The sequence below is a fragment of the Ananas comosus genome, linkage group 11, assembly GCF_001540865.1.
Source record: "Ananas comosus cultivar F153 linkage group 11, ASM154086v1, whole genome shotgun sequence".
Lineage (NCBI taxonomy): Eukaryota > Viridiplantae > Streptophyta > Magnoliopsida > Poales > Bromeliaceae > Ananas > Ananas comosus.
The window spans coordinates 3,220,378-3,292,466 of record NC_033631.1 but is presented as its reverse complement, the minus strand read 5'-3'; the positions used below and the strand labels follow the sequence as shown (position 1 = coordinate 3,292,466).

Genomic DNA, 72,089 nt, shown 5'->3' with positions numbered 1-72,089 from the left:
TTTATAGCCAATTGATTATTTTAAAATGTTAACGACAATAGGGGTAAAATTAAAATTTTATTTGCCATTTATTTAAAGTTGACGGTCAGTTAAAGTAAAAGTTACTTTTTGAAAGTTTCTGTCGTTTATAAGGTTATTTATGATATTTTAATTTTTATAAGGTTATATATGATATTTAACTTATTTTGGAAGGGTGGTGAAGAATTTTTTTCTAGAAAAAATTAGGTTTTATGATTTGATTACGATAATTTAAAAAGTTGAGCTAGAAATTATAATGAACTAAAGTTTGAAAACTAAAATATCACGCGCTCCGTAAGTTGATGACCAACGGTGTAATTTACTCAATTGTTTGATTTCCAAAATGAGTAGAGGCATCTAATGCTAACGCTATAGGAGAAATGAGTGGGAGCAAGAATATACGAAGAAATACTTTTCTTTCTTTCGGTGCGACTGTCGTAGACATTGTATCTTAGTTATAATTAAATCATCCGTGTGCTAATAAAATAGTTTCCTATTGTAGTTCCTCGTCACGTGTACTTTGCACGCAATTCCAAATAAAACCATCTCTCCTTTTCGGCGAGGCTAAAAATAAAAACGTTACATCTTAACTGATGCGATCTGATCTGCATAAACATCATATATTCATATCTGGCATATTGACACTCACTTATCTATGATCTATTTAGATAAAGTTACAAGTTAAAATTGATTAAATCCTATATCTGAAAACCTTAATTAATTAATGATATAATTTGAGTTAATTAATCAGTCGAAATTAGGACGATTTCCACAAGTATAAGCAAGTAAAAAATTTTGAGTCCGGATTTGGTATGAATTGGACATATATATGTACAAAATTCATGTTTATCTAAAAATACTCTCTTTTGCTTCTTTACATGAAAATATGCTGAAAAAAGGCATTTCATTTTCTCCACATGTGGAAGGAGTAAATTGTAAATTTCAACCTTTTTTTGGGGTTCCGCGGGGAAGTTATTTGCTATTCTTTCCATACAACATGCATAAAAATATACGAGGTAAAAACTAAATAAATTAAAAACCATTCTTAATGATCTCGTTATCAACGTCCTCGTGGAATATTTATTTATTTAATTAAAGGATAATTAATTAATTAATTAATTAATTAATTAATTAAGTAATTATAAGAAACTCCCCCCCTCACAAGAAAAAGCACATGAAAAAAATTAGAATAAAAAAGGCGAGAGAGAGAGAGAGAGAGAGAGAGAGAGAGAGGTGAGAGATATCGTAAGAGGTGATGGCGACGCCGTTGGCGGGAGACGGAGTCCTCGCCCTCATGCCCCAGGAGGCGGGGAACGCCATGGATCCCTCCTCCTCCTCCTCCTCCTCCTCTTCTTCGTCCTCGTCCTCGTCCTCTCCCTCGGCTTCGTCGGCGTCGGCGTCGGCGTCGGCGTTGGCTTCTCCGGGAAGCGGAAGCGGGGAGAACTCGGCGGAGCGGTCGCCGATCCTCATCTTCCTGTACTTCCAGAAGGCGATCCGCTCGGAGCTCGACCGCCTCCACCGCGCCGCCGTCGAGTTCGCCACCGCCGGCGCCGGAGGCGACCTGCGGCCGCTCGCCGATCGCTGCCGCTTCCTCTTCGACATCTACAAGCACCACTGCAATGCCGAGGACGCGGTAGGGTTCGCCACCCTTTTTGAGCTAGTTTTGAGGTTTGGGGTCTATCTAGGGTTTTGATCTTGGGGGCCTCGCGGGATCTGATTCGTGATTTGGATTCGAAAGAGGTGGTTAGATTTGATGATTACCTTCGATTTGGGGCCGAAAAAAAGAAAAAAAAAGATTTGGAGACTTGTTCTGTGTTTTAAAATTAGCTGACCTGATGGTTGAATTTGAGATTAAGTTGTTTGGTTTGAACAAGATATTTGTAAAGAAGCTCGAATTGGATCATATTTTGGGGAACAAATTTATGAGGATAGTGTGTCGCTGGTTGGTAGGATGTGGATAAGCCTGTTTTATCTATTTCTCGCTCTTTTTTTTTTTTTTTTTTTTTTTTTTTTTTTTTTTTTTTTTTTCCGACGCAGGGCTTTTGTTGTTTACTTCTTTATGTCGATGAGTTTAAATTTTACGTCGAATCACTTGAATGGTTCAAAGTTGGGTAGTGGATTGAGAGGGTGAATAAGGTTCAACTTGCCTCCCTGCACTGTATTGCAGCAGAATCTGTGATTGAAAACTATTGTTGTCGTAAATGATGTGGTATGTCAAAATTCTTGTTTTTAAACTTGTTTATTAAATTCTTGTTTTTAAACTTGTTTATTATTGATATTCTGTCGAAATTCGGTAGGTTAAAATTTAGAGATTATCTGATTTGACGACATGCTTCATCCTGTTTGTTTTTGCCTCCTGTTTCTCGAAGATGCGTTGTTATGCTGAACTGGCTACCAGACATCCATATTTGTTTATGCCTCGTTTGCCACGACTTTATTGCTTTCTTTCTTTCTTTTTTTGTTTGAAACCCAAATTCCATGCGGGAATGCGCTGGTGAATGTAGTTCTCCGTCCTTGTTGTTGTCGTGTAGCTTGTGATGCACTCTGGTTGGATGTGGAATGGTATCTTGTTAAGGAAGAAAGTGAAAAAGAATCGGTACTTTGTGTCTTTTAGAATTGAAGTCTTTCCCCCCTTACTTTATTGCGGATAACACTGATAAAGTATATTCCTCCAATTAACCCTGCAGTACCAATTGAGTTGTAATTTTTTTTTTCTTTTCAAGTTTGGCAGTCAAAAATGAGAGAGGTGTCTTTCATATATATATTTTGAAAGCTGAATTGTAATGTTTTCTACGTCAGAAGTTTGCAACAGAGCTTCGACTAACTGTAATGTTATCAAACATAGACTTAGTAATATGAGTGTTTCTTCTTCGAAATGAAAGAATGATCTAAAAGAGCGCTGAATAATATAATAACACATTTGTTCTTTTGGCATTAATTTGGATATATGTGTAATAAAATAATTGCTTTAACAATTGCAGGTTATCTTTCCTGCTCTCGACATACGCGTTAAGAATGTTGCTAGGACGTATTCGCTTGAGCATAAAGGAGAAAGTGATCTTTTTAATCAGTTGTTTGATCTATTACATCTTGATGTGCAAAATAATGATGGTTTTCGACGAGAACTTGCATCATGCACGCGAGCCATTCAAACATCTCTTAGCCAACACATGTCGAAGGAAGAGGAGCAGGTAAATTTTAGTTTTTGAATTGTTTGCAGTGTTGGTTTTTATGTTTGTTAAATGTAATTGATCTGTCCTTGTGAACTATAGAATCCATGGTTTTTCAATCAATTCATTCATGTTATAGACAAATTTACCAGTCTGAGTGGACCTATACTTCTGGCATTACTAGGCAAATAATATGCTCATATTCTACAATGTTCTATCATCTGATGATTTTCGTAGATACATGGGTTTTGGCAGTTGATTTATATGAGAGCATTGCCACTTTGAAGAAATGATCAGTTCCCTTTTTCTATTTCAGTAGCAACGATCAGTTCCCTTTTTCTATTTCAGTTAAAACCTCAGGCATGAAGAGTTATTGTGAGTGAATAGGCTGGAATATAGTTGATAAATGTTCAATTGGAAACGACACATAATTAAGATTAAGATTAGATGGAAGAAAGTTTTTGTTCCGTAGTAGTGGAAAGAATCAATTTTTAGACAGGAAGATGAGGTAAAGTGGGAAATTGGTGTTAAATCGCCAAATCAATTTTATAATTTAAGTCCATTGGTTTTCTTCCTATGTTCGTGGGCTAAATTCATTCAAAGTTGTAGAAGTAAGTCTTTTTAAAAAGAATTTAGAATCATATAAATAGCTATATAGATGGAAACCTAAATTATTTTGACTAATAACAAATCTTCCCCAACCCATTGTAAATTAAAAAGATTGAACTGCTAAAATTTGTAGAAAATGATGCAATCATCATGCTGATGATTACTAGATTGACTAGCATTTAAATATGGCTGGTTGACTGTGCAGCATCCTCGTGGCATCTTGCTTTCTAGTTAAATGAACTTAGACTTGCTGTGCGCTTGGACATCTCTTTGCGAGAATAGTCACTGTGTAGATACATTTCCTAACCTATGCTTAGTTTTTGCCTTTTACTTAGCTAACTCTGAAATTTGTTAGCAAGAAATTGTCATGCCCGGGGCCACAGCGGAAGCCCCCGGGTATGCTAACAAACCCACCATCCCCGCACATATGAAGCGTCCACAAACCATCTGACTCAAACACAAATAACAGGAGTTTGTATAGACATAAAACATGTTTCAGAGTCTATGAACATCTACAAAAGTATAGTCATCACTGTATACAACATCCATCCAACTGATGATAAAGAAATATACAATACTCCCACTGGTCTCTCCAACTTGATACATAAGGACAGCCTGCTGTACTAATTACGCACTAGTGGTCCTCCTCTAGGCAATGTACAGTTGGGTAGAGGACACTATTTAGCTCGCAAACCTCTTACCTCAATTAGACACTGGCACTGAGAGCTCTGAAAAGACAAACAACAAAAGAGGTCGTGAGAACTAGTGAACAGTAGCCTCCACTGGATACAGTCGACGACAACGACGACCTATACTACTAAGTTTACTAGAAGCAAAAATAGTAAACTGAACTGTAAGAATAACAGGATATGACTGAGCTGAAAGTAAATTACTACTATCATGCCTCTATACTACTGCTGAATGCTGTAAATCAGATAATGTATGCATTAAGTAAAAATAACCGAATAAAGCAATGCTGCATAACCCAATCACTTCGACCGACTCATAAGTCCGGTCAAGCTTGCGCTCGCCCGATGCCCGATCCCCACTCTCACCAGTGGTTCGTCAACATACGAGCTGTCTAGCGCAACTATATCAGCCGCCAGCCTCCGGAGGGGCACTCGAGGGGTGTGACTCCACCGAGTATCATATCACAATATCTCTGTCAAGCTCAATGTAGCTTATGCAGGCTGTAGTCAAATGCAGTGATAAAAAAGATCATAATCATACTGTCCAGGTGCCCCTGGCACAATCATAGTCTTACCGAATATTACTATCCACTGTCCCGTGGCATTTTTTCCAATTTGCTCATCTCATGTATAATCAGGCAATAAAATCTCTAGTAGTGAAAACACAATATATCTGTATACAGCTCCACATACTGATAGGGTATTTATCTCTACCAAATCTCACATAAGGAAAATATAGGCAATCATGTATAGTTCAAGAGTATAATCAACTCAATAGGTAGGTGTCTAAATCACTACTGTCATCTCAACTATATCAACGGACCATCTCAACAGACTAAATCATGCAAAATAGACATAGGAGTTAGTTGCCATTTTCGGCGACATGGAACCCACCTGGATCAACTCCGAAGAAGGTGGAAAAGGAACACGCTCAACATCTCCTCCTCAACACCAATAATTCAATAAGGAAGCTCAAACTCAACTCTTAACCAACAAAATTCACTGCTACATCAAGAATCAACTAAAATTGCACTTCATACTATAAGCTCAAATTTTATTGACCTCAAATTCCACCAAAGGCCTCAGTAAGGATCATCCACACTCCTCACCCCACTGCCTCAGTTAGCTAAGAATGCCTCTAAGGTCCTCAGAAGACCATCAATAAGGTGAGCAATCACCTTCTGGGCTCTCCCAACCAGGGTCCTAATCTATGCCAAGGAGAAGGAGAGAGAAACAGAGAAGGAAAAGGCTCAGATCAACAAGAATGAAAAGAGAAGAAGCTGAGCTCCGCTGGACTATAAATAGGCTGGAAACAATGGCAAGGAAGCCCTTCAATTTTTCAGAAATCAACGTCAGGCCAAAATACAGGTTTCAGGCGCTCGGAACCACATTCGGGCGTTTGACACAAAGCCGTAGATTCTCAGACGTCCTCACTTTACATTCGACGGCTCGAACCCATTGAAGCATCGCTCACACATTTTCGAGCGCCCGGACCAAGCATCCGAAACTCTACAGTGACTCACCTGCTTTCCGCTTTATCTCTGTCATTCAGTTGCACTTATCCAATTATTTGGGGTGCTACAGTAACTTCTAGGCATTCAATACGTGGTGTGAGCGGTGACTCACTCTTCTGGGCTCAGCTACAGCAGTAATAGGCATCTGAAATCACCATTAGGATCCTCCTGCTTCTCAGCTCTCCACTTTCGGGTGCCCTAAACCGCTCCCTTGCGTTCGAAAAAGCTCTGGGACTTAGTTTCAGCTGAGGTCAGTCTTTAGAGTCCATTTTCCTGTTTATTTTGTGCAAAAATGGCTCCAACTTAGTCCAACACTCTACAGAAGTGCCAACCATCACTGCATATGGTAACCTTGCCAATCTACGAAGGTCCGATATGCCACAGAAACTCAGCTCTATTTTGTTAGAAATTTCATCAGCTGTCGGATCATTTTTAGGAGCAATTAGCATATTTTTGTTTTTCTGAGCGAAATTCAAACTATACAGCATGTTGCCAAGTCATGATGTAATGAAACATTATTGTAGTAGGATATTGGTCTTTACAACAGCACGTTGGAACTTGTATCTCAACTTGTTTAAGGCTTTTTGGAAGGTGTACGCCGTGCTTTCTTTCACATCATTTCATTCTACTTTTTTCCTCTCAGGTGGCTCCCACTTATCATTTTATTCTCAACTTGATGTTTTCTTAATGTTTTGTTCAATTGATATTTGATGCCATGTTACTTTGCTATGGTATTTATAAGTTATCCTATCTTAAATCCACCTATGAAGCATTCCATGCAAATATTGATCACTGCTAAAAGTTCAAATGTTTCAGGTCTTCCCCTTGCTGATTGAGAAGTTCTCGTTTGAAGAGCAAGCTGATTTGGTTTGGCAGTTCTTGTGTAATATTCCTGTGAACATGATGGTAGAATTCCTTCCGTGGCTTTCAGCTTGTGTTTCACCTGATGAACATCAAGATATGCTCAAATCTTTGTGCAAGATAATCCCAGAAGAAAAGCTTCTTCAGCAGGTATTGATAATTATTACTGTTCCTTTTCTTTATCTGACTGGGCCATAATGCATTTAACTTCTAGTTGAATATTGTAGGTTATATTCACTTGGATGGAAGGTAAAGGAACAATCAATAAGGTGAAAGATCAAACCGAGAACTCTTCTAGTGGTGGGACTGTTTTGTCCATGGATTACCCCGATAAGCATATGTGTCCGCATGCGTATTCCAGGATTGGAAAGAGGAAACTCAAAGATTCAGAAAGCAGCTCTTCAGACAATATTAGGGTGCACCCAATAGATGAAATATTGCATTGGCATAATGCAATCAGATTAGAACTGAATGAGATAGCAGAAGAGGCAAGAAAGATACAAAGTTCTGGAGATTTTTCTGATTTATCTGTCTTCAATATGAGACTTCAGTTTATTGCTGATGTATGCATTTTCCATAGGTACAATTCTTGTTTGCCTTTTCGACACAAGTTCTTTTCTTTGCCTTACTTTTTAACTCCACTGACCGTAAGACATTTTTTTGTCTTGCTATTTGTACTTCCATTGCAGAAATGCTTCTTTTGAAATTTTTTTCCTATCTTTGTTTTCCTTTAGTTTTATGGTCTTCCAAGGAAGGGGAAAAAAAATGAAATTCATGTACTTTGACACATTTAATGTGGTGCCTATCGGTTTTAAGTTGCATGAAGACAGTTTGAGTTGGTTTGGACAGATGCAATGGTGACTATTTTAGTGGGCAAGTGAAGAGGGGTGATTTTCTTGAATAAGGTGATTTTTCTTGAATAAAAGGAGCCTTGTGGACAGAAGATGAAAATTAACAACAATGCATCGAGAAAGGACACAAATTTAGTTGGTTTGAGGAACTTCTTAGGCTAATGATTGATGCCAAGTTGACTCAAAATAGTGGAAACTAACAGTTTTAGGCCTCATTTGGCATCATTGCTGCTTTTTGCTTTTTTTAACACTAATTCTATATAATGATATATTGGTGGATGGACTTTCCTCTTGTTGTCAGAGTTGGATAGCTTGTAATATATCCTGGCCAAATGATGGATGACCACCTTAAAAAAAAAAAATCTTGGAAGCAAAAAGGGAGTTGCTTCCAAGTTTTTGTCTCTTGTTGCCGAACAAACACCTTGGATGTAAGGATTGCAATCAATCAGACATCCGCCTACACTATTTTATGTAGAAATTCTATTTTAAAAACAAAAAAAAGACAAATGATGCCAAACAAGGCCTTAATTGATGCTGTGCCCTGCTTTTTCTCTATTTACGTCTTGGTTTATTATCTTGTATGACCCTAGGTGCTTCACAGCAAATGAACATGGAAAATGGTCTCTCATTGTGATTATGAATATCCAGTATCTTGATTTCCAATGAGCATCTTCAGGAGCTTTGCTACTTATTTTTTATGGAATTGTTCTGAGTGGAATATAAGAGATGTTTACATTATTTTAATGTGTTCATCTGTGACACATACCCTTATATTTATTTTATGTGTCTTTGTGCGTAAGTAGATTTAGTTAGAACTAACAAGTGAATCATTATTAAGCAGAATACGAACTACACAGAGGAATAGTGTATTTGTATTTCTCATTGATGGAGCACATTGATCATGTCTAGCTCCACTGCTCCATTCAGAAAGTATGCAAGTAAAATAGTTATAATGAATTAGGCTTGGGTGCATGGCTTTTGAAGAGATTATCATAGATTAGTTGAATCACTCCATAATATATCTACTGTTCTTTTAACTCGTAAGTGTGTTTTTGTGTGCAGTATTGCAGAGGATCAAGTAATATTTCCAGCAGTCGATGGGGAGGTTTCTTTTGTTCAGGAGCATGCTGAAGAAGAAACTCAATTTAACAAATTTAGGTGTTTGATAGAAAGAATCCAGAGAGCAGGAGCTGAATCAACTAGTGCAGAATTTTATGCAGAGTTGTGTTCCCATGCTGATCAAATAATGGAGACGATTCAGAAGCACTTCCACAGTGAGGAAGCCGAGGTAGGTCCAGTATTGTTAATATTATTCTAGTTATTATTTCACAAAAACCGATGAAAGGGATCTCAATATACACATTTTTTCTTCTAGGTTCTTCCTCTAGCTAGGATGCATTTCTCTCCTGACAAGCAGCGGGAACTTCTGTACAAAAGTATATGTGTAATGCCCTTAAAATTGTTAGAGCGGGTATTACCATGGCTTGTATCAAAGCTGAGCGATGAAGAGGCAAGGTCTTTTCTTCAAAACATGCATCTTGCAGGTTTGAATTTATTTTATCACCTCTTTGTTTGTCTTGTAATACATGTTGTATAATACAATGCTCTGTTATCTCATGCAGCTTCATCATCTGAAACTGCACTTGTCACTCTCTTATCTGGTTGGGCATGCAAAGGTCGTTCCCAGGACACTTCTGACAATGGCAAGTTCATATGCTTGACATCCACGGCTAATGGCTGTTCGTTAGACGATATGAATGAAGTGGAGGAATGTCAGGCATTCTGTGCATGTGCATGTCCTCTTATCTCCAAGACTGATGTTCCACTTGTAAGATCTGGCACTGATGTTAGGCCAGTAAAACGAGGAAACTTCTCCGAACCTAGTGTGTATCCACTTGGTGTTGCCAATTCAGAAACTGCTGAATTTCAAAGACGCCAGTGCGGCAAGAAGCCATGCTGTGTACCTGGTTTAGGAGTAGATAGCAGCAATCTAGGGATTCGCTCATTGGCTTCTGCTCCTTCACTGTATTCCAGTCTATTTTGCTGGGACTCGGACAATGTGTCATCAGATCCAGTTAACTCTGTAAAGCCTATTGATGCTATATTCAAATTTCATAAAGCAATTCGCAAGGATCTGGAGTACATGGATGTAGAATCTGGAAAGCTTATAGATTGTGATGAAAATTCCCTTCGGCAGTTCATCGGTAGATTTCGTTTATTGTGGGGCTTGTATAGAGCTCATAGTAATGCTGAAGATGATATTGTTTTCCCAGCTTTAGAATCAAGAGAAACTCTTCACAATGTGAGTCATTCGTATACTCTAGACCATAAGCAGGAGGAAAAACTATTTAAAGATATTTCTGAGGTTCTTTCAGAGCTTTCGCAAATACATGATGGTCTAAGTCAAGTTCACGATGCTAAGAGTGATGCAGACAGAGTAAGCTCGGATTGTCTGGCTATTTGTGTTGATTGGGCTAGAAAGCAAAATGAACTGGCCACAAAGCTTCATGGGATGTGCAAATCTTTGAGAGTTACTCTGGATAATCATGTTCTCAGGGAAGAACTTGAGCTGTGGCCATTGTTTGATAAGCATTTTTCTGTGGAGGAGCAGGATAAGATTATAGGTCGTATAATTGGAACGACAGGAGCAGAGGTTCTCCAGTCGATGTTGCCCTGGGTAACTTCAGCTCTTACTCAAGAAGAGCAGAATAAGATGATCGACACATGGAGGCAAGCAACCAAAAATACAATGTTCAATGAGTGGCTAAATGAGTGGTGGAGCGGTAGTCCTAAATCACCACAGGCAACTACTAAGAGCCCTGCCTTTTCCAAAGGTTGCTAAATTAATCTTTGTTCTATTTCTAAATAATGTGACACTCAGTTTTCTTTAGTTGTCATTGGGTGGCTTATAGGAGATATGCACTTAATGCTGTCCTCATTTCTTTCTTCTTTGACCCTTAATTCTAAATTATTTGTTTATTGTCCTTTTGGCTTCTTAGAACCTGAGTGCCGAGAAAGTCTTGATCAGACCGACCAGATGTTCAAACCTGGTTGGAAAGATATATTTAGGATGAATCAAAATGAGCTTGAGTCAGAGATTCGAAAGGTCTCACGAGATCCCACACTTGATCCTAGAAGGAAGGCATATCTGATTCAAAATCTAATGACAAGGTTTGCTCTACTGATTAGTGATTACATATTCTTTGAGTTCATATTTTTAAATTTTCTTTGATGCCTGGATGTATTTAATTGCAGCCGATGGATAGCTGCTCAACAAAAATTACCTCATACAAGGACAGGAGAGAGCAATGGCGGTGAAGGTATACCAGGCTGCTCTCCATCTTTTCGAGATCCAGAGAAGCAAATATTTGGCTGTGATCATTACAAACGAAACTGCAAACTTCTTGCTGCATGTTGTTGCAAGCTGTTCACATGCCGGTTCTGTCATGATAAAGTTAGCGACCATACTATGGACAGGTAGAGCACCCCTTAAATAAAATGATAAAAGTTCTGTTACCATACCTTTTTTAGTTGTATCAGTAAAATGAGAAAATTTCTGCCATCAAACTTTCTTGGTTGTAGAAGATTAAATTATTTTATTATTTTTTCAAGTATTGAGGCATTATTTTCTAACTGTTTCACATTATTTACAAGATTGAGGATACAGACGTCTCATTCTGAAATGCATGTTTCACACATATACTGCTTTAATAGTGCTTGCTTCAGTTTTCATTCCTTAAGATATAAACCTGCATACTTGGGCTTAAATGCAGAGGTCTAATCACATATTGCCCTCACAACTTGGTTTTGTTGGAAGCTTTGCGGTATGAACATAGAATCATTAGACAGCCTGCTTGCTTATGTAATTGGATATTTTATCAATTTGGTATTAAGTGCCTTCATTGATTGGAAGAAAGAGAACATCGATTGACAATCGTTATCTTATCAGTATTTCCTGCGACCGATTAGCTAATTGCATGTTTAGACTTTGAAGATGGTTTAGTTTGAAAACTAAATCTTTGGATAAGCATGCTTTTTCCTGATTGAAAGGATGTGTTGATTTGTAAGGACATTGTGTTGACTCCAGATGGGATATGTCGTGATTACTTGCAGACAGTTGACTCCAGATTTGACTTAAAGTTGAGAAAGTGTTGTATAGCAACACTAATTTTGTCGGTTTATTGGATTTGCAGGAAAGCAACTGCAGAGATGATGTGTATGCGTTGTTTGAAGGTCCAGCCTGTTGGCCCAACATGCCAAACACCCTCCTGCGACGGATTATCAATGGCAAAGTACTATTGCAGTATCTGCAAATTTTTCGATGATGAAAGGTAATTTTTTAAGCAAGATAAACCAATGCTATTTGTTTCGAGGATCTGACAGCTGATACCCCTTTAGCATGCAAGAAGGCTGCGCGCGCGCGCACACAAACACACAGAGAGGGGGGGGGGCCTACATGCTAACTGCTAAGTAATAGTATTCTAGTCTAGTTCTATAGAGTCTGACTTGTATACTATTAATAGCATGGAGGGCTTTGTGCTACCAAATTGGTTTTTAGATACTTCTAATAGCGTAGATCATGTTTAATGGAACCGATCGTCAATTCGGATGTCTCATCATCGAAAACAATTTGATAGCACGGAGGGCTCCGTACTATTAATAGTATTCTAGCCTAGTTCTACACACACACACACATAGTGCTACTATGCTCTTACGAATATAGAGGACTTCATACTCATTAGTCATTTTCGATGATGGAACTTCCGAATCGACGATCGATACTGTTAAATATGATCTAGACAAAAGTACCCATCGGCACGGGCCGTATCCACTGTGCCGTATCGGGCCAGCAAGATATCGGCACGATACAGCCTGTGTGTCAATGACACAACTCAAAACCCTCTATTCTTAAAATTAGTAAGTAACTTTCTCAATAAAGTTCAAAAGATTTGATAAAAATACATAATAAATAATTAGCATATTTTGTTGCTGAAAAAAATAAATATTTCATGCCATTACGTGTCAGCACACATTTTTTATGACCGACACGTGTCAGCACGGTCCGGCACACGCCATGCTGTACCGTGTTGGCAAGTTTCAGGCACGATCCCGTGCCATGAAACTTAAATTCTTGGATCTAGAGCATTTAAAGTAGCCAAAAACAGGGACGAAGCCAGGATTTAATTCTGGGGCGGCCAAAAATATATTATGCAAAATATATTAATAAAACAAACTATATATAATAAAAATTTGAAGTACACAAATACAAAAAAAAACTTTAAAAATTTTACGTACCATAAAAAAATTAGAATAGTGCTCGGCACTCCTTCAAGTCACGAAATCCATCAATGATTGAATCAATAGTAAACTTCTCGGCAATTTCTCTTTCAATATACACGATCAAAGAATTAGTGAGAAAGTCATCATCCATCTTATTCCGGAGATCAATTTTGATAATACTCATCGCGGAAAATACCCGTTCAGTTGTTGCAGTTGAAACTGGAAGAAGTAATACAAGTTTAACTAATCTGTAGAGAAGTGGATATATTTCTGACTTTCTTGTTGCCACCAACCATTGACATAATTCAGAAATAGTTGTCAATTACTTAAATAGTTGAACAAACAACAACTAATAAATCAAGAGCATACCATACAATGACATAAAAGAAAATATTTAGTTATTCACGGTTGACGGTTCACTCACCGATCAGGCGGTCACCAAAAAATTATTCAAAAGAAGTTGATAGTCCAGAAGGGTGTAGGCGTGTAGCCGTGTAGTTCGAGGCGCCGAGCGGCCCGAGCCCGAGCGGGCGAGCGGCGAGGGGCGACCACCACCGGCGGCCAGCGTCCGGCGGTCCGGCAAGCGAGAGAGAGATTGAAATTTGAGATAAGTTAGAGAAAGAGAGAGCTCTGAGCCTGTGACTCTCGGAGGCTGGGAAATGGGAATGGAAGTGTGGAAATGGGAGAGAGAGAAAGAAAGTGTGGAACTGAGAGAGAGAGAGAGAGGGAGAGAGAGAGAGAGAGAGAGTGGTTAATTAGTGTGGATTGACAAATTGCGGTGCACTGGTGTGGGAGGAGGCGCCGAGGCGACTGGCGAGCGTCGGGCGAGCGGCGGGCGGCGCTTGGGGGTGGGCATCATGATGCATGCGTCATGCTGCTCATGCATGAAGCGTGGCCCACAAGCAACTTTAGTGTTCAAAACAATTGCAGTTTGGTCCCTAAAAATTGTAATATTTTAATTTTTTGAACAACTTAAGACTAAAACTTTTTGTAATTTTAAAAAGTCTGGGGGGGCCATGGCCATTGTCGGCCTATGCATGGTCTCGTCCCTGGCCAGAAATACAATTTCGTACTTTTATTTGAATTTTTATAATACAGTTCATCAAGTGGGTACAAAATGAACGATCAAAATCAAGCAATCTCCTATAAATAGAGGATAGGGTTTTTAAATTCAAGATCATAGTTATTGATCTTGATTTATATAGTGGATAGAATTTTCTAGCAAATATTCAACCAATTTCGAAGCGACGATCCATACCGTTAAATATGATATAGAGCATTTAAAGTACCTAGAAATAGAATTTCGTACTTTTATTTGAATTTATAATAAAGTCCATCAAGTGGGTACAAAATGAACAATCAAAATCGAATGATCTCCTATAAATAGGGGATAGGGTTTTTAAATTCAAGATCAGAGTTATTGATCTTGATTTATATAGTGAATAGAATTTTCTAGCAAATATTCAACCAATTCTTATTCTTCTGCACTATTAACTTGGAAACGTTCCATACCGGCCGTTAAAAATGTCAATTTTGAGGCCTTTTGATTATAAGGTGTATCATGTCAAAAAATTATGAAATTCAATTTTTGGCAAGGATTAAAGTGCCCATCGGCACGGGCGGTATCCACCGTGCCATATCGTGCCAACAAGATATCGGCAGGACACAGCCCTCGTGCCGATGGCACAACTCGAAATCCCCTATTCTTGAAATTAGTGAGTAATTTTTTCAATTAAGTTCAAAAGATTTGATAAAAATACATAATAAATAATTGGCATATTTTGTTGCTAAAGAAAATAAATATTTCGTGTCATTACGTGTCGGCACAGATATATTTTATGACCGACACGCACCGTGCCGGCAAGTTTCCGGCACAACCCCGTCACGACACTTAAATCCTTGGTTTCTGGAATGTTTATATGCTGTAAATTATGTTTAATGGAATGAATCGTCAATTTGGAAGTTTTATCATCGAAAACGACTTATCAATATGAAGGCGATTGTACTTATAATAGTATATTAGCTGGACTTTATATATATATGTCAGAATTATTAGTTTAAGATGAATTAAAGCAACAATGCAACAACCAATTATAAATAGATTAATTTGGGTAGTTCAACTTTCAAACCTAGCTGAACAATCTGTTTGATTGTGAGTTAATCAACTTTGGAATCCATAGTGTTAGTTTCAACAGTTAATATAGAAAGTATTGTGGCGTATATTTAGGTTTAAGGCTTGCCCAGTAACTCCTTAAGTCTATGCTTGGTATGAGAATAAACAGGAGATGGCAAAAGTTATCTCCGCTATTCTGCTAAATGCCTTGAAAAAATGGTCGGGGCAAATATTTCGGTCAAACCAGGCCCGGGTACAACTAGTCCACCTTTTAGTGGAATAAGGCTATTTTCATACTTGTATCTAGCTAATTAAAATAAAGAAAGATATAATCGTGTTTATACTTAGCTAAATAAAATAAGAGCTAGGCTGCTATACTATCTGTAGTACGGAGGCCTCCGTGCTACCAAGTTGTTTTTACTGATGCGGCTTCCAAATCGACGATCGGCTCCGTTAGACTTGATCTACACTATTTAAAGTATTTGGAAACTAAATTTCATAATTTTTCGACATCATTTGGCTAGTGATCAAAAGGTCTTAAAATTGACAATTTTAATGGTAGATGTGATGCGTTTGTGAATTTAACGGTGTAAAACAATCCAAATCTGATGAAATTTTTATAGAAAATTCTTTTCACTATTTAGAGTAAAATCAATACCTCTGATCTTAAATTCAAGTCTTTTATCATTATTTTTTATGAGATTTTTATTTTCAGCCGTTCATTTTTAGACTACTCGTTTGATAGGTAAATGATGTCGAAAATTTATGAAATTTAGTTTTCAAATACTTTCAATAGTGTAGATCAAGTCTAACGGAGCCCATCGTCGATTTGAAAGCTTGGTAGCACGGAGGCCTCCGTGCTACCGATAGTATACCAGCCTAGCGCTCTCTCTCTCTCTCTCTCTCTCTCTCTCTCTCTCTCTCTCTATATATATATATATATATATAGTCCGGCTACTATACTCTTATGAGTCGATTGGCTTCATACTCATAAGTTGTTTTCGATGATAGAGCTTATCATTTACCTTATGATCAAAAGCTTACAAAATTGAAAATTTTTAACGGCCGGTATGAGATACTTGCTAGTTTAACAGTGTAAAAGAATCGGAATAGGTTTGAATTTTTGATAAAAAATTCTATTCACTACCTAGATAAAGATCAATAACTCCTATCTTAAATTGAAGGATCCGATCATTCATTTTTAGGATATCGTTCGATTTTGACCGTTCATTTTATACCCGCTTGATGGACTTTATAATGATTTCGAAAAATTACGAAATTTATTTTCGAGAAGTTTCAAATACTCTAGATCATGTTTAATGGTGTGGATCGTCCATTCGAAAGTCCCAACATCAAAAGCAACTTATGAGTACGAAGGGCTCTATACACATAAGAGTATAGTAGCCCTACTCTATATATATATATATAGAGTCCGGCTACTATAATCTTATGAATACGATCGCCTTCGTGCTCGTAAATCGTCTTCAATGATAGAGTTTTCGAATAGATGATCCATATCGTTAAATATTATCTAGAGCATTGAAAACTTCTAGAAATCAAATTTTATAATTTTTTGACATCATTTACCTTACGATCAAAAGGTCTCAAAATTGACAATTTTTAACGGCCGATATAGGATACTTGCTAGTTTAACGGTGAATAAGAATCGGAATCAGTTGAATTTTTGATAGAAAATTCTATTCACTATCTAGATAAAGATCAGTAGCTCCGATCTTAAATTGAAGGATCCGATCATCTATTTTTAGGACGTCGTTCGATTTTGACCGTTCATTTTATGTCACTTGATGGACTTTATTTTGATTTTGAAAAGTTACGAAATTTATTTTTTAGTAGTTTCAAATACTTTAGATCATATTTAACGGAGTTGATCGTCGATTCGGAAGCTTCATCATCGAAAACAACTTATGAGTACGAAGGGCTCTATACTCATATGAGTATAGTAGCCCTACTCTCTCTTTCTCTCTTTCTTTCTCTCTCTCTCTCTCTCTATATATATATATATGCCAGAATTATTAATTTAAGATGAATTAAGCAACAACAAATTATAAACAGATTGATTTCACAGTTTAACTTTCAAACCTGCCCGAACAATCTGTTTGATTGTGAACTGATCAACTTTGGAATCCATAGTGTTAGTTTCAACAGTTAATACATAAAGTATTGTGGCGTATATTTAGGTTTAAGACTTGGTCAGTAATACACTCCTTAAGGCTATGTTTGGTTTGTGAATAAATCGAGGACAATAAAATTTATTCTGCTATTCCGCCAAACGCCTTAAAAAAATGGTCGGGGCAACTATTCCGGCCAAAGCAGGTTATTCTAAGCAAGGTTTTAAGTGCCTGTCGGCACGGGCCGTATCTAATGTTGGCACGGGCCGTATCTAACGTGCCGTACTGTGCCAACAAGATACCAGCACTATACAGACTTCGTGCCGATGGCACAGCTCAAAACCTTCTATTCTTTAAATTAGTAAGTAATTTCTTCAATAAAGTTCAAAAGATGTGATAAAAAGACGTAGTAAATAGTTAGAATATTTTGTTGCTAAAGAAAATAAATATTTCATGCTATTATGTGGCGGCACACAAGAATTTTTTTGACCGGCACGCATCGGTCCGGCTCGGCACACATCGTGCCGTACCGTGCCGACAAGTTTCCGGCACGACCCCGTGCCACGGCACTTAAATCCTTGATTCTAAGTAATCCTAGAATAACCTGGGAACAAGTAGTCCAACTTTTTAGTGGAATAAAGCTATTCTCATGCTTGTATCTAGCTAGTTAAAAATAAAGAAAGATATAATCATGCTTATATTTAGCTAAATAAAATAAAAATAAAAATAATAATAATGATGTTTTATTTTATTTTTTATATTTGTAATAATAATAATATTTATTATTGTTATTGTTATTAGTAGCAGAAGTACTACTATTATTATTATAAATAAATAAAACAGTATGTATTATAACCAGTGTTTGAAAAGGCGCGCGCCTCAGTGCCTAGGCACGAGGCGCTGGCCTCCGCGCTTCAGCAATAGCGAGGCGAGGCGCTATTGCTGAGGTGCGCGCCTAGGCCCTGAGGTGCGCGCCTCAGGCGAGGCGCGAGGCGCACATAAGGCGCGCGCCTCGGCATATTTAATATTTTTTGGATTTTGGATTAAAGATTTTGGGTTATTGGGTTTCGGATATAAATTTTATATTTTAGCCCGATAAGATTAGTAAAGGAATCTAAAAGAAACCTAAAACAAACCCTAATGAAATCCATCTACCGCCCTCTCCTCCTATCACTTCTTTTACCGCTCTCTTCTCCTTCTTGAGGCCAAATGAAAACATTGGCACCACAATCACTTTTAAGTTGAAAGTCGAAATATATTTTTTTTTAACTTGAGAACCTTTAACTTGAGAACCTATATATTGAGACTAGTTATTTTAGTTTTGTATAGTTATTTTGGAGTTTTTTTAATGTAGAATATCAAATTAAATTACTGTGCGCCTCGCCTTCTTGAGGCGCGCGCCTCGCAGTGCGCCTCGCGCCTAGGCTCCAGGAGAGTTTTGCGTCTTTTTGCGCCTCGCGCCTTTTCAAACACTGATTATAACCTATAATATGTTAAAATGTATTAATTTTGCATTGTTTATATATATATATATATATATATATATATATATATATTTCATTATTCTTTACCATCCTTGAGATACCTATCAAATACATTTTTTGTTAGTCTTAAGAATAAAAGAATATTCTACCAGACAATTTTGAACGAACTTGTATACCCTAGAATAACTAGTTATCTCAAGAATTAAAAAAATTTATTCCTATGAATGTTAACCCCCAACCAAACATAGCCTAAGGGAATACCATAATTTTTCCTTTATAAAGAAAACTGCGAAAACTAGTCTTATTATTGCCTAAGCATTATAACTGAGAGTGTTCACATAATACGAACTTCTGTAGAACCCATCATTTTGTTCTTGTGGCGTTATGGATCAAGAGCATTACATGGTTTGCATTAAAGCATGGGTAGCAGTAAAGAGAGAGGGGGAGGGAATCAAGCATAATTAAGAGCTTCTATTTGCATTATACTGTAAAAGATTATAAATGCTGGAGTTCTCAACATTTCAGGAGTGTATACCACTGTCCATCTTGTAATTTGTGTCGCCTTGGGAAAGGACTCGGTATTGACTTCTTCCATTGCATGACTTGCAATTGTTGCTTGGGAATGAAGTTAGTGGAGCACAAATGCCGGGAGAAGAGTTTGGAGACAAACTGTCCCATTTGTTGTGATTTTTTGTTTACATCAAGTGCGGCAGTACGAGCTCTACCCTGTGGCCATTTCATGCACTCTGCATGTTTTCAGGTATATTCTCTTCCATGAGATCTTCTGAGAACAACTGGATATGTTCTATTTACTCTCTCTTTCCCTGTTACATAACCTCTATCTTTCTTTTTGTTTTTTTATGGATAATAAGACAGTTTAAAGAGTTGGTTGTAGGATTTAGATATTTGTTAACTATTTCTATCATTTCGCAGGCGTACACTTGTAGTCACTATACTTGTCCAATTTGTAGCAAATCCTTGGGAGATATGGCGGTAAGAGACTACTTTTCATACCCTTATGCAAGAAAAGTTTCAGTTGTTTCTTCCATGTTATGTAGTAATTAAGAAGCTTTTCGCATACTATATAGTATTGCACATATTTGATACCTAACTAGAAAAAGAAATCAAAGTGAATTTTGTTTCTAAGTGTTTATCAGCTACTGATCCTTTCATGTGCATTTTTTGAACAATTTTTGTTGAATTTGAGATTGCTGTCATCTGATTTACTCTGAATAGTTGTGACAAACTTTTTGCATGTTGAGATTTTGATATTCATTAGTTGACATGGGTGGCCTCTCTGTTTTTTATTGATCTCATTGCAAGACATTTAGTCCTATTTAGCAGCTAATATTTTAGCTTTGATTTTTCATTACCTCTGCCTTTGTGGTTTTTAATTCTTGATTTGGTTTAGTTTCTGAGCCTATTATAATTACTAGTTTAGAGGTTCACCTTGAGCTTGTGTTGCCTACTAAAGCTGTGTGCCAGCTGAGTCAGTCTTTTAATTTCATCGATGTTACTAGCGGGCCCTGGTTTTGGTCAGCTCAGTTGAATTTATGTTGTAGCTGTAAAGCTTGAATAGTTTTGGTGGAGACGCATGCTGAGAATTTTGAGCAAAACGAAAAAAAGCTAGAGTCTACATATTCAACTCAAAAATTACGTGTTAGGCATATATGAGCTTTCCCTGTTTGCTGATCCTGCTGTCTCCAGAATCAATCTTGAGTTTTGATTGGCTCTAGGTTCTGTTCGGCTCTAGGTCCTGTTGGGACCCTTTATTAGTTTCAAATTTTATTTACTCTGTTTTTCCAGATTTTGCTGATAGCTGTTGGGGAGAATTTGCCTCTATATTTAATAGCTGATCAATTGGTACTAAAGGCAATTACTATGTTAACTACAGAGAAATCTCTTTTGGAAAACTAGTTTTGGTTTCTTATCGGCCTATGGAAACCTTTGCCCTGGAACAAAGTTGGAACTGCAAACATCAAGACTATTATTGCCATAGGAGGCTGAGTGGTGACATCTCTGCAAGCTGCCTCAAAATGGCTTTTCTGACTTTGATTCTTGGTAAATGATCCAAAATGAGTAGGTATGGAAGCTATGATTGTAAACCATGACCGTGCTAGCTTGTCTTCTTTGGAACTGGGGACATAGCCTGCCCTAGATGTGATAATGACTAGGAAGTTCCCAAAGGCATGTCGCAAGCTTGTTTGTGAGGTGGCATTACTATTTACAAGAATTATTGTAATAGGATTATTAGGTTGGGAACATTTGAAAGGCATATTGCTATTTTTGTTTCCTAGTTTAGCCAAGGCCTATTTCCAGACGCGTAAAGGTTTTCTGTAGTCTAATGATTTAATGTTGTTTTAAGATTTCACAGGAACATAGTCAACTGAATATTCTAGTCTTTTCTATGGATGAACTCATGAACCTGCCCTTAGTTTTCCTGTACCCTAGTCGAGCTATGGTGCTTAGTACCAAAATATATTGACTTGGACTCTGCTTGAAACTTACTGTAGGCTTGGAGCAAGTTTCTCAGTTGCTTCAGTGGTGTGCTGCAAATGACAAGACTTTCCTTTTATTTCTCCAAACATCCTTCTGGATGCCCTGCTTCTGTGTCCGCTATCATTTGTCATGGTCCCCAAGTGTCTTTTTCCATGAGAAGATGTATACAAAATCTAACTTTCTTTTGGACAAAATTAGTTATATTCCTTCAAGATGCTCTTTGCAAAGTCATTAAGTTATCTGAAACAACCGTTGTTCTCCAATAGCTTTAGCTACTAGAGAGATGTTGACTTGAATTAAATAGGAGGAAATTAATAACGTTAGAACCCTATTAGGACTCGAACTCATGATCTTTTGCTTTGATACTATGTTAAATTATAGGAAACAACCATTGTTCTTTAATAGCTTAAGCAACTAGAGAAGGGTGTCTTTATATTTTATATTCTATATTCATGTTACTTCGCAATGCTTAACGTATAGCTTGACAGGGAATTAAAATTCACTATTGAGCCGTTCCTTAACGTATAGCTCCACCATGTTGTGTTCATCTGGATTGGTTTCTGGATATGGTTGTTGTGAGACCAATAGTAATAATATCTTCAATTCATACCCCTCTAGGGGCTTCAGATAACAAGATGTTCTTGAGATCCCACTATTGCAGATGCTAGCCACTTCCAGAATGATTTTGAACTCCTAAAACACATTAGAAATCACTTAATTCCCTGTGAAACATATTTGAATATTTTTCACCTCTTCTTAAATGGTCCAAAACTCACTCGTTAGTCTACATAAATAAGATCACAATTTTGTTTTCTGGGTGTATAGATATGTGCTTCTATCTTGTAATTTAGATGGCTAATAGCTTGTTATGGGTTCGATAGATATGACAACGCTTATCATGTGTGCTAACATCGTCTGATGTTATACAAGAGAATCCATTTAGTTGCCAGATGCTTTTCCTTTATCTGGTGCCTATTGAGACAAAAAGGTGTATTTGGACAATCTTCAGGTTTACTTCGGCATGCTTGATGCCCTGCTTGCTGCTGAAGAACTTCCCGAGGAATACAGGGACCGGTGCCAGGTGCATTTTCCTCTCGCAATCAAAACTATTACTCCTTTTTATTAGTGAAGAGATTGCTAATTGATTAAAGAATTGGTGCAGGATATACTGTGCAACGACTGTAACAAGATGGGTGTATCTCGATTCCACTGGCTATACCACAAATGCAGCTTCTGTGGTTCATACAACACCAGAGTTATCAAGACCGACACGACCATTTGCTCCACGTCGAATCGGTGAAGGGTTTTTGCTTTGGTTTTCTTCAATTTTTGTTCTCTAGTTTGTACATATATTCTTGCAACCAACTTTTATGTAGCAGCGCTGTTATACTTGTACTCAAATCAGTTCATAGCAAATTCATATTTTTGCACATACTTTCTTTGCCCCATTACTATTGAAGTGACAACACATGTCTGGCCGATCGGCGTTGTATATTTTTGATATAGCAGGCATTGCTTTTACGTACGTGACGACGCAAAAAGGTTAGGTTTATCGGTCATGCAACACAAGAATCATCACGAGCCATCTTCTATGCTGAGGATGTCCAAGAATCCGGTATTTTGACACCATCATGGTCTCTTTTTCTTGTTCCCCTTTCTATTGCATGGCGGCTATGATTATTGTCTAATTGATTAATCGTTCCATTTTCCTGTCACGGGCTTGTCATTCACCTTGAAACTTAAGGTTGCCAAATTTGTTATGCATTTGAATTTAACCGTTATCTTTCCTAGACTTTCGGAGGAGGTTCTTCGGTCAATATGTTTTTACTTCCTTTGGCATTGTTGCCATTGTTGCTAAAAATGTAAAATCTAGGGTTTAAAATTGGGACCTATATGAAAAATAGCTTCAAATCTATTTTTTTAGAGCGAACGACTTGATACCTTATTACTTATTTTAACTCATTGCATAGCTTCAATTACCCATAATATATCGAGTTTCAAGAAAAAAAGGATACCATTTTGTGAGGGTTATTTGAAGTCTTCAATTGACTTTATTTTTGTTCTCTTTTTCGGATCAAAAAGTCGATTCGAAGATGAGAGATTTTGCTTCACGTTTAGTTAGACATTATGGTAAGATGATATCAAATGAGGCCTTAATTTCTGGTTTTTAATATGCCAATTCCAACAAACTTTTTCTATAATCTTTGTTGGATTATTGCCGTGTGGGGTAGGGGAGTCTCCATGTGGTCTCTTTTTTGTTTATAATTTTTTTGTATTATATTCACTAAATATGTTGAGAGAATATTTGAAAGTTTTTTCTGTGTAGTTAAAATGGCTAGTCGTCGGATGTCTCTAAGCATCCGTTTGGTTCAGCGTTAAAGGGTGGAATAACTCCTTAACCCCGAAGTTATTTCCAAACACCCAATTTGGGAGGTGGGGTTAGCTAATCCCACCCCAAATGGCCTATCCGGTGATAGCCCATGTGGGGTGGGCACCCCACCCGACTACAACCAAACAAAATACTATTTTACCCACTATCCTTCTTATCCCATCTACTCAAACTAAACACTATTTTACCTATATCTGGACTAAACCCAATTATCAACCAAACACAAAATTACTCTAACCCCACCTTAACCCTGAACTTAACCCTATCCCTGGAATAACAAGTTTTTACTTAACCCCGAACCAAACGGTGGCTAAGTGTTCATTGGGATTGATAGTTAGTTATGGATGGAAATAGTCCCAAATATGTTGGCAGTCGAAAGAAATTGATCTCGATTCGTTCATATACGACATTTAATAATTTTGAGACGAGAATGTATTGCTTAGCAAATTGTAGTAGAGAAGATTTTCGTCTCAAATTCACAATTTGATACCCTATCGGAGCGAATGAATATATAGCGCACGAAAATAGTAGATGATGAATCACACAGGGTCGATCACCCTATCGTTGGTTGCCCGATGGTACACTCCTAGCCGACTGCTGAGTGTGTGGATGCTTTTGTGGGGAGAAAGAGCCACCGCTCGACTTGAAATGGGAACGCTTCTTGTCCCCATTCTTCTCGGATGCATCACGTTCGATTCGTGCCTCCTCCATATCATTTTGGACCATTAGGGCCCTATCTAGGCACTCGTCGAACGTCATCACGCCGTGCGATGCGATTAGAATTCGGATGTTGGGTTTCAACCCCCTAGCAAACATCTGGGCCTTGTGGTACTCATTGAGGACCACGAAAGGGATCAGTCCCACAATGCAAGAGAAGTCTTGCTCGTACTCCGCCATAGTACGGTTGCCCTGCCTGAGTCGCTCCAGCTCGTGCTCCAAGCCTTGCTTGGTGCTGTCCTTGAAATACTGACTGTAGAGGAGCTCTCGAAACTTCTTCCAGGGTGAGTACGTCTTAGCATACTTCTTCTCGAAGAGGCGCAACCACCAGCTGTACGCCTCGTCCTCCAGGTAGTGAGCGGCCAACGGAACTGTCACGCCCTGACAACCCGCCATTTTGGTCGGATTCGGGCACGCCAACAGACCGCCGAACGAACAGAGTGTGAGGAAATGAAACCTCGATACGTAAATCCGAACTTCGATCAAAATTGATTGAAGGCGAGTTCGGGACGCTTCGGAAAGGCCGAACGTGACGAAAATGGCTTTTATGGGTTATGGGGGACCTTGGAGAGCTTGAATAAGCATTTTTGCAAAATTGCAGAAAAATGGTGCTCTCGGGGGGTCCGGACCCCGTAGCTGCGAAATGCTCAGGTTGGGTTATGCACTAATTGCAATGTTTGAGGGATTTTATGCAATTTTGCATTAGTGGAAGCTATTTGAGGGTGATATGAGTTCTCTCCTCTCACTCCCTCACATTCTAACCTAAAATGGCTCTCCCCTCTCTCTCTCTAAGCTCTCTTTCTCTCTCTCTTCAAGGTAGGAAGTAGGAGGGGGATTTGGTGGAGATTGAAGCAAGAAAGTGGATCATCATCTTCTTCATCTTCTTCCTTGGTTCAAGAAGAAAGCATTGAGGTAAGCTTCTTGGAGCTTTAATGGTAAAATTCTAGGGCTTTGTTTATATACTCTAGAAATGGTTTTGGTGGAACCCTAGGATGTTAAGTAGATGATTGTTGCTCGGATCATGAAGTTGTAGAGTGGATTCTTGCATTGGTTATATGTTAGGGTTCTGATTGGGGTTTTGCAAAATGTTAGGATTTGATCTAAATTGACCATATATAATCCTAATTGCTAGGTAATCTAACGCGCCGGTGAACTCGATTCGGCGATCCGACGAGTCTGCGCGGAGATATTGAAGAAATGCCTGTTTTTGGCTTCGTTTGCAGCAGTCGGAAGAAATAGGCGCGGAAGATTGCGAAACTTGGAGTCTAGCTTCGCGGCATCACCAAGAGATGGAGGGTGCCACCCGAAGCAGTTGAACTACCTTCTATGTCTAAGATTGCATTGTCGACCTTACATCTCTTATGTTGTTATGCGTTGTAGGATTATAGTTGTTGCATTTCCATTCCTTATATGTTTTCCTAGTTGATATTGTATTGTGATGGACACATGATATAGTGGATATATAAGGAATTGGGTCTGGACATTGAAATCCTACGGTGCCGAAACAGGTAGAGAACTTGATATATGTAAATACATGACGAGTGGCATGTAAACTATGAATGGTGACATAGACGAGTGGCATGTGAAATTAGTGTAGTAGAAACACTTATTACATGATGAACTTAGTGTAGATGAAACACTTGAATAGAAACATAGGGACAGTTGAGTTCCCGAGTGATTGTTAGCCCTAGTTGGTAGGGTATCCTCAGTTGGTGAGGATTGGATCATACTCACATAGTCTGTTTTGAGTTTGGCAATGGTCGCTCCACCCAAGCAGTGGGTTCCGGAGTTATCACACGATGGGTTAACGTATTTGCCCATGGACTAACGTACTTGTCCAGCAGACGGTATCAGGTGTGCGTAGCAGCAGAGTCTCTTCACCTATGAGATTTGGTTGTGAGTCGTGGTGAACCTTCGGGTTAGCCAAGTTGATTGTGTAATGAACACATGAATGATATACTTCTTGAACATAGTAGCATGATAGATGGCTTCATTTGTCACGCCCCGGATCCGATACCAATTTGGCCCGACCCGAGCACGTCAAACAGACGCCGAACGGACAGAGTTTCCCCTATCCGCCCAAGGCTCATCACATGTGCATTTTCAATAAGAAGTGCACTAGCGGAAACATACACAAACGGCTTACACGAGGGTAAGCAATGGCCATTAGTGAAAGAAAAAGGAACTAAACATTCTCAAGTAATATGATTCATTTTGATCACATNATTCTTTAGCTCCCGAAAACCTTCCACAACTCATTTTTAATCATTTTAACACCTTCGGACTTTCCGAAGTGCTCCGTCCTCGCACTTTGGTCAATTTGACTGAAGTTCGATATTTATTTTCCGAATTTTCGGTATATTACATCATTACTATGTAGATCTGCATTCATTTGCTATTGATTGAGGTATAGTAGCATGTTAGTAGAATACATACCATGTAGCAGTTATTTCTTTATTATCTATCTATTACTTATGCCTGCTTAGACCTAGTGGGAAGATCGGCGGAGTCGGCGGCCGAACCCACTGGGAACTATTATTAGTTCTCATCCCACTTTGTTGCAGGGCCTAGTTCAAGTGGACTGGGCTAGGACCACGGTAAGAGCATAGCGTCCTAATAGCTAGTAGCTATCCTTTTTGCATTAGAGCATCCTATGTACATGAGTGATAGATGATGTATAGTTGGTGAGATGCTTTTGGAGAGATGTATATGTCATGAGATGAACTTGTAAACCATGTGTATACCTTTTGGGAGATGAAAATGTAACCAATTATGTTAATGTTGAATGAAAGATGTAATAGTTAGGACTCTCTCTCTCGTTTACTTGTAGTATTACTTGCTTGTTTTACTCGCAATGATTCATATATGTTGTTTAAGTTTACCTAGGCAACTTGATATACATGACTTTGTTGTTTAGTCTTGGGCGGACAGAGGAGGTGCTGTCGTTCGGCGTCTGTTTGACGTACCCAAACCGACCAAATTGGCGGTTGCGGGGTGTGACAGATAAAGTGGTATCAGAGCAAATAAAGAGAGAAGTCTAGGATAGACCTAGGAGACCCTAGGACGGTAACCATAAGGTTATAGGTGCGTGAGTGAGACGTGAACCTATGCCGGTGGCGGAAGTTGATTCGATTGGGTTGAAGTGTCAGTATGTCTCTAGTGGTTGCTAGGAGCGGATTCAAGTGGTATTAGTTCTTGACTCGAAATGGTTGTGTTGGCGGCCGACAACATGACGCTAAGAGTTTAGAACGAGTACACTTGGGTGCTTCCGCCTAATTTGCGATGTTAAGTCGTGTTGTCTTGTAGTTGCGAAAGTTATCGGGTTAAGGTAATTAACCAAGTTGTTGCGTTTTAGGAGCTAATGGCACCAAAGAGACGCCGCGTGGCTAGATCCGTTCCGGCACCGTCTCCCGTGGTGCCTGAGCAGTCAGGATCTGAGAAAGTACAGGAACTACGAGCGCAGGTCGTTTCGATGGTCGGCGCGATGCAGCGCCAGGAGAGTCGGTTCGAGCGGCTATAGGAGCTTATGGAACGGCAAGTGGCGGCGGCGGCCGCGACGGCAACCGAAGGCCGTGACTCGCCCACGCCCTCGTCTCACGCGCCCAATGCGGCTGAGGGTGGGGGCATAGCGGCGGCTCCAGTAGTGGTACGTCCCCCGCCGGCGGGTGTTCCTCCGGTGGCTACAGGTTATTCAATACTTGATGCGGCGGCCGAGGAGGCGGAGCGAGAGCGCGGTTATACGGCTCTCACAAAGTTCATGAAGTTTCATCCTCCAACTTTTGATGGCGAGGTGATAGATTCTTGGACTGTGGAGACTTGGTTAGCCACGATGGAGATATTGTTCGAGGACATCTACACATTAGAGCAAGACAAAGTACACTTAGCCTGTCACAGCCCCGCGACCACCCGCCTATTTGGCCGAGGTCGCGGCGCGCCAACAGCTCCGAACGGACAGGGTTTTTCCTGTACTGCGGACAGAGTCTCCCCTGTACGTTCAAGGCATCGCAATTAATACAATGTATGAAGTTCCAACCAGGAACACCTTTCAATCAAGATTGCATAAGGAAGGTATCAAACAACATAAACACATCCTATGTTATTACAAGTATTCACATTCACTTTTTACCTCCCAATTACAAATCTTTTTTATCCAGATGCAATCTAAGTTGTTACATCATTTACTTATTACAAATTTGATACATTGTGTTCTTTTCATTTCCTATACCCCTAAGCTATGTCAACGGGGTACTACTAACTCTGGTCTCTGGGGTAGGGCGCTATCTACGGAGCAACGCCCTTTTCTCGCGCCGCCGCGCCGCTCACGTGCGAACCTGTAACACTCCAAAGCAACGTGGGATGAGAACCAACTTCATGGTTCCCAGTGGGTACGGCCACCCAAGAAAAAAGCTCGACCAAAAGGTCCAAGGAGGCACTGCAATCATGTTAGTCCAAAAACATCTATAGATATATATATCATCATGTTATTATGCAACTAACAGATAACATGCCTCACAATATGCAATATGAACATTACGCAACAACTAGTAGATCTATTGATTCTACGTTCAACTTTACTAACTTTAATTAGCTCATGTCATTTAGCCTCTAAGGTTCTACTACCTTAGGTTCGCAATTCAAGTTCAACTCAAGCTTCTAAGGTCTCTATTACCTTAGTTCTTCCCTTTATCACTAGCTTATAAGGTTTTCATTAACCTAATCAAGCTAACCACTCGACTCGGCCTCGAGTCAATCATGCGTGGATAGTCCGCACACTGGCCGCCCCCTGAGACTTAACCAGCTGGCGGCGAAGTCGTCGCACACGCCGAACACTGGTTCAAGTCCCTTGACTTGGTTATCTGGCGGCGAACGAATCGCAACTCACCCAACAATGGCTCATGTCGATCTGGCGGTATAATCCATAAACTGGCTTAACCATCCGGCGGCGAAATCGTCGCACACGCCACGACAATGGTTCAAGCCCCGGGCAGTGATCTCTGCGCGCTCACCCCCAATCCATCCTTGGTATCAACCTCGGCGGCGAAATCGTCGCACACGCCCTAGCCTCGATACCAAGGTCATCACAGGTCCTGGAATTCCGGAATCCACTTCCACAGGTCGAGGGTCCATAACCAACCCTATGCTGTCGACCTAGAACATCCTAGTGGCTGCTACCACTACACTCAACAACCTAGATTCAAAGCCACTCTAGGTTCTATATCATTACTACCTAGATCTCAACTTCTAGATCCACGGGTTCAACCTATGTTTACTGACACTAGGTTCAACATCACTATGTCCGACCTATGTTTACTAACACCAGGTTCGATATCATTCCTGTTTAACCTATGGTTACTAACACTACGTTAGATGCCACTTGATCTAGGTCACATAACTCTAGATTCATTCGCAATCTATGTTCTCTAACACTAGGTTAGATGCCACTCGATCTAGTTCGACATCCTAGTTGTCTAATCGAGTATTCTATAGTTCTCATGTTCCTATTTCCAAAGTCAAGTTCTCTACTCAATCTAGAGTTATCAACCAAGTTCATATCTTATGAGTCTAGCATGATATCTTATATTAGTATGCACTTCACAATGTCAACATGCATTTAATGCAATTATCTAGCATTATACAACTTGCTCATCATGCATTCTAGCATTTACATATCATGCATTCTATGATCTCTATATCTTTTATATGCATCTACTTAGCATTTGCATCATATTATCAACATGCATTATTTAGCATTAGCTACATGCATCATTTACATGCCTCATTACATTATATGCATCAACACGGATTCTTAACTTTTTTTAGACATAAAGGCGACCTAGTTGCTTCGGTGAGCACAACCCACCTCGATTCGCGTTTTGATTGCTTGTCGACACTTGCAATCGGCCTCCCGCGGCACCTGTATCCGGCACGGCCCGATATTGCAATTGCGTCTCAACCGTGCTCCGCTTCGCAGCCCCGAAAATTATAGGTCTTCGGTTATGTGCCACGGTGCTCAGGATCCATTCCCATGATTTTAGGGCGTCGCCTTGGCCCTCCAGGCGGAAAGGAAGCTCCGACGTCCGTTTTTTCAATATCTTTGTAACGGCTTGACGAATCGCCAAACCGACTTAGCCAACGTGTTCGTTTACCTAACAATTAGATTTACAAGGGCCTAAATGAGATCAAACCCATCTAATTACAAAAACCCCATTTTGGAGCCCTAGGTTTGCATCTATGTAATTAACTCCAACAAATCCCTAGATTCTAGCATTAAGCATCTACTAAGCATGCTAGGGTTTCAATCAAACCATTTCCAGAGGTCAAAACCACATATCTAGGGATCTACCATGAGAGGGCTAAGAAGGTTACCTCTCCAAGCTTCTCCAAGCACAAGGAAGAAGAAGATGATGGAGGGGAAGCTCTCCACTTGCCTCTCCTTATTCTCCTTTCTCTTCTTCTTCTTCTTCTTCTTCTTCTTCTTCTTCTCTTCTTTCTCTTCTTCTTCTTTTCTTTCGTCTAGAGAGAGAAAGAGGGATGAAACGGTGAGGGAAAGAGAGAGAGAGAGGTTCTAACCCTCTCTATACACTCAACCCATGCACAAAATGCAAATAAGCCCCTCAACAATGCCTCTCTTGCAACAGCCCGAACTGGGCATTTTTGGGCTACGGGGACCGGTCCTTGCATGAGGGACTGGTCCTTGAGAGACCAGTCCCTGGCTGAGGGACCCGTCCCCGTAGGTCAAAATTCCAGACTTAGCCAAATTTCAGCTTTTCGTCTGTTTTCGCTCGTTTTCGCTCGCTTGACTTCCGATTCTTTTCAAATCGAACCGAGACTCTCCAAACATATTTTCGAGCACGTTTTCATCATCTTTCCATCCACGCTAATGCCGGATTTAACTCACGGCCCAACATAGCCTTTCGGGTTTCGTTTTCGTGCCTACGCGCACCGAAACGCCCGATTGCTCCAGAACTTCACCGAACTTCACCGAACCTCACCGGGACGATTCAAATGGCTTGTCAACCGAATGTACACCGTAACTTCGTAATTTTAGAAGTCCGGTACCTTACGTAGCCGCTTATTGCTTTGAGAATAGGGCTCGAGTGTGGTTGAGGAGGGTGAAGCAGGATCGATCTCCGGACCTTCCCCCGATCGATTGGGAGGAGAGGGTTAATGTTCGCCAAGTATTTTCCCGACAGTGAAAAGAGAAAGATGCGGGAGGATTTTCGGAAGCTTAAGCAAGCCAACTGTACAGTTCGGGAGTACGAGCGGGAGTTCACTCATTTCCTGAATTGCGTTTCGGATGTGGTGCGGACCGAGTAGGACCGGGTGGAGTGCTTTGTACGGGGACTCCGGCCCGATATATTCCGAATGGTGCATGCTTTTAAGTTCCGCACCTTTGCAGAAATGTTGGATCGTGCCCTGTGGGTTGAGCATGGGAACACTTGCGTGCGGGATGAGCGCGAGGCGTTCGAGAAGGACAAGGGGAAGAAATGGCCCGGCGGTGGTTCGGGGGGACAATCGAGTTCTAAGAAGTCCCCGAAGTATCCGCAAGCGCAGTCCAAGGGCTGTGGGGCGCAGCAGTGTGTCATTTGTGGTAGAGATCACCAACCGACACATTGCGAGCGGCGCCAAGGGAAGTGCTACAGATGCGATCAAGCGGGAAAGCTCTACATTTTATGTACCGTTTTGTGCGAAATTGAATTTGGTGGTGTGTTCGCGCGTTTTACTCGCGCTATGAGGGACTCGGTTCTAAATATCGGGTTTTCGAAGGACTTTTGTGCAAAACGAGCACTTGTATATATAGTCTTCTAGGGTTTGCACCATGCAAACCCTAGCCCCCATTAGCCCCTAGCTAACCTAGCCGCCCTCCCCCCCTTACCTCGTGCGCCGCACACCTACCGGCTGCTGCCAACAGAGTTCCGGCCGGCCACGTCCTCCCTCACCCACTTTTCTCTCTCTCCCTCTCCTTTTCCACCAACTTCTTCACCCATTCTTGAGTCGAGCTAAAAGGGGGACCCGAACCCTCCTCCCTTGGCCTTTAGTGGTCGCCTGCTGTCGGACATGTCCCTCCCCGTCGACTGCTGCCGCCCTCGAACGCCGCCGCCGCGCTGCAGCCACCTTGCGACTTAGTTGCGCCTGCTCGGCCGAGGTGACCTTGTAGCTCCTAGCTCGTGCACCGCCACCACCTGAGGCCGCCCCCGCCACCCTGGCGACCTCCGCCGTCGGCCTCAGCCGCCCCGAGCACCGTCGTCGCGCTGCGACGACCCTGCGAGCTGGGGGCCGAGCTGGGGGTCGAGCTGAGTTGCCATTTTTCCTCCGCACCGTTGCTGCCTGGAGCCGCACCGGCGACCACCCCCGCGACCCTCCGGCCCCCACCGGTGCGGCTAGAGCGATCGCCTCCGCCGCCACACGCCTTGGGTGTCACCGCCGTGGTCTGCAGATCGAGCCGAGCTCGGGCGGCTGCGCCCGAGCTGCGGGCGGCCGCCGCCGTCGCCCGCCGCCTCCCTTCTCCTCCTTATGACCCCGGGGGACCCTCGCCGCTGATCGGCGCCGCCCCGAGGTCGCCGTCGCCGGAGGAGCCGAGCCCAAGCTCCCCTCTCCTTGAATGGGCTAGGACATCGCCGCCCGCCTCTCCGGCCGCCTCTCGCCGGCGTCTCGCGTGAGCGGCGACCTCCCCACACTGGCCGCACCCTCCTGTCGCTGGCGCTCCCGCCGCCGAGCCGCCGCCGGCCGAATCCTAGCTCCTCTGCCCGGTGAGCCTCATTTAATGCTGTCTGTGCATGGTTTTGGGTTTGCGCTTATTTTTCTGGTGATCTGAGGCTGTCCCAATGCCTCTGGAAGTGAGCATGGTGATCGCTGATCAGTTCTGATCATAGTGCTCACCTCACTTTGAATCAACGTGTTCCGAATTGGCTTTTTCGGCGCGATTTTCCCCGAGTGCGCACGGTTCGCAGAATTTTTGGATCGCTCCTGCGCCTCCCACAGTGAGGCGTTTTGCTCCGGATCGTGAGCACGGCCTCCGGCACATCGAGACCTGTCAGTACGTGTCTCGCGGACCTCAGAAGTCCTCGGTTTGCGTTAACGAGCCACAAAATCACCTCATTTACATAAAACAATAGGATTTTATGTAAATGTAGGGACTTTTATGCAATTGTGCATATTGTGGCTACTGTGGGCAGTACGTACGTGTGGTAGGTGACCTCTGAACTGATCATCCAAGGTCCGTTAGCCTTCGCGAAAATTGGAGGTTGATTTCGGTGCGTTTTTCGGCGAAATTCGCCAGCGGAACGCGGTTTCGATTTGGATTTCATCCGACGATGTTTGTTTGCCTTGAGTTGTGTCGCTAAGCCGCTAAGCCTTGTTGGCTAGTCACCATCGTCATATCGTGAGTTTGGAGATGACAGGTGAGCGACTGTGGGTTCCGGTGTCGAAATTGACACTTCCGGAAACTCGGACCTGAACCCGAATAATTATCCGGTGATAATTGTTTGGTTGTGTTATCTTGTGTTTGCTACCAAGATATCCAAATCGATGTGTTTTATGACAGTGGGTGACTCGAGGTATGAGTCGGTGAGTTTCGGGACACTTAGTGGGTCCCGACGGCGTTCCGGTGTGATTTTCAGGGCTTCCGGCGAGTTACGGTGATCGATTTTGGGAAACTGATATTTGGGATTTGTGTGGGGTTTGTGAGTCACGTATTCTGGTTTTGTGGGTTGGTTACTAACCCGGTGGACCTTCGTAGGTCCGGTTGATGATCGTGTACAGTTTGGAGACAGGCGCAACATTAGTACATGTGGGTGCTTCGAGCTGATAGTCGGTGAGATCATTTCACCTTCCTCTGTTCTTCTTTATCAGCATTGTAGTCTCTACATGTCGGTTGTTTTGTTTATCGTTCGTTCATCTATATCTTATTGATTTCATGATGATAGTTGTTGATAGACATGTAGAGCAGATTTGCACATTTTGTATATCTATGGACCTTGGGTCCAGGCAACACATCGACTCCTTTGTCGTGTGTTTTGATCTAATTGATCGTGGTTTGGGATTGTACGCCCTTGTATTTGGCTTCGGCCAAGGCACCGGCTTTCTGCCTCGCAGTGAGCATATCAGCATGATTCAGTCACAGCACTTCGGTGTATTCATTGACACCAGGTCGGTTTGGCCACCGACCAGGGGTGTACTATCCGGATAGGTCGTCCAGTGAGCGCATGAATCACGAGTCGGTGCAGGTAATGTGACAAGCAACGCCTAAGGTCTGCGGACCAATATCGCAGGCACCAGATTGGGTACAATTTTGAGTTGGTTACCTTGAGGCATGCTCAGCATTGTATTCCTTACAGTAGCAGTTATTATTACTTGTCCCTTATCATCGAAATTGATCGAAGTTGAGTTCGGCACGCTTCGGAGAGGCCGAAGGCGTCGAAAATGCATAAAGTGCATTGGAAAGGGCCTCGGAGAGCAAGCTGGTATGATTCTGCATACTTGCAGAATTTGCTCTCGGGGACCGGTCCCTGGCGGAGGGACCGGTTCCCGTAAGCTTGGTGAGCGGCAGAAAAATGCTACACACAGAATCGCTCTCGGGGTCCGGTCCCTCAAGATTGAAGGACCGGTCCCCATACGCGTAAAATTGGCAGAATTACTCTGCTCGCAAAGTTTGCTCTCGGGGATCGGTCCCTCTAGGGATAGACCGATCCCTGTACCCGAAAATGCCCTGGGTTGGGCTGTGCATAACTTGCATTGTGGAGGGGGTTTTCAGCAATTGTGCATTATGAGGGCTACTTGAGGGCCATCCCTCTCTCTCTTTTCCTCATTTCCCTAACCCTACACCAAAAACACTCCCCCTCTCTCTCTAAGCTCTTTCTCTCTCTCTAGAAGGTGAAGAAGGAGGAGGATTTGGTGGAGATTGAAGCCAAGGGAAGGATCTTCATCTTCATCATCATCTTCTCCACCTTGAGAGCAAGCTAGAGAGGTAAGCTCCATTGAGCTACAATGGTAGATTTTTAGATTTTGGATTATAAGATTTAGAAATGGATTAGTTGGAATCCTAGCATGCCTAATTGATGCTAAATGCATGAATCTAGGGCTTTGTTCGAGTATTTTGCATTAGTAGCAATCTAGGGCTCCAAAATGGGGTTTTGCTAAAAGTAAGAGTTTGATTTAATTAGATCATGTGTAAACCTAATTGATAGGCTTTCCGACGTGTCGGCGAAGTCAGTTCGACGATTCGTCGAACTTGTGCAAAGTTATCGGCAAAAGAGACCTTCCAAGCTTCGTTTTCGCCTGGGAGGCCGATACGACGTTGTAAAGTCGCCGAATCGCATTTCTAGAATCGTGACAACGCCAGAAGGTGGGTGGTGTCATCCCGAAACAACCGGGCTCCTCTTTATGTCCTAGTGCATTGAAATCTTGCATCTCTTACATATATGCATGGTAGGATAATATGTGCATTGCCATTTCCTTATACCTTCCTAGATGATATCATAATGTGAGTTGAATGCTTGATATAATGGATAGATAAGGATTAGGTCGAGGCATTGAATCCTATAGTGCTGAGATAAGAGATGGACTCGATGGTTTGATAAAGACATAACGAGTAGCATGTAACTAACAAATGATAACAGAACGAGTGGCATACAACTTAGTGTAGAGTGACACACTGATGTGTGAACTTAGGGATAGGCGGATTTCCTAGTGATGAGTCATTGAACAAGAACTTAGTGTAGTTAAACACTTGCATATGAACATTGGGATAGGTGGATTCCCGAGTGACTATTAGCCCTAGTGGATAGGGTATCCTCGAGTTGAGAGGATTGGATCATATTCACATGTCTGTTCAGAACTTGTGGTGGTCGCTCCACATAAGCGTACGCTCCGGAGTTTGTCACACGAGGGATAGCCTTATGGGGTTCCGAGGGATAGCCTTATGGGGTCCCGCAGACGGTCTCGGGTTTGTTGAGCGAGTTGAGTCTCCTTACCTTACGAGATGGCTATGTGAGTCGTGGGCGAACCTTCGGGTAAACCAAGAGATTGGATGAACAAGAAAATAGCATTACTTCTTGGACATAGTAGCATGTTAGCTGATTACCTATCACATTGTGCATGCATCTATATATGATTTGGGTATAGTAGTGTAGCTTTCTTACTATGTCGTTACTGCTTTCACATGTCTATCTACCTATCTATCTGCCTGTGCCCACTAGACCTAGTGGGGAGATTGGCTGAGTCGGCGGCCGAACCTACTGAGAACTATGGACAATAGTTCTCATCCCACTGTGTTGCAGGACCGAGCACGAGCGCGCCGGGCAAGGACCGTGGTAAGGGCATAGCGCCCTATTGGTAGTAGAGGCCTTCCTTTTGTATTAGTAGCACTCTATATATATATATGAGAGCAGAGATTATGTATAGGTGGTGAGGTGCTTTTGAAGAGTTGTATTCATACTTATATTATGATGAGATGAACTTGTACCTATATTTTGGAAGATACAAATGTAGATGTAAATCGATTGTATATGGATGAATGGATGTAATAGATAGAATCTCTCTTTTGTGCACTTGTGTGTATACTTGTGTTACTTGCTTTTGTTGTATAGCACTTGTGGTGCTTCTCTCCTTGTTGGATTGGATCATGTATGCATTGAATTGTTCCTGGGCGAATTCTTGTACATGATCTCGTGGTTGAGTCTTGGGCGGATATGGGAGGTGCTGTTCGTTCGGCGTCTGTTTGACGCGCCCGAATTAGCCAAACTGGCGGTCTCAGGGCGTGACAGTAGTTCTCTTTCGTATCATAGCACCTGTACTCTGTTTACCTTACCTCTGTTTTTCGGTAATTACGATTTTCCTTCGTGGCTCTGTCGTACCCACTGGAAAATCTTGATTGTGGTTTCTTACCTCCCCCTTTTTTCTAGGTGGTTCGGATAAGGAGTTGGCTTTTGGCGCGACGGGAGGACGTTCTAATTAGATTGCGGTAGCAATCGTCACCGGGTTACTTTTATTTTCGCTTTTAGTAATTTAAATAATTAAATGGTTTAGTTAGATAATCACTATTGCTGTTTGAATGTTTGTGAACTGTCTGAGTTGATGATTTCCTATTAAGCATGCAATTGGGGATTTATGATTATTTGGTTTTTGGATTTATGTATTTATGCACTGTGGCTTTCTATCCCTCGAGGTAGTCGGTTTTCAAAATGAAGTTTCCGAGTGAGAAACAGTTTTAAAAATATTTTTTCGAATGGTTTTATGAATGATTAAATAGAGCTTAAAAACAAAGCTTTCGGGTGGGAAGCACTTTTAAATAGGATGACTGTTGTATTGTGCATCGCATCATCCAGCTCCTAAGGAGTGTTTAGAGGCATGTATCATCCCTAAGGATTGCTAGCTGTATGGAAATGCATTGCATGGATTGTTTGTGGATTGGTGAATGTAGATTGTGGTTGTGATTCTGATGTTGCTGTTAGTACACTGTGCAAATACAAAGGAGACTCTGTTCGTGCGGTCAGAGGAACTTTGTATTTGTGGCGGGTCTGTACGTCACGTGGGCTAAGTTGAATTCAAAAAAAAAAAGGCATATTTTCCGCAACTCTGATTTCAAAAAATTATATTCATTATAAAAAGACTTTTGAAATTGGCCCCGGGGCGTGACATCTGGTCTCTTAATTACCATAAACTTTTAGCTCAAAGGTGGAATAAGATCCAAGAACTAAGCTTCAACCAAAAATCTCTTTCTCGAATGAAGACCACAATGAAAGCTGAAATTCAGCAATATCTGACCTTCAAATCCGTTCAAACGAAATTCCCACCAACTCTAGATGAATGTAAGATCACTCCCAATCTTTCTAAAGCTTAGATTTATGGGTAAATTAAAAGAAATTCCCTCAAGAATTCAGCTGGCTCAAAATTCAGCATAGAACCTGAATTTTAGCGACCTTTACCATATCAAGAATTAAACGTAACATACTAGGTCAATTGCTGAATTAAAACACTCCACAAGTCATCTCTTTACCAAGAATGCAAACAACCAATTCCCCAGCAATTTTGATTTCAAAATCTCCAAAAATTCCATCTTGAACTCAGCTACAGGCTGCTGAAATTCTGCTGATGCAGAATGTTGATGTTGATGTTGATGTTGCTGCAGCTCCTATGACTCGTAGGAAGGAGCACAACCCGAGGGAGGAAAGGGGAATGTAACCTGGGTGATCCTCAGCTCCAAAACACTGAAAACGTCCAATTTAAACCAATAAATCACAGTACAATAAGTTGGAATTGGATTAACAATGATAAAATCAGCATATGGCCACTTCGGTTGGCACTCGAGTAAAACCAAAATCCCCTCACTACTAACCTTCAAATCAGCTCAAATAAGATCCCAACTAGTCGTAGATGAAGCGAAGATCAAAATCAAGTCATCCAGGCTTAGGTAATTGGACTAAATATAAGAAATTCCATTAAAACTCGAGAATCAATAGAAATTCCAGCAATTCTCATTTTGGTTTGTAAAACCCAAAGAAAATCACACCAACACAACCAATAATGCAGGCTCCTCTCTAGCTCTGGCTGAAGGGAAGCTTGTCCCCAACTCTTCTAAAGTTCGGCAAAAAGAAGATTTCCGAAAGAATGTCATCAAAATCAAAGAATTGTCCAAAGTCCAGCTCGAATCTAAAAATTTCAGCACTAATCACCAATTCGGTAGTTGAACTCAACTTATTACAAATTAGCTGAATTAATTCTTTCCTCAAGCTCTCCTCTTCATCAAGAATACAAAGAAACAAGATCCCAGCAACTGGGCCCTCAGAAATCCTGCACTGACTGCTGCCAGGCTGCCACTAATGCTGATTGCCTAGCTGCAGCTGCTGTTGCATTGTCGGATTGCAGGTGTTGATGCGCATATCCAGCCAGCAGGAAAGGAGAAGGAAAGGAAAGGTGCTTCTGGTTTCTAGCCAACTGCAGATGGCTGTAGAGAAGTAGAAGAAGGAGAAGAATAAGAAGAAGAAGAAAGGATTAATCATCAGCTGAAAATAGTCCGAAAACTTCAATTGGGTGAGTTGGTAAAGGATTAAGTTATGCCCTTGGCACTAAACAACTTAACCCGTTCCAGCTGAATGTAATTCACATTTCACATCCAGATCAATGATGCATTAAATAATTACTCAATAATGATACAAAAATGTTATATCATACAAGGAAAGGAAGAAACATCTATGCTGCCAAGTTGTATTGAGGCAATGGAAATAAATACAACATAATAAGATTAACTTTCAGCAGCATAATACTGAGGAGCTAGTTCGGGCAACCACAATGGATCTATCCTCGTCACATTTCTGACATAATTTTGAGTTGTGTAAACTAATTCGTTGAAGATGATGCAATCCGGCTTTGGCTTTATTTCAGATAATACCGAAGAAGGATGGATATGCACGCTCTGACCACTAGCCGTAGTCCTGAAAAACATTGGGAGTGAGGCCAACAGAGACCATATACATACATGTAACAGAAATTAAATGGCTTCAGATAGTCAATGAAACTTTCATACTTAAATCTTAATGATTAAACAAGAATACATAATTCGAGAAATCACGCACTGGTTCTATTGAGATGAGCATGCAAGTAAATTTCAATTAAGTTCTCAACTTTTAAATTGAAGCACTCAACAACTGCACTAATTTAAGTGTTTCGTTATCGTTCCTTTCATCAATTCCATTAAGTCGGACCATGAAGCGAACATGGCTACTTTTTCATTCTAAACGAAAAGTCACTGCGGCTATTATCTGTGGTAGCCGCATTGATATTTCTGCTAAACTGTCCAGACTAGTTTGGAAACACTTTGATGCTTTACAGTGCTCAATACATTCAAAAGCACTTGGAACAAACTCCGATCTTCCGGCACTGAGAAATGACAGTGGGAAGCCTCCACCTCAGAATCATCAGGTGAGAAGTTTTTCCAGTAGAGGTTTCCACCGCCATTCTATAGCATTGAAAGCGTAGAGCTTCCTAGCACTTACAGTTTTTGTGGGAGTATAAAGCATTAAAGCAGCTGCTTTGGGAGAATACAATTCCAAGTTTGGTCTCAATGGGAGTTGAACAACCGTAGGAAAGCACTTAAGTGAGCTTAGGGTGTCCACTGCTTATGTTAAAGGCGCAGAGCAATATACCTCAGTTCAAGTAATTTCGTATTCTACCCAGGATATGCAACAAATATTGAAATGCAATTAGTTTGTGCTGTTATTGGGTTGATTGACTAGATGCTTATTGGATCATGAAACAAATGACCAGGTGACTAAGACCAAAAACTTCTCTTTCATTGGCTTACATCAATTTCCTTACATTTACTTCTATGGTGTTAAAAACAAACCTATATAATATATCTAGTCCGCCGACCAAGAAACAATTGACCACGTGTGTAGACCACAATATTCTCTCTTTCAGTGGCTTTACATCAATTTCCTTAAGTTAACTTGTAGGTTAAAAACAAACCTGTATGATCTATCTGGTCCTCTCCTTGCTACATTGAGGAAGAAAGAGGCAGTAAGGCATCTGCGGAATTGAAGCATGTCATCCCCACATGATGACAGAACAAGGCCCATATGCTCTACATGCCCTTTGATTTGACTGTGAAATTGCAAAAAGATAAAACAAAAAAAAATAAATGAATAAACAAGTTATGCAAAGGGATCATCCTCCAAATTTGAAAATAAAAGAAAAAATAGGTCCAATTTTCAGCTTTAGGAACTAAACTGATGACAATATCAGATGAATGACAACAACGCCAAAAAACATTTGCCAAGTATTACAACGAGCTATTATGCAAATCTAACATCTAATGAGTTTTGAATAACTTGAATTTCTTCGGTAAGTTGGTTTTTGATGCTCCCATCTTCAGGTATCACAAAGGCCACAATTGCCTAGCAAATCGGTAAATATCTCCCAAAGCATTTATTTTGGCCAAATATTTACTCCAATTTTCCCTCATTCAAAACAGTACTATCTCCCGATACATGAGTTGAATGAAGACAAATGTTTGAATGAAAATGAAACGCTGATGCAAGTACATCAAGAAGGGTAAGCCCTTCGTAACCAAAAATAAGGACGAGAATAATGCAGCTAACCTGTGAACATCTCGAGCATGCCTTAGAGCACGGTAGTTGATGAAGTTCTCCCTGCACCATTTGTTTAGAGCCTTTTCCACCGCTTTCTCTTTCATCTTTGCATTGTTTCTTTTCTCCAAGCATTCCGCAGATGCCCGATATACATTCACCAAAGCAATATGGTCCCCTTCGGGGCTTGAAAATCTCTTCTTTGCAGCATTTGCCTATGCAAGAAATAAGACAAATGAAACTAAAATAAGATTATTGCATATAATTCTTCTTTGTTTCATGTAAAAAAAGTACAATATCAGGATATGATTCAAGACATATATTGGGATACATGTGTCCATAATAGTTTCCCAGAGTTTCAGTTTATGTGATTCAGCCGTGTTAGGCATTATCTAGGCGTCAAGGACACGGATACAAGCACGGATACGAGATACGGGACACGACACAACTCGGTCACGCTGACTCAACAACTTAATTAAAATTAGGACACGCTCACGACACGGACATAGCTAATAATATCTATAATATTATTAGGGATAATATCTAATATGCCTTTCAAAAGTTCAAATATATCATATTTATCCCTAGATAACCAAAATGCCCTTATTCTTTTCAAAAAATTCCTTCAAATATATCCTTTCCCTCTAGGGTATTTTGGATATTGAGGGTTAAACTTGAAAATTTTTAATAATAGTAAGGGGAATATAAGCAAAAGCCCCATATCATTAATAATAATATATGTTAATTATATATAAAATATTAATTTTGCTAAATATTTGTTATATTTCTCATACGAATTAAAGTTGGTAAAATTCACATTGATAGTTCATATATACTAAAGAAAGAAATTCTCCATCATACATAATTTATTTATATCGTCCAAAAAGAGTTCGTAAGCATTCATCAAAAACCCAAAATATAATCATCTTACATAATATACACATAAAATAGTAAAATAAAAAAATATATTTTTTATGGGATGCGTCATAGACGCGTGTCACGCGTCCTCATCGGATTCCACGCTCATCCATGGCACGTCAGCATTGGACATGAGTCCAACATGGACACACGTGTCTGATACGGATAAGCGAGGCTTATAGCCGCATCCATGATACATAGGGCATTATTAAATAACGGTCTTTTTGGTGGTATTGCAGGGATATAGTACTATTCGATGAAGTGATGTTTAAACTGTACTACAAGAGGAAGCACTCATCAATGTTTAAATTGTACTACTAGAGGAAGTACTTCATAAAAATGACACATGTAGCTTCTGTCTGTAAAAGAAGTAGAAATTCCAAATAAGAACTTCTCTTTTAGGACTTTGAATCTCATTTTAGTTTCTTGCCGCACCAATAACTTCAATCTTTTCTATTTGTGCCTGAAGCTAAAAGTATAAGTAAAAGCGAGAATACAAAGGCACCAGCCAAAGTGTAAGAAAAAGAAGCTAAATAGACTAAACTGAGTCACCCAAGTAGATGACTCAGCTTGTCAATATATCCAGCACTATAGTGCATACCTCTTCCATCTTATCACGAGGAGAGTAGAAAATAGATTCCACAGAAAGCATTGAAACCGCTATCAACATTTCTTCCAAGCACTTGAACTCGCTGGCCACGATGAGTGCCTTAGAGTACATAGGGTCCAAAGGAAGCCTGGCCATTTGATGGCCAACTGGATCTGACAGCTTGCAGTCATCCGTCAGAGCCCCTTGTAGGAGCAACTGCTCCAGAGATTTCACTATAGCTGTCCTGCAAATAAGACATCAAACATATTGGTAACTAGCGTAAGAAATTATTAGACCTCCAAGAAACATTCAGCAGAACAAATCACTCAAACAAATTAGGAATGCTTTCCAATATTTGACCAAAGTAAGGACATTTTTGTTTTCTTCCGTGCACACAATGTGTAATTCAAAAGCAGCTTCCCATGTGTAAGTAAAGCAGCTTCCTGACCACAAGGTTATTATTCTAATGAAAGTGATTAAATTTAATAAAGTTTCATTTTCCCATGATGTAAGAAGGTAGTTTGCCTGGAGAACAGCAGAGAAAATGGATAAAATTCAATTTCCCATTAATGAAATTGAAGGTCTTTCCATTAGAAGGAAAAGCATTGGAACGACTGAAATAATTTTCCAACTTTGGTGAAAAGGGAGTGTTTCTTTCAGAAAACCAAGCCAAGACTTCAGCCCCTCAGAAAACCAAGCCATAGACAACATACATCTTAAAAAAGATATCAGAATTCACCTTGAAGGCTTTTCCATGAAATCAAACCCTAATATATCATCAATCCCAAGGGCTTTGAGCTGTAGTACAACATTCGCAAGGTTGCACCTTTTGATCTCTGGAACTGTAGAATCCTTCAGTTCACTAAAGGCACTTTCTGTATACAACCGAAAACATTTCCCTGGGCCCTCCCGACCAGCGCGACCACTACATGCAACACGAACAAAGTGTGGTAAGAAAATATTTAGTTTCATATCCTAGTCATTTATCAAGCAAGTTAGTAAACAAACAGATTGACTTATCTTTCTGGTCAGGTCAAGTAAACCACATGCAAGATCATATGCAACAATTTAGACAACTGATATACAGGCTTTCAGCAACAGCATGAAAAGGATTTCAATGGCATTTAGCATCTCTATTTTTTTATGTTTTGAAGCAATAAAATTTGAAAGAACAATAAGAATACATGTAAATTGGTAAACAATTTCATTACCGACAGTAGAGTAATGAACGAGGCATATTCAAAAATGTAATAGTAAATTGGCAACGTCAAAGGGATGAAAAACCTCTTTTGATAGAGGATTCATTCATTAGTGAATAGCATTGATTTGATGACATCCAACGCCCCATACAAATCAAGAAATTGCTATTCACATGAAAACGCTAAACAACTAGCCAGGTCAAGATTCAAGGCTCTAAGAAGGATTTTTGAAGTCGATCTAACCAAGAAATAAATCTTTGTTTCCACGAATCAAGATAGCATCAGGCTACAACATGCCCACATTCAAGTAAAAACGAAATCAAGGCGATCAAATTAGCACTCTCTTCCATATAATTATTAACTAATAAGTACAATACTAACATCTTTAGTTATAACCAAAATGTAAATATTAACAAAACATGAAAATCAACAGTTCCTAAAGCAAAAATATGACACATGACAAATACGCACATCATAAGACGATTACTCTAGCACAGCAATATTTAGCCGAATTAGACAAAAAAACGCATTATGAACAATGGTGATATCCAATAGGTGAAACCAAATTCTTATCATCATCCTGTAGGTCAAAACATGAAAATGCCTAACATTTTTACCTCCTCTGAAGAGCCTGTGCTTTTGAGATTTCACTGATGGTTAATGACTCCATTCCTGTCACTGGGTTGTAAGAACGAACTTTCACCCATCCAGGATCAATGACATACTTTATACCAGGTATTGTTACAGAAGTCTCAGCAATATTTGTTGCAAGAATAACCTAAGAAACGAATAAAACAATTAGTGCCACAAAAATCATGAAAACACCCCCTGTAGTTGCAAATTCAAAACAAATAAACCAACAACAAGATGAAAATAAGATAATCCAAGGAAAAGATGTAGCACAATAAAAGAAACCTAGCATACTAAACAGAAGCCCAGCTTAGACATCAAAACCAAGCTTCCAAATATAACTGCATATAATATTTTAGTCACTACAAATCTAAAGTTATAAATCATATTAACAGCATCCCTTTTTTTTGTTTTATGATGCTTAGTATTTGTGTTGAATTATTTATTTGGCTTTTCTCATTTAATTTAAATTTATTAAGTTTCAATTTTTTCCTTAACCGAGAGAAATTTTTCTGCACAACCTTTGAGGCGTTGACAAATATTTGAGCCCGCAACTACAATCTAGAAAGTGCATGTGAACCATACAAAAGCATCAGTTTTTCAAACTTCTGTTTATATAGGTTTTTATGTCAATTCGACTCTGCTTTAAAAATCAGAAATCAAAATTATTAAGTCATGTTTATTGGTCCTCAAAACCAAGAGGATCAGCAGAAACCACATCTGACCAAATGGGAGACTAGACCTACCATCTGTGCATGGAGACTTTCATAGAATGAATAACCAATCTACTGAAATTAAGCATTAGGTTAGTTTGCTATATAAGATAACGTACAATCGAACCGAACGAAATCTGGCCTATTTGATGCTTTACTTTTTAAGTTATGCATCTGATGTGTCACTAGTTTTTTTATTATCCAAATCAAGTGAGACCAAAGAGGAAGAAAGCACAATAAGAGGGAAACAGAGAAAGTGCATGACAAACCCTTCAATATTCCCTAATTACTCTTCATTGCCTACAAATTTGGCCCACACTTGACTTTGACAGGAAAAGGAAAACATGTAATAAATGCTACATCAGCTCTAAAACCTCAGAGCATCCTATTTGACATTCTTTTAATTTTCACTCTACATGACAATCAATTATAAGATACCGTATTACATAGCCAACAGAGTTCTATATATAAATTCCCCTTGCATGATCCAATGATTCCAATCTTCTAATTTTATTTTTTAATTGAAGTGATAGTTGTCTTGGGAGAAGGGAGAAGGATAAGATTATATAGCAAAATGTGACAAGAAAAGGCTTGGTAGCACTTGGTTTGGGAAAAAGATCTTCTACAAGGTAAAAATAAATAGCTTATACAGGCAACCCTGTATAGCTAGGAATGCTAACATTTTGTTTCTTTTGTTTCTTTTCTCTGCGGTATTGTAAAGTGATAAAACCAGATAAAGCTCACACTACTACAATGTTATAAACTAAACGAAGTCTACAATTTTTCCTTCACTAGCTTCTGTTAGTACAAAAAGAACAAAAGCGAGATATATACCTACGCTACCATAATGTTACAAAACTATATAAGTTCTTGATTCAGTTTTTCAGGTCAGTAAGTCATGACATAAATAAACCCTAGATTTAGTATATAGCGTTAGTAACTTCATGTCATAAGTAAACAAAAACTAATACAAATTTCAGAGTAAAATCAAAGCTCAAGGGAAAAATCTTTCTTTTTGGTGATAGCAATTAGACTTACCTTGCGAAAGCCGGATGGGGCAGGCTTGAAAACATTCATTTGCTGCTCAGAAGGAAGAGAGGAATGGATAGGAGCAGTGATTAATTTATTACTGCCTTCAGGGAGTTGACGAACTCGCTCGTGAATAAGTCTATCCATTGATTCAATCTCCTCTTGGCCAGTTAGAAATGCAAGAATATCTCCAGGCCCCTCCTCTATGTGGATCTAAGAAAGAAAGAAACATTACAAGCATGAGCTTAAGACTAAAAGATAATACTTATAAATAACAGATTAACTTTCATAGATCAGCTTCCATATGACACATGAACAGCTCATGGAGACACCATGAAATGGAAGGATATATCCAAAGCTCGAAAAACAACATCAAGAAAATAGAAAGGTTTTTTTTTTTTTTGAGAGAAAGGCAACGTGCTATCCGCTTCGTTTATTTTTTTTAGAAATAAACTTAGTTGAAAATGTAAAGCAACTAGGCTTCGAACTTGGAACCTCGGGTACCAACCACAAAGCCCTTTGCCACTTGCGCTAGGGACAGTCGGTAATAGAAAGATAATTTGATTTCATAAATTGTGTTTCTTTTTCTTTTTCTTTTTCTTTTTTTTTGTAAGGTAGCTAGTTTTTTTCTTTTTTTCTTTTTTCTCTTTTTTGTGTGTTTAAGTGTGTGTAAGATAGGTGCCCACTTTTTTTCGTATTGGAGCCCTTTTCTATGTTTTTCAAGATGGCTTGCATTGGGTGTTATTCTATTCGTCAACATGGATGAAACTTCAAAGAACCCATTTCCCTCCATTGATAAGGAAGTAGTTTTATCTTGAAAATAAAAGAGAAGGACAGCAAACTTCCTGGTCTAGCTTGCAGTTTAAAGCATAATAAAAGAAAGTAAGATCACCATGTAAATAAGAGGTCAATAAACCTGAAAGATAGTAATCAGTGTGGCATCTGGATAATCTTTTTCTGGTTGATATGTATATAGAATCTCTACAGGGTATTGTCGCCCTTGAACGTAAACTGCTTTAGCACCACCAAAGTACTCTGAAAAACCTCTAGCATCCAAACTGGCAGACATTATAATCAATTTTAAAGGAGTATACTTCAAAGCCTGACACGCCCGCAAAGTGGAGGTTTGGTTGTGATTTTGTGTGTTGTTGTCCACATCTCCACAATTATGTTGCTTAACAATAGAATTTGACCTAGCTAGTTGTACATTTTTCAATAAGCCTAACAAGACATCTGTGTGGACTGTTCTTTCATGAGCTTCATCCACAATTATGATGCTGTATTTAGACAAATATGCGTCCAGCAGTGCTTCTCTGCAAATATTAAGGCATTCAGGTCAGATAGCACAAAAATACTCATTATATGAAAAGAAAAGCATAACTAGATGTTAGATCAAAATCCATGTCAAATGCTCGAGTTTCATCAGCCATAGACATGGACGCCGTCAAATAAGAGCAATGTCATCAATATGACCATTTCACAAATATCGAAGAGAACTCTCATACATTTTAAATTAATACATATGCTCCTTCCTGAAGTATTTTCTACTCAAGTTCCAACGGTCTACTCCTGCCCAAACTGGTGGCATGATATTGAATAATTAAAATAGTCCATCCAATAATCAGGGTATGATACTATTTATTCTGTCCGTTCACATCCCTACCATGCCAGAAACATCATTACTAATGCACTAGATTTTCTACCATAAAGTCGCCTACAATGTTCTCCGTGCCGCAATTATAATAACTAGACCAAATTTATATTCTTGTGTTGGAATCAGAATTTTTTGTAAAATCTGAAATAAAAAGATCAGAAGAATCAACAGAAAAGATTATTAAATACAAAAAATTTAAAGCCAAACTAGCCTCAAGCACGACATGTTTGTCATCAAAGAATTACCGGTTCTCTATGACGTATAACAAGAAAACATTGTAATACTCATTAAAAATGCAAAAACCACTTATCAAATGAAACTACCTCAGAAGCAAACCATCTGTCATGTACTTAATCCTTGTACTGCTAGATGTGACATCCTCAAATCTAATTGAATACCCAACTTTCTGGCCCAACTCAACATTGCATTCTTCAGCCACACGCTTTGCAACAGTAACAGCTGCAACTCGACGAGGCTGTGTGATGCCAATAACTCTCCCATCATGACAAAATCCAGCATTGTACAAAAACTGTGGCAATTCTGCAAGAAATACATATATGAGCCAGTGCAAGAAAGTAAACAACGCTGAAGTAGGAAAACAATAGAAGGCAGCAAAAAGGAAGCAGATATCAGGCTACTAGTAAAGCATTTTTTCAACATAGCGAAGTTGCAAAACAATGCATAAGGACAAAATGAAAGCTAGCTCATTAAAAATCCTAAGAAATCAGAATAAGTTGAATAATATAATGAAATTGGGCATTTCCTTGTAGTGTGTAATATAGTGAATCTGAAGTTCATGCACCTTTCTAAGTGACAATTTCTATTCTAAAAATGTCAAGCATCTGACGATAGTAGCGCGAGAGGCATTGCTAATGTATATAGTCATCAAAATATCAGGAATATTAAAATGACCATATCACACTTCTATCTGCATATGAACAATAACATCTTTCCATAAACTAAGCCATAGCATAAATACAAGGGAGGTCAACAGTCAACCACAATTGGTGGAGAAAATCTGGTCATAGTGGTGGCCAACAGTCGAGTTAGGTGTAACACCATTAAAGAATGGAATTTGATGTACAATCCTTTTCAACGATAAAAAAGTTTAAATATACAAGCTAATTAGGGAAGAAATCCTAGTGAAAACAGCATCCACGGAGCCAACTTCGCTCATGAATCCAGAACTGGCAAGATTAAGCATCAAAGGTCAATGGAGATAAGGCATTTCTAGAACAAGGAAAATAATAATTTATGGACATATAGCTATACCACAAAATTGATCAATAAAATTGTTCTTCAAACATATAATACCAATGCATTTTCTATTTGTCAGTGCTACTACTTCTCGCTAACAAGATATCAAAAGTTTGTTATATTATGAACATTCAACAACAGAGGACACCAATAAGCAAAGTTCATTGCAAACTCACGCGTCGTCTTCCCACTTCCGGTTTCTCCAACAACAATTAAAGTGTCATTCTTCTTCACTTCCTCCACAATCCACTTCTCGACTGAAACACCCATCCATGACAAACAAAAAAATCAGCTAACAAAGAAAATAAAAGTCCCTTTGTCCTCACATCAAATACAACACACAACATTCTACGAAAAGCTTCAAATCTTAAAAACATAAAGAAAATTCACGATAAAAAATCAAACCTGAAGCGACTGGTAAGGACTTCCTCTGCTGTAGAATCCACTGCCTCCTAACAATGAAATCCGCACAAAAATTCAATCAAAATCAATCGACAAAACTAACGACATCAAGAATTAAAGAGTTAAAAAAAAAGTCCGAGAAACTGGTACCAAGCTGACGATTGTTGATTTCGGCGATCGTCCTGAGTTTTCCTTCCCCCACCACTCTGCTGATTTTGGGTGGAAACATTATTGGGAACCGAGGGCATTTTCACCTCATGGGAGAGAGAGCCTAACAAATTGAGAGAAGTAAACCAAGAAGAGCAGAGTTCAGAGCAATTGTCTAATAAGATCAGGGTTTTGGAGAAGAAGGCTTATTAGGGTTTAGAGCAATAGTTGATTAAGATTAGGGTTTTAGGTTGAAGCTTAATGGCTAAGGGTGCGTTTGGATCCCTGTAAAACCCCTCCAAAAAAAATTTCGGAGGGGTTGAAATTTTTTTTTCAAATGTTTGGTTGTCCGCAAATTTTTTTTTGGAAAAGTTATTTTACAGATTTTGAAAAAAAAAAAAAAAAAAATCGAGTTTTCGTTTTCCGCCCTCATACTCATAAGTTGTTTTCGGTGATAGAGCTTCCGAATCGACGATCCACACCGTTAAACGTTATTTACAGCATTTAAAACTTCTAGAAATCAAATTTTATAATTTTTCGACATCATTTATCTTACGATCAAGAGGTCACAAATTTGACAATTTTTAACGGCCGGTATGGGATACTTGCTAGTTTAACGGTGTAAAAGAATCGGAATTTGTTGAATTTTTGATAGAAAATTCTATTCACTACATAGATAAAGATCAATAACTCCGATCTTGAATTAAAGGATCCGATCATCTTTGTTTGGGACGTCGTTCGATTTTGACCGTTCATTTTATGCCCACTTGATGGACTTTATTATGATTTCGAAAATTTACGAAAGTTATTTTCTAAAAGTTTCAAATACTCTAGATCATATTTAACGGAGTGGATTGTCGATTTGGAAGCTCCATCATTGAAAACAACTTATGAGTACGAGCGCTCCAATACTCATAATAGTATAGTAGCCATGGCCTATATATATATATATATATATATATATTTATATATATATATATATTTATTTATAAATATATATTAATTTATTATATATAGTATTTTAGACATGGTCGGATATTTTTTCGAATTCATATATGACGCAGATGCATATTCAGATATTGTTCGAAAAATAATATATACTAGTAGGCTCGTATGAATATGAACTAGCATTAGCAACAATGCAACTATAAACCATAGTTAGTTAATTCGGGTTCGGCAAAAATTCGGTACAGGTATAATACGAATTAATTTTGTATCCTAATTTTAAAATAAATACGGTTTTAGAACCTCGGACCACAAGTCCGAATAACCACGTCTACTAAACACCACTGTTCAACACTCTACGCGACGTGAAAAACGTCGAAAAGCCGCATACATAATGTCACCGCACATAGCACGCAATAAAGTAATAAAAAGGAGATTTTGAACAATTTACCAAACTTCCACAATCTGAAGTGGAGCAGCAGTTCACGGGGTTTGTCAGCACTCCTCTGGCTGCAGCGAACCCACAAAGTATTCACCCAAATGATCGCCGACCGTCGGAGAGCGAAAATTGGCCGCGCGGAGCCGATTTCGAGTACATCGTAGGTTCGGGCTTCCACCGAGCGTAAGAATCACGTCAACAAGGTGAGCATCGTGTAGGGAATTTCCTCACGATTGCAACGCTCCTAAGAACTCCCATTTTCGACCATAAAGCCAAAACAAGAAATGGTCAATTTACCGAACACATGGCGGGCACTGATGCAAACAGCAGTTCAGGACACAGATACCTGAAATTTGGGGGAGTACGGACCAGCACAGATGCTCAGAGATGTTGTGCCCACCAACGGGAGGTGGCCGGAGGTGCCGGATGCCGGAAAAGTGTCTGTCGGCAACCGAATATATATATATATATTATATTATATATATATATATATATATATATATATATATATATATAAATTATATATATATCACTTTTAATCAATAATTGACTCCGAATTGAAACATAACAAAATTCGAATTTGCAAATTTAAGCGAGAGGGTGGAAGACCAAAAGGTAAAGAAAAGGGAGAAAAAAAACTCTTTAGGCCTAGTAAATCTAAAGAAAAGGAGAAAAAGTAAAAAAAAAAAAAAGAAAAAAGAAAAAAGTGGGCCTCACTCCTCCTCAAATTAAAGGGAGTGGTACATATAGTTTTTATCATGATAATTAATGTATAGGTAATTTATATATATATATTATATTATATATATATATTTATATATATATATAATATATAATATACTTATATATATATCATATATATATATATATTATTGTAAATGCATTGAGAATTTATCTCGAGCTAATTGTGATCAAATGGTCACAATAATGCTAAAATGCAAATTAAGCCTATTTAAACTTTAATTAGCAGTTCATCGATGTATCAGTTGTTGACATATTTTGAAGTGTGGGAATAATAAGAATGGATCGAAGTGGCAAAAGAAGTCCAACTGTCAAGTTACCTTAATCTAGGGTGTCAAACGGGCGGGCGGCCGCGGCCGCCCGGCCCGGCACGGAGAGTGGCCGGGCCAGGCCACGGCAAGAGTACTGTAACGTGCCGCTGCGGCCCGGCGCGCCAGGTTTATCAGGCCGTGCTGGGCTTGCTCCCCGCGCCCGATGGCCCGGCACGGCCGGCCACGACATAGCGCCTGGGCCGTGCGGGCCTAGACTGTCCAGCCCGGCCCGGCCGGCAGGCCGGCCCGTGGCCAGGCTCCTCCGAGCCGGGCCCAGCAGAGTCGCAGGGCCTTGCGGAGTTGGCGTACATCCAACTCCAAGGCGCACAACTCCAATGCTTGGGAGCTCCAATCCCATGCGCGGTTGTGGCTTTGGGACTCCCAACAAGTCAAAGAGTTGGGCTGTGGCATTGGGAGTGGGCTTGGACTAAAAAATGGGGTTTGTTTTTTTTCCCGTTCCCAAACAGTTAAAGAATTTGACTGCTTGGGAGGGTATTTTGGTCCAAATTTTTAAAAGTGAAAATAATTTAAAAGTTTAATATTTTATAAATAGATTTAAATTTTAATTTTGTACTGATATTTATTTTTAAAAAATTAATATTCTTATTTTATTTTTAAAAAGAATTTAAATATTTATAAATAAAATTAATAAAAATAAAAAAGCTGCTGGCGCCGAAGCCCGTGCCCGGGGCCGGCACGGCCCCGTGCAGGTCGGGCCGGGGGGCCCGCGTAGGCCGGCGTCCAAAACGTCTGGCCGGCACGCACGCCCGATTTTGGAGCCGGGCCGTGCCGGGCTGGCCGCGGCCCGTTTCGCCCCGGGCAAAATGTGGGCCGTGGCCGCCGGACCGCAGCACATTACAGTACCCTACTTAATGCTGAAAATTTGGGTCAATTAGTCAAAAATGGTCCAATTGATGCCAAATTTGATGTGAATTGCTTCCAAATGAACTTGATGGCTTGGAAAGCTTCTTTGGATGATTTTGGATGTGTCCGAATAAGATCCAAGTGAATTACATGAGAGAAACAAGAGATTGAACACCTGCTGCTGAAATATTGAGTTAACTTGATAAAAAATGATCAAGTTAATGTTAAATGGAGAATTTAATGCTTCCAAATTAATTGGGTAGCTTGAGAAGCTCATTTGGAATGTTTTTGAGGTGTTTGAATGAGATTAGAATGAATTGGATTAGAGGAAGGAGGGGGTGAAGCAGCTGCTGATGCTGCTGCTGCTGATGCTGCTGCTGCCATCTTGTACCGGTACAAGAATCTGTACCGGTACAGAATTGCGGCTACCCTGGACTGCAATGCAGTTTTTGGAAATTAAAGGGTTAAAGTGCAAATTTTCACTCTTATCCCTTTCCCCTGAGTGGAATACACATGTCCAGGGGCAGAGAGTTCATTTCCCTTCATACTTATCATTTTTTTCTCTGCTCCTTCTCTCTGTCTAAGCTAAGAAAAGGAGAAGTTGAAGTAACAGCTTGAATGATTTGTGAGCTGAGAAGAAAACTTGATTCCAGCAAGAAACTTTTGCTGATTGAAGTTACTACAAGACTTAGAAGGCATCTAATCAAGGTAAATATGACTAGTACTTCTTTCTAGCTCAGTTAATCATGTAGAGAGGATACTTATATAGTCCTTATGTAGCTGACAGCTTAGGTGTTCTTGAGTTGATTGAAGTTGAGTGTTTCTTGCTGTTGGGGACAGCAGGGAAGGCTTTTACAGCTGGAATTAATTAGAAGAAGTTTCTAAATTAAGGTAAGTCTCAGTTGATATTTGATTCTACCCAAGTTACTTACCTTCAAGAGGAGTTACCAAAGGATGTTGACTGCTAGGAATAGAAAGTTGCTGAAGTTGAAGCCTGCTGATCCGAAATGCAGGAATGGGCCATTCGATGCAGGGAGCAAGCAAATTCAACATCTGGTTGAGGTATTCTTAGTCTAATATTTGATTAGAATTAAGGAAATTACCTTGGAGGTAATACTTATATGTTTTTGAGCTGCTGCTAGGGGCCGAAGTGACGTGGGCGCTTGTTAGTGCTGCCAAGTTTGTGAAATCAGCTGAGAGAGTTTGGAATTGAGGTAAGTTAGGTCCATATTAGATTATTATGAAGCTCCTTACCTTAGAAACGAGTTACATGTAGTATGTCTATATGCAAGAATTTAAGTAGAGACTGAATTATTAGAAGGAATGAGTATTTGCTGCTGGAATTTCAGATTGAAGCCGAAGTTTGGTTGTTGGAGCCTACTCGAATCCAGGGATCAGCTGTGTGAAGCTGAGGAGTGTTAATTGGAGCTGTGTGAAGCTGAGAGCACTTCATAGTCAAGGAGTAGCAAACTTAAGACTTTAGGCTATCGGAGCTGAAGTCTTGTTGTCATTGCTGGCCGAAGTGAAGAGAAGGCCAATTGATGCGTGGAACAAGTTGATTCAGCAGCAAGTTAGAGTAAGTTTATTCCTTATTGGATTATAGTCCAACTAATTACTTAAAATGAATTAAGTTGAGAACTATATGCTGTCTAGAGCTGATAAGAAGCAGATTTCAATATAGAAATCTGTTAAGTATTGGAACTAAGAGTGAGCTAATTGGTATATGCTGAAATGATGGTAAAAGAAGTTGATTTCAACATTAACTTAGCATGGAAATTGATCATAGCTCAGCTGAGCTTCGAGGTTAAATAGTTATTCGAAGAAGAGATATAATGCTGAAAATTCAGCATGGCCTAGAATTCAGTTTAGTGCTGAAATCAACTTTGATCAACATTCTATAGTTTGGAAATGCCAACTTGTAGAATATGAGCGAGGACTCTAGTTTAATTTCTTCCGTTACTGTACATATAAAAGTTATTCATACCCGAAAGTCTAAATGGACTTCCGACAGGTTGACGACGCGCTGTCTACGATAGAAGCCATTTGGGCTCTATTTGCATCTAGTCGGGTGATACCTTCGTGGATTCAGCCCGAGACGTGAGTTCTAATTGTTAGCATCCCTACAGGTGGGTGGTGCTATCCGAAGTCTTTGAATCACCTTTTATGTCTATTATATTTCATTGAGCATATTTATAATTGTTTAGTCATGCATTATAGGGTAATTGGCATTGTGCAAGTGAAAATGTGAATTTCTATCGACAGTAGGAACTTGTGAACCTTAGAATGTGGACATAGAACCCTATGAATGTATGGACTATAATAATAGTGAACTTGGTGACATATGACTAGAGATTTGGTTAGCATCGACATTGGAATTATGAAACTAGCATCAAGAGCTAGTTAGAGTTAAAGTGTGACATTGTCTATTGTTGAATCCTCTAAAGGAGGATCAGATCATACTCACATTTGTTTGGTTCAAGTGAGGTCGCTCCTCCTTGAACGATGAGCTCCGGAGTAGTCATCTTTACTGGACCAGGAGGTGCGTCTCCCCCAGTTGACAATCCCGTCGGGTGCAGGTGCGTCTCCCCGATATTTGGGATAGCGTCAGTGAGTAATTGTTAACCAGAGGGTTAACCAAAATGAATTGGGTAAATTCAGTGAAAGCATGCATGCATATTTATAGTTTCATATATTGCTTTCTTTCAGCTTTGTACAGGCATTGTAGTAGTTACATATAGTTGGTTACTATCTGCTTTACTTTTCTTACCTACATATGCCTAAGTAGACCTAGTGGGTGAGTCGGCGAGGTCGGCGGCCGAACCCACTGAGAACTTTTCTGTAGTTCTCACACCACTAACCATACAGGTTCCAGTGCAAGTGTTGTAGCTGAGGATCGAGGCAAGGGCCCTGCAGCTTAGTTAGCTGACACCAGAGTATAGTGGTTATCATTTTGAGTTCATATGTCATCCATTTTGATGTATAGAGACATGTAAATGAATGTATTAAAGAGCTTGTAAATAACTAAATGTTTCAGTTATGTAAAGTTTTAAATTACAGTGAATTTCATTGTATAGTTAGTTTACTATCACTTGTGTTTGTTGCTTGCCCTCGTGCAAGCCATGTATACTGAAATGTTATTCTGGAAGTTGTTTAATTCTTTATACATGTACTCGTTGTTGTTGAGCCTTGGGCGGTCAGAGGAGGTTCTGTCCGTCCGGCGTCTGTGTACGGGCCGGATCGACCAAATTGGCGATAGCGGGACGTGACAGATTAAGTGGTATCAGAGCAAGTGATAGTAAAAGTCTAGGATGACCTTGGGGACTTAGGATTGGAAACCTAGGGACTAGGAACGCGAGTGGCGTGAATTTATTGATAGCGAAAGCTAAACAAATTGGGTTAGTTGTTAGTAAGTCTCTAATGTTAATTAGGGGCTGATCCAAGTGTTAATTATATGCAACTAAAAAGAGTTATGTTGGTGGCCAACAACATAAAGCTAAGGTTGAGTATAAATACGCTTGATTGCTTTCGCCTGATTTGTTTTGTGTTACTAATGTAAATGGTTCGTTTCAGGAGAAATGCCACCGCGACGTGCGACGAGATCCACTCCGGCATCCCTTTCTTAGGTGCCAGAGCAGTCTGGGTCTGATGAGGTTCAGGAGTTGCGTGCTCAGGTGAGCGCCTTAGTCGGGGCTATGCAGAGACAGGAGGAGCATATAAAGAGTATACAGGATTTAATGTCGCGACAGGCGACAACGGCAGTACCTGGGGGTCGTGAGGTACCTGTATCTGAGGCGCCGGCGACCGTGCCTCCTGTTCCGCCGATTGTTCCTCCAATGGTTTCTGGGCCCTCTGATTCTGATGTGACTGCGACAGAGGCTGAGCGTGCGCGATTTGTAAAGGTACTCGAGACATTTATGCGGTTTAATCCGCCTATGTTTGACGGGAAAGAAGCAGATCCGTGGGTATTGGAGACATGGTTTACAGCGATGGAGGCATTGTTTGAGGACCTTTACACTTTGGAAAGGGACAAGGTTCCGTTGGCAGCGCACTGTTTTGAGAAGGATGCTCAGATTTGGTGGCAAAAGACCAAGAAGAAGCGGGCATCATATCTACCACCGCTTACTTGGGAGGAGTTTCGAGAGATGTTATTTATGGAGTACTTTCCCGACAGTGATAAAAGGAAAATGAAGGAAAACTTCCGCAAGCTGAGACAGGGGAACCGTTCGGTACGGGAGTACGAACGGGAATTTACTCATTTGGTGAACTGTGTGCCTGGTATGGTTCATACAGATCGAGATCGGGCGGAGTACTTCGAGCGCGGGTTGCGACCTGACATATTCAGGACAGTTAATGCTCTGAAGTTGAAAACTTTTGAGGAAGTTTTAGATCGAGCCCTTTGGATTGAACGTGGAAATGCGATTGCGCGTGATGAACGCGAATCGTTTGAAAGAGAACGAGAAAGGGAAAAAGGGAAAAAGAGGACCACTAGTGGTGCCGGGGGACAGTCGAGCTCTAAACGGCCCCCTCGGTATCCACGACCACAGCAGAGGTATCAGGGACCGCAGAGATGTGTGATTTGCGGCGGGAATCATCGGGCGACGGCTTGTTCACAGCGGGAAGGTAAATGTTTTAAGTGTGGACAGCCAGGACATATGATTCGGGATTGCCCGAGAGGAGCATCATCTGCACAGTCGACAGCTTCAGCCCAGTCACCCTCTAGACAGCGTTCTGGTTTACCGCCTGCTATGTCAGCTGGACGTTCTTTTGTACCGCGTCAGTACGAGCCACCCCGACCTGCATCGAGCACCCATACGGAGACACCTCGATCTGCACCGAGTGGACGTGTATTTGCAGCTCAGGCAGAGGATCCTGCCGTGGTCGACGATGTCGTGGCAGGTATTGTTTTGCTTTATGGTATTAGATCTTGTGCATTATTTGACACTGGTGCATCTCATTCCTTCATTAGTAGTTCATTTGCTAGAACACATGATATTGAGATTTCGGATAGACCAGATGCTTGGTAGGTCTATGCTCCTGAGCACACTTTTAGTGTTCACGAGGAGTGTGCGGCATGTCCAGTGCAGATTGGAGATTGGATTATGCCAGCTGATTTACTAGTGTTGAAGCAAATGAAAGGTTTTGATATGATCCTTGGAATGGATTGGCTTACAAAGTACTATGCCACGATTGATTGCGAAAGTAAAGTTATTACTTTTCGTGAACCCGGGCAGAAGGAAGTTGTATATCGAGCGTGCAAGAGTTCGCTCTTTGCACTGACTGTATCGTCGACGAGGGCGAGAAAGTTGATTAGTAGTGGATGTGCGGCCTATTTGGCGACTGTAGTGGAGACTCAAAAGGAACTTCCAGCACTGAGTGATATTCCAGTGGTTCGAGAGTTTCCTGATGTATTTCCTGCGGAGTTACCGGGATTGCCGCCGAATCGGGAAATTGAGTTCGTTATTGACTTGGTTCCCGGAACGGCGCCCATTTCGAAGGCTCCGTACAGAATGGCACCTGCTGAGTTGAGAGAGTTGAAAGCTCAGTTACAGGACTTGATGGATAAAGGCTTTGTGAAGCCTAGTGTATCACCGTGGGGAGCCCCAGTTCTGTTTGTAAAGAAGAAAGACGGAACGCTTCGACTGTGTGTTGATTATCGTGAACTGAACAAGATCACAATCAAGAATAAATATCCATTGCCGCGAATCGATGATTTATTTGATCAGTTGCAAGGTTCACGAGTGTATTCGAAGATTGATCTTCAATCGGGTTACCACCAACTGAAGATCAAACCAGAAGATGTGCACAAGACAGCGTTCCGCACTCGTTATGGTCATTACGAGTTTACAGTGATGCCGTTTGGGCTGACCAATGCCCCTGCAGCATTCATGGATCTGATGAACAGGATCTTTAAGCCGCTATTGGATCAGTGTGTAGTGGTATTTATAGATGATATCCTGATCTTTTCTCGAAGTAATGAGGAGCACGAAGAACACTTGAGAACAGTGATGCAAATTCTTCGGGAGAAACAGTTATATGCCAAATTGAAGAAATGTGAATTTTGGCTGCGAGAGGTCGCATTTTTGGGGCATGTGATTTCTGAGGGTGGTGTAGCTGTTGACCCAAAGAAAGTAGAGGCAATTAAAGATTGGCCTCGCCCGACGACTGTGCCAGAGATCCGCAGTTTCCTTGGACTCGCGGGATACTATAGGCGGTTCGTGGAGGGGTTTGCGAAGATTACTACTCCATTAACGCGCCTTACACATAAAGGAACTAAATATGTTTGGAGCGAAGAATGTGATCGTAGCTTTAGGGAGTTGAAAGAAAGGTTGACTTCGACTCCTATTCTTGCCTTGCCGATTTCGGGGGAGAGTTTTGTGATCTATAGTGACGCTTCCTACAGTGGACTTGGGTGTGTACTTATGCAGAGTGGTCGAGTGATTGCTTATGCGTCTCGCCAGTTGAAGAACTATGAAAAGAGTTATCCTATTCATGATCTGGAATTGGCGGCGGTGATCTTCGCACTGAAGTTGTGGAGACATTACCTTTATGGCGAGCATTGTGAAGTTTATACAGATCACAAGAGTCTGAAGTATTTATTCACCCAGAAAGAGCTGAATATGCGACAACGCCGGTGGTTAGAATTGTTGAAAGATTATGATGTTAATATTTTATACCACCCGGGAAAAGCGAATGTGGTTGCTGATGCCCTGAGTAGAAAGTCAGTAGAGAATTTAGCTATGATGATCACCCACCAACCGTCATTGTGGAAGGAAATGCGACGGTTTGATCTTGAGGTAGTAGCTCCAAATGTACCAGCTATTCTTGCCGCCCTAGTTGTTCAACCGACTTTATTGGAAAGGATTAAAGAGCGGCAATCTTTGGATCCGAATCTCCAAAAGGTGCGGGGTGAAGTTGAGAGCGGGCAAGGGGATGATTTTACAGTGGGATCTGACGGAGCACTTCGGTTTCGAAACCGGTTATGTGTGCCTAAAGACGAAGAGATTCAGAGGGCTGTACTACAGGAAGCTCATCAGTCACCTTATAGTGTACATCCAGGTGGCACTAAGATGTACAAAGATCTTAAAGTGCATTATTGGTGGCCTGGAATGAAGAAGGATGTTGGACAGTTTGTAGCACAGTGCTTAACGTGTCAGCAAGTGAAAGCTGAGCGTAGATTTCTTGCGGGGAAGTTACAGAGCTTGCCTATTCCAGTCTGGAAGTGGGAGAACATTGCGATGGATTTCATTGTTGGATTATCTCGATCACAGGCTGGACATGATACCATCTGGGTGATTGTTGATCGACTGACGAAATCGGCGCATTTCTTGCCGATTCATGCTACTTGGTCAGGAGACAAGTTAGCACAGGTGTATCTCGACGAGATCGTGAGATTACACGGAGTCCCGACGTCGATTGTATCTGATCGAGATCCGCGGTTTACATCTCACTTCTGGAGGAGTTTACAGGATGCTCTTGGCACACGTCTTGACTTTAGTACAGCTTTTCATCCTCAGACCGATGGACAGTCTGAGAGGACGATTCAGATATTCGAGGACATGTTACGGGCATGTGTACTTGACTTTAGCGGGAGTTGGCATGATTCCTTAGCGATGGCTGAGTTTGCATATAATAATAGTTATCAGGAAAGCATCGCAATGGCACCGTTTGAAGCCCTCTACGGAAGAGAAATTCGATCCCTATCCATGTGGAGTGAAGTGGGTGAAAGATGGTTCTTGGTCCTGATGTACTCCAGAGAGCCGGAGGAAAAGGTCGCCTAGTCCGCCCAAGATTGGCTGACGGTAGTCACGACAGCAGAGTTATGCAAATAAGCGCCGAAAGAATTTGGATTGCGTGTGGCGATAAGGTGTTCTGAAAGTATCCCAATGCGCGGGATAAAGAGATTTGGTTGTTCGCATGGAAAGCTTAGTCCTCGCATACATTGCCGACCTTACGGATCTAGAGGCGAGTTGGAGCAGTAGCTTATAGATTGGCGCTCTACGCGCAACTTCTGACGGGAATTCACAATGTATTTCATGTTTCGAATCTCCGAAAATATGTGCCACCATTCAGGGCATGTTGGGCTGGATGGAGTACGAGCCTGCTAAGATTTACAAGAGGATTGACTTATGAAGAGTATCCAGTATGCATCCTGATCCGAGAAACGCGAAATGCGAAATCGCACTATTCCTACGTGAAAGTACAATGGAGTAATCACTCAGGAGAGAGGCCAATTGGTACTTGGAAAAGCTATGGCCTTGAATCCTATCCCATCTATTCGATCAGCAGGACTAAGGTATGATTTAAGTTTCGAGGACGAAACTGTTAAGAGGGGAGATTGTAATGCATTTCTGGAAAATTTATCTCGAGCTTATTGTGATCAAATCGTGGTCGCCAATAATGCTAAAATGGAAATTTAAGTATTTCTAAACTTAATTATAGCTGGAACAGCATTGACATGTTTTTAAAGTGATGAGATAGACACGAATGGAATTCGAAGTGGCTAAGACCTCCAATTGCCTATTGCTAAAAAAGCTGAAATTTTAGTCGATTTAGTCAAAATGATTCAAATTAATACAAAATTGAAAATTAAATGCTTCCAATTAAATTGTAGTTGGGCATGAGATTTAGCTGTTTTAGAAGTGTTGCGGATTGAAATCGGGCGAGGCTAGAAGTGAGAATGGGCTAGCAAGGCCTGCGGCTGCTAGCGGGACTGTTTTGTAAAGCTGCAAGCGACTGTTTCGTAACTGCAGGGATCTGTTTTGGGTGAAAACTGCAGTATGCTTTAGCATTGTGGAGGGCTGGGGTAATTGCCATTTTTTCTTAGTCTTATCTACAGCCAACAAGCCGGCAGCTTCATACGTATGGGAGCTTTCTTCTCAACCTCTTTTTTTAGCTTTTTCTTCCTCTCTTTCTTTAAAGCACTAGAATGGTTTTTTGAAGAAGGTTTAGTGATTTGTGTTTGAGAGGGCTAGGTGAGCAGGAATTAGCTAGAAAGAAAGAATTGAGGTATGAATTAGAATATTCTTAATTGTTAGAATGAGTTAACAATATGGGATAATTAGCTTTTTTTTAGAGCTTATATTCCGATGAGCAAATCTTCTAATAAGCTATATGTTGGAAAAGAATGCATATGAATTATTGGTTAGAAATATGAACAAGACTTAAGTCGTTGAGATCTTAATATAAGGCGTTTGTTACTAAACTACCTATGAGAGGGTTTTATATTGATATCTAGAGATTATAAAAAAATATAGCATATTGTATATATATATATAGTATATATATACTATATTATATATATTATATATATGCCTAGCTTATAAGAATGAAGTTTGGAGTTTTTAATTAGCTCAAATTCCTGAATGGCAATGATGCTATTGCTGATAAGAAGGTTAAATTATGCCATAATTTTATAACCATGGCATTAAATATAAATGTTGTAGTATAGTATATAGGTGAATTATGGAATAGGGATAAAAACTGAAATAGGTTGATTCTATTTCCTTATTTAATTGTTATTGTTTATGTTTAAAATTAGGAAGAGTATTGAATGATAGATTATGATTGTTAAGCCTCTAAGTGCATGTGAAACCGTAGAGCAAAATGTCTAACTTCAGAATTTCTAGGTTGCTAATGTCTATTTGATGTATGAATCCAGAGAATGCCTATGTTGATGTCAAGTTGGACTAGTTTGGGGTGAAAGTAGTTAATTGGATATATAAAGTTCTATATAATATAGGTGGTGGAATGTAACAAGTTGTACATATAAATGTATATTGTTTACATGTATATAGTATGTAGATGTATATAGTGCTTAGTGTTGAAAATAGAATTGGAATTAAGTAGGCTTGAAGTTCTGCATTAGAATAAAATAAACTGCTGTTTATATATGGGAATAAAAGAGGATATGTATAGAGGCCTTAACACTATACTATATATATGTAGTTAAAGTGAATTTTTAGTTTGTTAGAATTGGATATGAACATAAGTTTTAATCTCTTTTATTCTTTATAAATTGAAAGTTAACTGCTTCGCAAAGTCTAAATTGAGCAATTCGACAGCCGTCGGCGACGCACTACATTAAGTTAGAAGCCAATTCGGCCTTAATTGCATTGGTTGAGTCGCGATGATTTGTTAGTTGGCACAGTTGCGAGAGTAGGATTCTAGTCTGGACACCACTACAGGTGTGTGGTGTATCGAAATCTTTGAATCGCCATTTTATGTCTATGCTAATTTAGTGAGACCATTTTTACATTGTAATCATGCATTTAGGGTATTGTTATTATGTAAGTGATATTGATATGCAGAATGCTTATAATCAGACCATGAACATATGATGAACAATAGATGTGTGGATAATAGAACCCTAATGAAATGTAATCGGACTATAACAATAGCAAACTGCGGTGACATTACTAATAGAGATTTGAATTGAAATTGTGAAATTAGCATAAAAGGTTAGCTGGAGTCAAAGTGTTGACGATTGTCTATTGTATGAATCCTCTAAAAAGGTCAAGTTCATACTCAACAATTCGCTTTGTTCAAGAGATAGGTACGCTCATCCCTTGAACGTGAGCTCCTCGGCATAGTATTCATCTTATCTGTGTATCAGCGAGGTGCGTCTCCCAGTTGACAGTCCTCATCGTGGTCATGGTCTGCGTTCTCCGAATATTTGGGATAGTTGCATGTGGATTATTGTACCAATTAGGTAACCTAATGAGATTGTGATAATTCAGTAAAGGCATGCAATGATATTTACATTTTATGTTATATAATGCTTTCTTTCACGCTTTGTACAAGGCACATTGCTAGTAGTTACAATATTATAGTTGCGTTTAAACTATCGTTTTACTTTCTTGCCTACAAGCGTAGTTATATCTAGTTGTGTTGGTGATGTCGTGCAGAATTCGACAGGTCGAACCCGACTGGGAACTTATTTCAGTAGGTTTCTCATAACCCTAACCATACAAGGTTCAGTGCTCGTAGCGGTGTGGCCGGGATCGTGGTAAGCAGCCCCGCCGCTAGCTAGCTGACACCCGAGTTATAGTGTGAGTTTTACATAGTTATGTGTAGACATGTAAATGAATGTCTTATAAAGGCATGTAATAACTAAATGTTTAGTGTTTATAGTTCAGTGCTGAAGTATTTAAATTACAAGTGATTTTCAGTATAAGACTAGCTTACTATACTTGTGATTGTTGACTTGCCTCGCTGACAACCATGTTATATTGAAATGTGTGTCCTGGGAATTGTTTTATTTCTTTATAACATGTACTCGCCGTTGTGAGCCTTTGGGCGGACAGAGGAGGTTCTGTCGTCGGGGTCTGTGCACGGGCCCCGAATCGATGCGATTATATTTGGCTGGATTAGCGGGTTCGTAGTTTTAAGTGGTATCAGAAGCAAGTGATAGCTTAAAGTCTAGGATGAGTTAGGGGACTTAGAATTGCGAAACCTGGAGACTAGGAATGGTGTTAAGTGGTCAGTGAATATTAATGATAGCAAGGTCTAAAACAAATGGCAGTTAGTGTTAGTAAGTCTCTAATGATTAATTAGGGTGCTGATCAATTGCTTATTATATGCCAACAAAAGAGTTATGTTGAGTGGCCAACAACATAAAGTAAGGGTTGAGTATAAGTACGCGATTGATTGCTTTCGCACTGAATTGGTTTGTTTTATAATATGAAAGTTCGTGTTCAAGGAGAATGCCAGCCGCGACGTGCCGACGAGATCCACTCGGCATCCTTCTGAGGTGCCAGAGCAGTCGATGAGATCTGAATGAGGTTCAGGAGTGCCTGCTCAGGATCGTGCGCTCGATTAGGGGGGCCTATGCAGCAGACAGTGAGGCAGCCATATAAAGAGCCTACAGGATTTAATGTCGGCAGGCGAACAACCGCGAAAATACCTGTGGAGTCGTGATGTACCTGTATCTGAAGTCGCCGAACGATCGTGCTCCTGTTTCGACCGACTGTTCATCCACGTGGTTTCTGGGCCCTCTAATTCTAGATTTGAACCGCATTGGAGGACTGAGGCGCGCGAATTTATAAAGGTACATAGAGGCATTTATGCGGCTTTATAATCGCCTAATTGTTTGATGGCAAGAAGCAGTTCGCTGGGGTTGATAGAGACATGGTATACACGATGAGGCCTTATTCCGAGGAATTTACATTTGGAAAGGGATAACAGGTATCTTTAGGCGGCACACTGCTTGAGCAAGAATGCTCAGAATTTGGTGGCAAAGCGCAAGAAGAGCCTGGGCACCGAAAACTTACCACCGCGTCATTGGGAGGAGTTTCGCGGGAGATGTTATTTATGGAGTACTTCCGACAGTGATAAAAGGAAAAATGAAAGATAGACTTTCCGCAATTGAGACAGGGGAAAGACCGTTCGGTACGGCGGAGAGAAGTACGAACGGGAATTTACTTATTTGGTGACTGCTGCTGCTGGGATGTTCATACGATCGAGATCGAGCGGTGTTTTTGAGCGGGGGTGGCGAGCGGACATATTCAGGACAGTCAAATGCTCTAAAGTTTTAAAAATTTTGAGGAAGGTTTATAGATCGAGCTCTTTCGGGTGAGCGCGGAATGCGATTCGCGCGTGAATGAACGCAATCGTTTGAAAGGGAAACGAGAAAGAGAAAAGAAAAAAAGAGGACCACAAGTGGTGCCGGACAGTCGACTGCCGAAACGGCCGCGCCGTCGGCATCCAGGGTCTCAAGTCGGGGTAGTCGAGGGACCCCCGAGTATGTTGTGTATGCGGCGGAGAATCAGGTCGACCGATGGCTTGTCCACAGCGGGAAGGTAAATGTTTCAAGTGTGCGTCAGCACGCGGACATATGATTCGTGATTGCCGAGGGGAGATCACCTGCACAGTCCACCAGCTTCAGTTCCAGTCACCCTCAAGACAGCGTTCTGGTCTACCGCCTGCCTATGTCAGTCTGGACGTACTTTTGTTTGCCGGTCAGTCGAGCCCAACTCGATCTGCACCCGAGTACCCGTATGGACACACCTCGATCTGCACCGAGTGGTCGTGTATTTTGCAAGCCCAGGTGAGGAGCCGCGCCGTTAGTTGAGGACGTCGTGGCAGGTACTTGTTTTCTTTAATGGCACTAGATCTCGTGCATATTTGACACGCGTGCATCGCATTCATTCATCAGTAGCTCATTTGCTAAGACGCATGACTGAAGATTTCGGATGTGCTGTATGCCTGGTGCGTATATGCCCTGAGCAAACATTTAGTGTCACGAAGTGTGTGCGCATTGTCCAGTACAGATGGTGATTGGATTATGCCAGCGATCTGTTGTGTTAGCCGCCATGAAAGCATTGATGTGCATCCTTGGGAATGGATTGGCTTGCAAAGTACTATGCCACGATTAATTGTGAAAGTAAAATTATTACCTTTGTGACCTGAACCGAGGCAAAGAAGTTGTATATCGAGCGATGCAGAGTTTCGCTCTTTGGCACTACTGTCTCGTCGCACGAGAGCAAGAAAGTTAGATTCAGTAGTGGATGTGCGGCTTATTTGCGCGACTTGTAGTGCAGGACTCAAAAGAACTTTCCAGCACGTGAGGTGATATTCAGTGCGTTCGGCAGTTTCCTGATGTATTTCCTGGATTACGGCGGTTGCCGCCGGATCGGGGAAATGAGTTCGGTATATTGACTTGGTTCCGGAACGGCGCCATTTCGAAGGCTCCGTACAGAATGGCACCTGCTGAGTGAGAGAGTTTGAAAGCTCAGTTACAGACTTGATGGATAAAGGCTTTGTGAAGCCAGTGTATCACCGTGGGCAGCCACCAGTTCTGTTTGTAAGAGAAAGACGGAGCTCGTCGACTGGTGTTGATTATCGTAACTGACAAGATCACAATCAAGAATAAAATATCCTTGCGGCGAATCGATATTTTATTGATCAGTTTGCAATTGTTCACGAGGATTCGAAGATTGATCTTCAATGGGTACCACCACTGAAGATCAAACCAGAGATGTTGCACAAGACGCGTTCCGCACTCGTTATGGGTCATTACGAGTTGTACAAGTGATGCCGTTTGGCTGACAATGCCCTGCAGCATTCATGGATCTGTATGAACAGGATCTTTAAGCGCGTATTGGATCAGATGTTGTAGTGGTATTTATAGATGATATCCTGATTTTTCTCGAAAAGTAATGAGGAGCCGGAAAACACTTGAGACAGTGATGCCAAATCTTCGGAGCAAACAGTTAGATGCCACCTAAATTGAAGAAATGTGAATTTGGCTGCAGAGGTCGCATACTTTGGCGGCATGTGATTTTGCAGGTCGGTGTAGCTGTTGACCCCAAAGAAAGTAAAGGCATTAAAGATTGGCCTCGCCCGACGACTGTTGCCAGAGCATCCGCCCCCCAGTTTCTTGGACTCGCGGGATTACTATAGCGCTGTTCAGGTGGGGGGTTTGCGAAGATTACTACTCCATTAACGCCCTTTACAATAAAAGGAACTAATATGTTTGGAGGAAGATTGTGATGTAGCTTTAGGATGCTTGAAAGAAAGCGTTTGACTTCGACTCCTATTCTGGGCTTGCCATTTCAGGGAGAGTTTTGTGGTCTACAGTGATGTTCCTACAATGGACTTGGGGTGTAGTTATGCAGAGTGGTCGCAGTGATTGGATTATGCGTTCTCGCCAGTTGAAGAACTATGAAAAGAATTATCCTATTCTGATTTGGAATGCGCGGTGATCTGCGCACTTTGAGTTGGAGAATATCTATATGGCCGAACATTGTGAAATCTATTACAGATCACAACGGAGCCTGATAGTATTTATTCACCAGAAAGAGCTGAATATGCGACAACGCGGTGGTTAGAATTGTGAAAAGATTATGATGTTATATTCTATACCACCCAGGAAATGACGAATTGTGGTTGCTGTATGCATTGAGTAGGGAAGTCCAGTGAGAACGTTGGCTATGGTGATCACACATCAAAACCGTTCGTTGCAGAATGAAATGCGGCGGTTCGATCTTGAGGCTAGTAGCTCAGAATAGTACAGCTGTTCTTGGCGCTCTAGTTGTTTCAACCGAACTTGTTGCGACTTGGATAAAGATCGGCAATCCTCTAGATCCGTATCCTCAAAAAGTGTGGTGTAAGTTGAGAGCGGTGCGAGGGGATTGAGTTTATGTGGGATTGACCGTGCCCTACGGCTTCGCAACCGCGATGTGCGATACCCTAAGACGAGGAGGTTCAGAGCGGCTATATACTAGGAAGCTCATCAGTCACCTATAGTGTACATCAAGGTGGCACTAAAGATGTACAAAGATCTTTAAAGTACATTATTGGTGGCCCTGGAATGAAGAAGGATGTTGCGACAGTTTTGTAGCGGCAGTGTTTGACTTGTCAGCAGTTAAGCTTGAGCCGCCAGATTTCCCGGCGCGGAAAGTTACAGAGCTTAGCTTTCCGCCGACACCCCCGTCTGGAAGTGGGGGAACATTGCGATGGAATTTCATTATTTGGATTACCTCGATCACAGGCTGGACATGACACTATTTGGTGTGATTGTTGTCGACTGACACGAAATCGGGGGCATTTCTGTTGCATTCATGTTACTTGGTCCGAAGGGACAGTGGCCAGGTGATACCTCGATGATGATTGTTCTGAGATTACACGGGTCCGACGTCGATTTGTTCTGATCGAGACCGCGCGTTTACATCTACTTTCTGCGAGGAGTTTACAGGATGCCTCTTGGCACACGTCTTGACTTTAGTAAAGCTCATCCTCAGACGATGCGACAGTCTTGAGAGGACGATCCAGATTTTGGAGACATGCTACGGCATGTGTACTGACTTAGAGGAGTTGGCATGATTCCTTGGCGAATGGCTGAATTTGCTTAATAACAGCTATCAAGAAAGTATCGCAAAATGGCCACCGTTTTTGAAAGCCCTCTACTGGGAGAAATGTCGATCCCCTATCCATTTGGAGTGAATGTGGGTGAAGAATGGTTCTTGCGTCTATTTGTACTCCGAGGAGGCGGAGGAAAGGGTACGCTTACTGTCGCAAAGATTGCTGACGGTCTCAGTCGACAGACAGCAGATATGCAAATAAGCGCCGAAAGATTTGGAGTTTGCGGTTGGCGATAAGGTGTTGTTGAAAGTATCACCACATGCGCGCGGATAAAGAGATTTGGTCTGTTCTGAGGAATATCTTAGTCCTCGATACATTGGAACCTTACGAGATCCTAGAGCGAGTTGGCAGTAGCTTATTAGATTGGCTCTACCGCGAACTTCGAGGGATTCACATGTATTTTCATGTTTCGGAATTCTCCTCGAAAATATGTGCACTTCAGGCATTTATGGAGTACGAGCCTGGGTAGTATTTTACAAGAGGATATGACTTATGAGATACCAGTATGCATCCCTTGATCGAGAACGCAGAGAACTGCGATCGCACTATTTCCCTACGTGAAAGTACAATGCGAGTAATCACTCAGGAGAGGAGGCACTTGTGGGAATGGAAGAAGCTCATGCGTGAAATTCCTATCCCCATCTATTCGATCAAGAGGAAGACTAAGGTATGAATTTAAGTTTCGAGGACGAAACTGTTTTAAGGGGGGAGATTGTAATTGATTGACAATTTATCTCGAGCTAATTCGTGATCAAAGTGCGTCGCAATAAGCTAAAATGGAAATTAAGTATTTCTAAACTTAATTAGCTAGTAGAGCACAGAATTGACATGTTTTAAGTTATGAGAGATAGCACAGAATTGGAAATCGAAGTGGCTAAAGACTCAATTGCTATTGCTACAAAAAGCTGAAATTTTTAGTCGCATTTAGTCAAATGATCAAATTAATACAAAATTGAAATTAAATGCTTCAATTATTTGAGTGTTTGGGCATAGAAGATTAGCATGTTTTGAAGTGTATGGGATGAATCGGAGCGAGTAGAAGTGAGAAATGCGGCTGCCAAGGCTGCCGGCTCGCGTAGGCGGGGACTGTTTGTAAACTGCAAGGACTGTTTCGTAAACTGCAGCGGACTGTTTTGGTGAAAACTGCAGTTGCAGCAGTTGTGGAGGGGCGTAATTGCAGTTTTTCTTAGTCTATCTACAGCCAACAAACCGCGCGTTCAATAGTATGCGGAGCTATCTTCTCACCTTTTTTTTAGCTTTTTCTTCTCTCTTTCTCTAAAGCACTAGAATGGTTTTTTGAAGAAGAGTTTTAGTTGAATTTGGATATGTGAGATGAGAAGAGGCTGTTGAGCAGGAATTCAGCTAGAAATGAAAGAATGAGGTTATGAATTAGAATATCTCTTAATTAGGTGCATGTTATCTACTCTAGAATGAGTTGAACAAATGGATAATTAGCTTTTAGACGCTTATATCACCGATGAGCAAATCTTATAGCTATATGTTGGAAAGATATGCCTATGAAATTTATTGTTAGAATTGAACAAGAACTTAAGTTGGTTGAGATCTTAATTAAGGCTGTGTTGTTTCTAACTACTATGAGCAGGGTTTTATATGGATGAAAGGTTGTATCGTAGTAGTATTAGAAAAGCTAGAGATTATAAACAATATAGCATATCCATGTCTAATATATATTTTATCATATACTATATATATATTATATATGCCTGCCTTTAAATGAAGTTTTGGAGAAATTAGCTCAAACTTCCTGATGGGAATGATGCGAATTCTGTTAAGAGGTTAAATACTGATAATATTAGTCTGGAGTGTGATATAACCATGGGATTAAACTATAAGAGCTATATGTGTATCGTATATAGCGTGAATTCATGGAATAGGGATAAAAACCTTGAAAATAGGTGATCCCTATTTCTATTTAATGTTATTGTGTTTAAATTAGAAGAGTTTGAATGATTAGATTATTGCATTGTTAGCCTCTAAGTGCCATGTGACGAACCTAGAGCAAATGTCTAACTTAGAATTTCTAAGTTGCTAATGTCTTATTGACTGTAATGCATCCAGAGAATGCTCTAGTTGATGTCAAGTGGCTAGTTTGGGTTGAAAGTAGTTATGTTGAAACGTTCTAGTATAATATAGGTGGTGGAATGGTGAACAAGTTGTACATATAAATGTATCATGTACATTGTATATACGTATGAATGTATTAGGCTTAGTGTTGAAATAGAAATGACATTAATAAGGTTGAAGTTCGCTGATTGAATAATAAAATGACTGGGTAAAAGAATGGAAATAAGAGAGTATATGTATAGAAGGCCTATAACACATATACTATATATATGTATGTTAAGTGAATGCAGTTTGTTAGAAATAGGGCTATAACATAAGTTTAATCTTTTTATTCTTTATAAATGAAAGGTTAAACTTGCCTCGAAAGTCTAACATTGACATATCCGACAGCTCGGCGACGCATACTTACAGTAGAGCCAATTCGCTCTAATTGCATTGAGTCGCTGTATTCGTGTTGGCACAGCAGTGCGAGAGTGGATTCTAGTTCTGACACCACTACAGGCAGTGGGTGGTGCTATCCGAATCTTTGAATCGCTTTTATGTCTATGCTAATTTATTGTAGCATATCTTACATTTGTATCCATGCATTATAGGGTTTCGTTATTATGTTAAGTGATATTTTGATTATGCAAATGCTTTATCACCGATGAAATATATGAACAAATAGAATGCTGGATTATAGAACCCTATGAATGTATGGACTATAACAATAGCAAACTTGGTGACATTCTAATTAGAGATTTGAATGTTTGACTAGCATACAGGTAGTTGGAGTCAAAGTGTGACGATTGTCTATTGTTGTCTCTAACAAGAGATCCAGATCATTACTCACATTCGTTTGGTTCGAAAGGTAGGTCGCTCCTCTTGAACGATGAGCTCCGGAGTAGTCATCTTTATG

The 72,089-nt window shown here is 40.5% G+C and overlaps 3 protein-coding genes across 11 annotated transcripts; 2 read left to right on the top strand and 1 right to left on the bottom strand.

The window, feature by feature from the left end:
• LOC109717029 (zinc finger protein BRUTUS) lies at window positions 1,254-22,651 on the top strand. Of its 2 annotated transcripts, XM_020242673.1 has the most exons (14): window positions 1,254-1,651; window positions 3,000-3,209; window positions 6,817-7,011; window positions 7,089-7,441; window positions 8,775-9,000; window positions 9,088-9,256; window positions 9,335-10,546; window positions 10,712-10,883; window positions 10,968-11,189; window positions 11,906-12,043; window positions 19,244-19,478; window positions 19,652-19,711; window positions 22,227-22,298; window positions 22,380-22,651. In XM_020242673.1, exons 1-14 carry the CDS (start codon window positions 1,274-1,276, stop codon window positions 22,515-22,517), a joined length of 3,780 nt encoding a protein of 1,259 aa, XP_020098262.1. In that variant the 5' UTR covers window positions 1,254-1,273; the 3' UTR covers window positions 22,518-22,651. The 2 variants fall into 2 exon arrangements, with proteins under 2 accessions (XP_020098262.1, XP_020098263.1); XM_020242674.1 differs by lacking the exons at window positions 22,227-22,298; window positions 22,380-22,651 and adding an exon at window positions 20,613-22,218.
• On the bottom strand, window positions 38,212-50,213 carry LOC109717721 (pre-mRNA-splicing factor ATP-dependent RNA helicase DEAH10-like). Of its 8 annotated transcripts, XR_002218266.1 has the most exons (14): window positions 49,949-50,213; window positions 49,802-49,848; window positions 49,573-49,653; window positions 48,463-48,679; window positions 47,402-47,798; window positions 46,495-46,698; window positions 44,731-44,891; window positions 43,654-43,839; window positions 42,927-43,158; window positions 41,420-41,622; window positions 40,788-40,922; window positions 39,495-39,754; window positions 38,659-39,267; window positions 38,212-38,530 (listed from the first exon to the last, which is right to left on the bottom strand). XR_002218266.1 is itself a non-coding variant. In XM_020243599.1 (12 exons), exons 1-12 carry the CDS (start codon window positions 50,044-50,046, stop codon window positions 39,565-39,567), a joined length of 2,151 nt encoding a protein of 716 aa, XP_020099188.1. In that variant the 5' UTR covers window positions 50,047-50,213; the 3' UTR covers window positions 39,428-39,564. The 8 variants fall into 8 exon arrangements, 7 of the variants coding, with proteins under 7 accessions (XP_020099188.1, XP_020099189.1, XP_020099190.1 ...); XM_020243599.1 differs by lacking the exons at window positions 38,212-38,530; window positions 38,659-39,267 and having other exon boundaries at window positions 39,428-39,754; XM_020243600.1 differs by lacking the exons at window positions 38,212-38,530; window positions 38,659-39,267 and having other exon boundaries at window positions 39,428-39,754; window positions 49,802-49,845.
• On the top strand, window positions 56,938-58,269 carry LOC109717570. The gene has a single exon (XM_020243416.1). It carries the CDS (start codon window positions 56,938-56,940, stop codon window positions 58,267-58,269), a length of 1,332 nt encoding a protein of 443 aa, XP_020099005.1.

Coding starts and splice junctions, on each gene's coding strand:
- LOC109717029 (XM_020242673.1), top strand. CDS start 1,274: ATGGCGACGCCGTTGGCGGGAGACGGAGTCCTCGCCCTCATGCCCCAG. Junction 9,257..9,334: donor TCAAAACATGCATCTTGCAG/GTTTGAATTTAT, acceptor TATCTCATGCAG/CTTCATCATCTGAAACTGCA. Junction 10,547..10,711: donor GAGCCCTGCCTTTTCCAAAG/GTTGCTAAATTA, acceptor TTGGCTTCTTAG/AACCTGAGTGCCGAGAAAGT.
- LOC109717721 (XM_020243599.1), bottom strand. CDS start 50,046: ATGCCCTCGGTTCCCAATAATGTTTCCACCCAAAATCAGCAGAGTGGT. Junction 49,654..49,801: donor GTCCTTACCAGTCGCTTCAG/GTTTGATTTTTT, acceptor TGGGTGTTTCAG/TCGAGAAGTGGATTGTGGAG. Junction 48,680..49,572: donor CGGAAGTGGGAAGACGACGC/GTGAGTTTGCAA, acceptor TATTTCTTGCAG/AATTGCCACAGTTTTTGTAC.
- LOC109717570 (XM_020243416.1), top strand. CDS start 56,938: ATGCAGAGACAGGAGGAGCATATAAAGAGTATACAGGATTTAATGTCG.